Source organism: Pinus tabuliformis, chromosome X, assembly GCF_031772625.1.
Source record: "Pinus tabuliformis cultivar Carrire ecotype Pingquan chromosome X, CPIR1, whole genome shotgun sequence".
In the NCBI taxonomy this organism is placed as follows: Eukaryota; Viridiplantae; Streptophyta; class Pinopsida; order Pinales; family Pinaceae; genus Pinus; species Pinus tabuliformis.
In genome coordinates, this window is record NC_142308.1 from 1,204,947,181 (window position 1) to 1,205,019,269 (window position 72,089).

General features: G+C 34.8%; 1 protein-coding gene and 2 pseudogenes across 1 annotated transcript; 2 read left to right on the forward strand and 1 right to left on the reverse strand.

The window, feature by feature from the left end:
• Nucleotides 1–23,841: 23,841 nt before the first annotated feature.
• Nucleotides 23,842–25,578, reverse strand: LOC149144295 (nuclear speckle RNA-binding protein A-like). The gene is made up of 2 exons (XM_089452117.1): nucleotides 25,483–25,578; nucleotides 23,842–24,540 (listed from the first exon to the last, which is right to left on the reverse strand). The coding sequence occupies exons 1-2, from the start codon at nucleotides 25,576–25,578 to the stop codon at nucleotides 23,842–23,844; spliced, it is 795 nt and encodes a 264-aa protein (XP_089308243.1).
• A 122-nt stretch (nucleotides 25,579–25,700) lies between these two features.
• Nucleotides 25,701–28,064, forward strand: LOC149144296 (phenylcoumaran benzylic ether reductase PT1 pseudogene; annotated as a pseudogene).
• A 390-nt stretch (nucleotides 28,065–28,454) lies between these two features.
• Nucleotides 28,455–60,179, forward strand: LOC149144297 (beta carbonic anhydrase 3 pseudogene; annotated as a pseudogene).
• Nucleotides 60,180–72,089: the final 11,910 nt, after the last annotated feature.

The window sequence follows — 72,089 nt, forward strand, 5'->3', positions numbered from 1 at the left end:
TTAAATTCTTAGTATATTTTATGAGATACATATAATTTTTGTGATAAGTCCAAAAAATTGGACTCCCCACCATGAAATCTTTTCTTTTGATTTACTCATATCCAAATTAATCCACAATTTACCAATTTATCTTAACTTAAAAAATAGGTCAATCTTATACTTTAAAATTAACCATCCTTATTCTCATTAAAGCCTCAACAATATCTCCCTAAGTTCAGGAGCCCTTTGTTCATGGACAACATTTCATTATCTATCTTTTACATTAGTTTTTTAAGAAAAATACTCTCATTTCTTTACATGTGTACCAAATTTCTACAAATACTTTTGTTCAGGGAGGAAACTATCTCTTTTTCTTGTGAGTGTTTTATAGTTTTTAAACAAATTTTCTACAACTATTTATTATAAAATAAAGGAAAATATAATAGTAAAATGTAAAATTTTGTATAATTAATGGTTATGAAATGGTGAATAAATATTATATGTAAAATGAAAGAGATTTTATGTTATCAAGTTTTTTTTAAGAAACATTTTATCTAACACATTTAAATAAAGCTATATAAATTTAGTGAAACTTTCTATACTCTTATTTGCTTTATTTTTTAATATTTAAAACATTCATAGTTTTAATTTCAAAATTAGATTTAATACATTATACTAAAAATTATATTTTCAACTCCAAATTTTCATTGTTTCTCTGTAATTATTATTGTTACATTGAACCTAGGTGAGAAGGATAACAAGGATAACCATACAATTGTTATTGTTATGAGTATGCATACTTATTATGATTTGAACATGTTAGATGTGGATATTGAACCTAGGTGAGAAGGATAACAAGGATAACAATACAATTGTTATTGTTATGGGTATGCATACTTATTATGATATTAACATGTTACATGTGGATATTGAACCTAGATGAGAAGGATAACAATATTTCTCCCAACCAGGAACATCCAATTGACAATGGAAGATCTCCAATTAAGTATTCTACAATTAAGTATATTCTTAAGGTCTGAGACTATTAAATTTTATGGGGCCACACATATTTGAACCTATGACCTCTTATTAGGAAACACATCATCTTAACCATTAGGCCCACTTAAATATGTTAATTATAATTTTATTGTATTTATGGTCATAAAAATAATAAATTATAATTATAATTTACTAAATTAAGTCTCATTTTTTATGTCTTTATCGCAATCTCTTTATAGGCATGTTCGTAACCATTTTTACATTATGAATATAAACACAAGGAATAGCAATTACAATTTACTATCAATTACTCATTTCTTTCTTTCTTTCTTCTTTTTTCCTTTCTTTCTTCTTTCTTTCTTCTCTTTTTCTTTTTCTTCTTTCTTTTTCCTTTTTTTCTTTTTCTTCTATGTGGTTCGCACACCTTGGAGATGGCAGCTACATCCATGGAAACCTCTCAATATAAAAAGTGCTTTAAGGACTAGGACCCTACCAATTTAGTTAGGTGACTCCATTTGATTATCACCTAACCTACCAATTAAGCTAACCCTCGTGGGCTAAAACTATCAGTGACAATCACAATTCTTTTTGAGTATAATATATTTTTTGAGATAACTTATTATTTAAATGAATTTATCATTATCTATTTTCACCATAATATAAACTTCCATAAAAAAAAACTGAGTTAGATTGATTTAATTTAATCTTAATAATATAGCAATAATATAATGCCCCATGGAATTAAGAGGAGTTGGTTACAACTTATTTGTTAAGATATTCTATGGTGAAAATGTCACTAATGAGAAACCTATGGGCACAAACCCAACCCACCCATTTACACCAAACAAACAAAAGAATAAAAAACATAAAAATCTTAAAATTGTCCTATTATAATTCTGATTATCATGAAATTATTTTTTATCTTTATTGTCTTTTTATATATTACATGTTTATCTTACCCATATGTAATTCTCATGATTATCATGGTTTAAATCAATGTGTTACAGAAAACTCAGTTAACAAGCTTCCAAGAATTAAAATCAATAAAAAAATTTCAAAAAAAACATATCAACTTTATACCATAAAGAAAGATATCAACTTTTTACAATGAGTAAACACATAAATCATATAATTCATTATTTTTTTATTATTCAACCATAACGAAAATAATCAACCTTCTCAAACATTTTGTATCATCCATCATTCCCCACGATGGAGGTCTCAATTATGGAAAAGAAACTACCCCACTAAAATAATCAGGTTTTTTATTTACAATTCAACTAGTGAGTGAGGTTAATTCACTTATTCGTCCAACTAAAATAATCAACCTTCTCAATATCCATAAAATTTATACATAAATGGTCAATTTGTTTACAAATTAACTCTCTTATTATTGGAAATTTTACTTAAGAAATATCTCAACAAGTTATTCATTATCTGCATCAATAAAAATTGATCAATAATCTATTTAACTTATATAACAACCACTTACATAGTTTCTCAACAATTTGTTTGATTAATATATTTTAATTATTATTTTTTTTCTCTACTTTATAATTAACTCTTTAAATTTTTATTCTAATATATTTCAAATCTTCATATTCCACACATTTAGTTCCAAATATATCCAAATGTTTAATAATGAGTATACACATATCATATAATCAACTCATTATGTTGTATGCATCCCTCTAATTAACATCTCTATATAAAAACAATATTTGTATTTATAAGTTTAGAAATTATAAAGAAATTTCATGTCCGATAAGTTTCCATGTCTTTATGTAATGGTATTTCATTTTACCATATTCCACTTATATTTTTTATATGAAAAATGTGCATGTGCATTTGTAAATTAATTTTCTAAAATAAAGAAACATATAAACTTTTCTATTCATATTTTATTTTATTTAAATGTATGCATGTGTATTTGTGAATTAAAAATTAACAAATAATATTTTTGCAATAAAGACACATATAAATATTTGTGCAATAAACAAACTATGTGATTTGTTATTCTTTCTTTATTATTGAGAATAATAAATCTTATTAATATCTATGTCATTTATACATAAATGGTCAATTTGTTTACATCTTAATTATGAAACAATTTACTAATTTATTATTCTTTCTTTTATTATTCAACATTAATTAGAATAATTTCCCGGATGCGGGTGAGGGCACGTCTCAGGAGGACGGGACACATGCCTAGCATGTGCCGCCCCGTGCCAGCGCAAAGAAGTAATGGCTATACGCCGTCAGGTAAGAAGGTTGGGAAGCCCAAGTTCCATGCATTCAATGCAGAGCAAGGGGAGAGTATGGATGTACAGCAAGCAGTTAAGGCGGGCTTGCCTCAAGGTCTTGCAGCGACTTTTCATAGGGAGGATGGCGTATTACAATTGCGTGGATATGGTGAGCAAGGGATATTGCAGTCCCGGGGAAAATTGGATTGGGTGGAAGATCAACCACCTTGCAGAACAATTACAGCATTCTGGGGCCGCCACCCAAAGGAATGTCTTGAGGGAGAAAGACAGGCAGCGCAGGAAGGGGATAAATGTGAAGCAAGGCAATCTTCTGGGGCCTGGTTTGGGGCGGAGTCTTGTGAATTCAGGTGCCTGGGGTATCCAAAGAGCGGTCTGTGGCATAATTCACTGGGGGATTGCTCTACCAGAGCAATTCGGATACAGTTCTCCCGCTCCGGGACTTGCAGGGATTTCATCTCTTTGGCAGAGGTTTGGGAGCAGGGTGAACTCGGGAGAGACTCCATGGCCAAAATCCGTGAGAGGCAGATCAGTAGAAGAGGCCCAGGAAGAGGATCGGCCTCACGTCGCCCAGTAGAAGAGGAGCATCATCATTGTTGTTGTTGCTATTGTCACCGGAGGGCGAGAGCAACAACAATATAGGCTGGACAGTTCCTGGATGTGGGTAGCTCGAGCGAGGGAGAGGTAGGGCTTCCGGCCTTTGGATCTGTCATCTTTACACTGGGCGGTTCGAGGGAGAATGTGGGCATCAATGCCCACATCTCGGTGCTCTTCACAAAGGCCCAGGAAGGAAATGAAGGAGGGAAGCAACCCGAGAAGGAGGGGCCACCCCAAAAAGGCAAAGAAGATGAAAGTCCGGTGCTGCAGCCTCCTATTGAAGCCAGTACCTCAGGAAGAGGAATCCAGCAAGCTCCTCCCATCCCTCAGGAGCAGGCTCCCCCAATCGCGGCCAATCCTCCAGTGGAGTTGTGGGATGGAATGCCGGAAGGACAGGGCTGGAGTTACATCTACGAGGCTGAGCCCGAGGATTAATCCCCAGACGCGCTCTCAGGATCACTCTCTCTTCTCTCGGCACCCGGTTTATCCAATTGTCTCAGCGGGTATTTGCTTTCTGTTTACTTTAGTGTCTACTTCTGTTAACGTTCATAGGCAGTTCTGCATTTTGTTGAGTAAAGGTCTCTGTCTCGTGGTCTGGCCTTGTAATGGTCTTTATCTAGTTGGGAAATGTTCTGATGCAAGATTGAAGGAAGGAAGCCCCTGCGAGGGCCATGTGGTCAATGTTTAACTCCTTGCGGCTCGATGTCAGCCCACAGTCATGTTTATGCGGTCTTTTGCGGCTCTATGTCTGATTGCAGTCACGATCTTTTGGTCTTTTGTGTCAAATGGTTCAGTGAGTCTGGTAGTTGCCCCTGCGAGGGTATATTTCATGTCAAAACTTGTTCTCCCAGGGGTCATAGTTGGCCCTGGACTTGTCTTACTGACTGTACAGCTCATATGTAAATACCACTTAATATAATAGATAGTCTTTTACCGAGAAAAAAACATTAATTAGAATAATTAATTTTATCAATATCTATGTCATTTATATATAATTTATATATAAGTGATCAATTTGTTTACATCTTAATTATTTCTTATAATGAAACAATTTACTTATGAAATATGTCAACTACCTATTGATTATGTGCATCTTCAACATATAAATCATTAATTTGTTTACATCATAATTATATCTTATTATCCTAGTTATGTACATATTTAACTATTTATTTCACTAACACAATGATTAGTAATTTTTTTAACTTAAATGAGAACTATATTAAAATATGTGCTTGAATGCAGAAGGAAATGAGTTACAATATGTTCTCTTCTTTGTGAGACACTTTGACTAGCTTGGACTAATGGCACATTTACAAAAAAACTAAGAAACCAACCTCCTTCCAAAAAGAGTGAGGGAAATGTTTCAAAACTAAGAGCAAGAGTATCTTTAAACAAATTACTTGCACAATAAATGTAGAAATATAACATTTCTATAAATTACTAGAAGATGACACATCTCTTAGCTAGTAGGATTCAAGACGTGATTACTTACTATTATGATCTTTCTTTCTTCTTTTTACCAATGGGGAAGAATGCCTCTTTTTAGGCACATTTGAATAGGAAGGGGGAGAAGAGGAGGACTTATGCTTTGCCACCTTACCACCTTCTTCATCTTTTACTCTAGGAGAGACCTTTGGGGGAATCTTTCCCACTGTAGGATTTTTCCTTCGAGGGTCCTTAGCTAGGTTGTTCTCTGTCAATCAAATCACAAGGAACATTTAGAATATAATTGTTTGGTTGATTTTCTTGGGCCTTAAGATTCTCACCTTCTTCCTCTAGAGAATTCATGGCTTCAAAGCTATTTGAGGAAATGGGTTGATGCTTAGATTCCACCTTACATGTCTACTACTCTTTACTTCCGTGCTTCTTATGCTTCCTTTTAATAGGAATGAATCCTTTCATGGTTTCTCCTTGCTCTGTTTTAAGAGGAGACTTTGGAGAGCTTCGAGAAGTTGAAGCTTTTTGGATAGCTTTTCTCAAAGTTTCCATACTTGTGGCACAAATTAAATTTAAAAGGAACTTGCCATGGGACTCAGTCAATTTAGACTTTGTTTTGGGTTTGCCAAGGACACAGAAAGGATACAATTTGATCATGGTAGTAGTGGATCACTTTACTAAGATTGCACATTTTATTCCTTGTAAAAAGATCAGTGATACCACACATGTAGCCCATTTATTATTTACAGAAATTGTCACACTGCATCGCTTACCAAAGTCTATTATTTCGGATAGAGATGTGAAGTTTACGGGTCGTTTCTGGCGGACTTTGTGGAATAAATTAGATAAAAAACTAAACTTCAGCTCAACTTATCATCCACGGACTGATGGACAAACTAAGGTTGTAAACCAAAGTCTGGGAATTCTGCTACATAGTCTAGTTGGAGAGAATTCACGACAGTGGGATCGCATACTAGCACAAGCGGAATTCGCTTATAAAAATCCACCCAACACAAGTACAGGTAGAAGCCCTTTCTAGATCCTATACAGCATGCACCCCCATGGAGTGCATGAGTTACGAGATTTGGACTGGTTGGAATGGAGGAGTGCTGACAGAGAAGATTTCGCCAAAATGATTAACGATCTTCACGAACAGGTGAAAGCTAAATTGCAAAACAGCAACCAAATATATAAGAAGAAGGTAGATTTAAAATGACGGGAAGTGCAATTTAATGTAGGAGACTTGGTACTGGCACACCTATGAAAAGAGAGGTTTCCTAAAGGAGAATATAACAAGCTTAAATTGAAAAAGATAGGGCCTTGCGAGATACTACAAAAATTCTCTCCCAACGTATAAGAACTGCAATTACCCCCGGGTATTGGGATCTTGCCCATTTTCAATGTGGTAGACCTATACCCTTATTTTTCTATTAATACGGAGGACAGTTTGATAGGACACACACGGGACAGCCAGGGAGACAAAGAGACAAAGACATGGATCAGACAGATGCCCCCATCCAAGCATTTTGAGATTGACCAAATACTGGACACTCAGGTAGCTAGGCGGACACGCCGAAAGGAAAACTTGCAGTACTTGGTTAAGTGGAAGGACCATCCAATTGAGAACAATTCTTGGTTGGATATCGGACAGATTCAACGTGGCGGGTATTCGATTGAAGAGCTCATGGACACAAGCCATGAGTTTCATTCACCCTGGGAGCCTGATGCAGGAGCATCCAATTAGGGAGGTGACAGCTAGACACATTGTTTTAAGTATTCTTTTAAAAATATACTTTTCAGTTTATTTTTATTGTTATTAATTTTCAAGAAGGCTGTTACACCCAATGTCATTACCTTTTACTTTTTGGAAGCAAATAGATTAAGGAATAGTCTTAAATAGATTAATATTTGAATAGTAGAAAAAGGAATGTAACTACAAATTGAAACTGTAGGTACTTCCTCAACTAAATGAGGCTACCAGTAGCTTAAAAACACAATCAAAAAATGAACCAAGGGTTGCTGCCAAAAAGGTGAATAGACACCATAGAATGTAAGACTCTGACAGAATATTTTAAAATAGTAAAGAGAAACATTTCAGGTATCCAACAGTTGTTATTATGAATGAATGATATTGTGTATGAAATTAATTATATATATGTGTATAAATATATGCACATATATTGCATAAACATTTGTTATAGCCAAAGATAGCATCCTGTAACCCAAAACAGGTTTAGAGCATAAGGCATAGTGCCTTCCAAAAAATATACAAATGCCAAACAGTCCTCATATATTTCATTGCAGGCCAAGAAGGGTTTCTGTGTCCCATGACCAACTAAACAAACAGAGATAGGACTGCGCTCAACGACCAGAGCCAAACTGCACCAAATTGTATTCAAGTTCTCAACCAAAATCTCAGCAGAGCCACAGACACCAATGACCATCTAACGACCTAGAATTTTTGATGGACAGACAGGACTGAGGACCAACAAAACAAGACTTCATCTCTGTAAAACCAACCTACAGGAATTGTATAAAATAAGTAGGAAGGACACTACACGATTCAAGTGGAAACTGAAATGGAAGAGTGAAGGAATAGAAACTGTCAAGGACCAAACCCTCGCCACCACCACAGAGGAGCAAACCACCTGCACAGTCGAAAGAAACAATGATTAGAGAGGCAGCATAACCATTCAAATGGAGAACAAACCAAGAGAAGGGTAATGATGAGTACCTTGAAGGTTACCCAAAGTGGATAGTAGGTTCCATAGCTAAACCTAGGACCAGTAACATTCGAGCCACGAAACCCCAACTGCTTACAAGGAGCGGAATTGTTCACAGAAGAAAAGCGAAGAGGGAGCCTGGAATCAGAACAGAGTGGTTACCTCGTGTCAGAGCCGAACTATTGCCAGGGAAGTCGGGCTGAGGAACTAGCAAGAACACGCACCATAGTCACAAACAAACGCATCAGAGACAAACTAGAAGTGTAGCAAACCGATTAAAAATTACGGAGAAAACACCGCATACCCAGGACGGCCACAAGGCCTAGCATTGTTTCATGAAACCACGTGAGAAGCAGCTACCAAATTCGTTAGAACAACATCCTCACACTACCGAGTAACATAAAACCAGAGTCAAGACCAGAACTTACAGATGGTGGAAGGAAGAGGGTCATTACAATCGATGGAAGGAACTAGGTAAGGGCACAGAGGAGTAGAGAAAAACCAATGGTAACAATGAGAAAACTACAATCAAAGACCCGTGCCATAGAGCCATAACACAGTGACCAAGATCACCTAGAGAAAGTGGAGGAGTTAATGCGCCATTAAAACCTCACCAAAACCCCAGTTGCATACTAGCATGGGAAGGGACCACATGGGCCAATTGCCATGAAGGCGTCCACCTCAGCGTTTGGGGTGAGTCCTCAACTACTTATGTTATCTTTTTTCTTCCAAACCTTCTACTTGTTACTCATCTTCAACTAAACCTATCTTCATCAAATCACTACTAATTAATGAATCCATTGCATGATTAGATAAAGAAACATTAAGCATATAATTTATCACATCTATTTTATTCATTTGAATTTGTTCAATTCTATTAAAAGTAACATCAACCATTTACATTATGTATTTTGTATCACAAGTTCTATCAACCATGTTCTTAATTTGTGTTGTTATTTTTATTGCTCATTTCCAATTAATTTTAGTTTAAATTGTTTAATGAGTTATATCCTTCAAATAAATTTGCTATGACAATAAAAAACACAATTATATATATAAAAAAAAAAAAATCTCACATATTGAGCACTTTAGAAAACCAATCACACAACTGAATCAAAGATTCCAACAGCATTGATTTACATGGTTAAATCCCTAAAGGAAGAAATCTATAACCTCAACCAACATGAAAATTAACTATTGTACATAAATGCTTCTCAAAATTTATCTTTGGATAGTGGCCCTCCAAGTTGTAATCAAGGACTTGGCAAGGTGAAAATTATATTGGTTTATAATTTGCAAGAATAAATGATTTGATATATTAATAAAATAATGTTTGAGAGACTTGGAAAAACTATTGCTAATATAAAACACAAAACGATAATTAATACCAACACAACATAAAAGTCATTAGTAAATACAACAATACCTAAGAAGATTGTCATAATAAAGGTGTTATAATCGTAACGTGGCACTTTAGGAGGCGATTGTTGTAAACTCGGAGAAAATGTGTTCGAACAACGTCTTAACCAAAGTATGAACTATGGAAGATGAGATTGGAAGCATACTTCATTGATCTCGATGAGGATGTTTTCCTCTCATTAGAATATAATACATATGATGAATCGAATGAGAAATCCAAGAAGATCACTTTGAAGACCGTATTATATCATGACGTTGCTATAGTGAGGCACAGGAAGACTGCAAAAGAGATTATGGACAAGCTACATAATATGTATGGAAGAGAAGGATTTCAAGATTCAAAAATTATTGAAGAACCCCGTTGTATTCTTGAAGAGAAAAAGAATGAAGGCTCCACATTCTTAGCAGTAGAAGATCCAATTTTCTCTCAAAGAGATAGTGAGAGCAACCATGAGTGTAATGACATACCAATTATTGATCTAAAAGTACAACATTATGAAGTAATCAAGGAAAATGAGAGATTATCAAATCAACTACAAGATCGGGAGGCCTATTCTACAATATTAGAAGCTAAACGAGCCACTTTGAGATGTCAGCATGAAAAGGTCAAAAATCAGCTATCTCGTGATAGAAAATTGGAGAAAAGCACCAGAATGAAGGCTCCACATTTTGGTATCACCATATACGATATTATGTGCAAAGGTGGATTATGTTGTTGCACAAAGGAACAAGATGCTTATATTTTGACAAAGGCCTTTTCAAGAGGGAAGTTTGAGTTCCACAGGTGTAGGATAGGGGTGGTTGATAATCATTTTCTTGCTAAGAGTGAGTGTTGAATATGTAGCAAGAAAATTTCCGTTTGACTTCAATTTGGTCAAACTAGAGAAAATTCAAATTTCTATTTCAGCAGAAACCTTGGAGGTAGTTCACTGAGGTGACGTGGCACTTGTCACTCAGTTAACTTAGTTAATTCATGTTTGGGAAGCATTTTAGTATGTTTTTTTTTTAATTTGTAGAAATATATTTTAGTTAATTTGAGTTATTATTAGGTTAACTAGTTCTAACTTTCATAAGAACTAGTGGAGTTCAAGTTGTGGAAGTGGAACTTCAACCACACTCAGTGATCAACCAGTTAATTGATTAATCAACCCAAAATAATTTTTTCATGTAGAGAATTCAAGTTAGCGATTTGAGATGGATATTCAAAGGCATTTTATTATCAGTTGTAGAACACTCCAATGTGTACAGGTGGTGCATGCAGTCAGAGTAAGCACCTAAGGGAATTGCACAATTGAATACCATGAAATTCCTAAATAATAGGGGCCAATTTCTCATAAGAACATTGCAAGGAAATAGGAGCTTGGAGGGATTGAAAATTGGCTAATTTTTGGCCAGATTCAGTGAGTCGGGAAGAGGAATAGACTATACACTTGCAGGGTGTGCTCAGGCTTGAGCAAGAATATGTATTTCATCTCTATTCTTTGATTAATGTAATATAGATAGTAAGGGGTTTTGAGCAATTTATTTCCCCTAGATAAATCTCTTTGCATGTGTGATGCTTCATTTTCAATGTTTATGATTTGTGCTCTAGATGGTGAATTAACTTCCACATATCAATAGATTAGGTTCAAGTCTTGTGATTTGTTAAATTTCATGATCAATTTTGAATCTACACATTGATTTCTAAAACCTACCTAAAACTCACAGATCCAAATTCCAATGATTAATTTGTCTGCTACGATCTCCTCAAGATTTGGGGCCTTATTTTTCTCTCAAAATTCTCCAACAACTCACTATGCAAATGAATTGGAATTGGGAGCAAGAAGCTCTTTTATAGGAGAAAACCTAGTTTGTTCATTGCCCCCAAACTGCAGCTCGGTTTGACAAACCGTCAACACCATTGGTAAGATCTCACCAATTTCTATAATGGGTCTCTTCTTGATTTCAATAATTTTACACTTTACATGAAGCCATGTTTTTCATGAGGTATCACTTTGGTGCTTATTAAAATCCAATTTCTTCCTATGACCCACTTGTACTCTCGTACCACATTACCTTCGCACTAGTCGACTCACATGTCAATTTTATTCATGAGTAGCCATTTTTTCCATGAGGTATCACTTTGATGCCTATTAAAATCAAATTTCTTCATGTGAGCCACTTGTACTCTTGTACCACTTTACCTTTGCACTAGTCAACTCACATGTCAATTTTTTTCATGTGTAACCATTTTTACTCATGTTTTTATGGTCCCGTTTGGGCCTCCCCCATATGGTAGCATCATCAAGTCACCCTTGTTCAGGGCATTAGATATGAGTCACCCTTACATACATGGAGTCTGTTTCAAGTCCCATTGTGCTCATATTTAGCCTCCAGCTATATTTATCAGTCTTTGAAATTTCTTCGTTTGAGTAATTGACCATCCCCTTTGGAATTGAGTCAGTCGCTTCGAGGTCAACCATGCATATCATGCTCTAAAAATGGAATTCATCAGTCCACCTCTCATCTTGTCTCCTTCTATCATCATTTTTGGTGTCAATCCATTAGTCACATTACTATGATCCTCATGCGCTTGTTGAGGAAACCTCATTGCCTCACCTCTAGCGAGCCCTCTAATCTAGGTGGATATTGGTGGCCACCCACCTATCCCACCTAGATATCCACTCAGTTTCTTTTGTTTCCTTCTTTATCTCATCATTTAATATTTTTAGTAGTTTTTCAAGTCCTGAACTTCCGGAGCAGTTTTGACCCCCTAAACGACCTTTTTTAAGGTTCGTTGCAGGCCCATAATCATAGGCACGTCTACGGGCCTATAGTAAAACCTATAGGAGTCGAAGATACCTTTCCAACAAGGTATTTTACACGCCAAATGAAGATAATATGACCAAGTTATGACCCCGAGAAGTTGGCTGCCCAATTAACCCCAATGGGGCCCACAAAATCTTGGCGTTACATCTCCTGGGGTTAAGGTTTTGGTTGTTTAGGGTTTTCTCATGTTTTTCAATAATAAATAGGCCCTTAAGCCTCATTGTAACATAGCTCAGAGGCATGTATCCACCACATCTCTTCTCATAGATAAGCTACCATCACACAAGCTAGTCTTATTTCCATTTTGTTTGTAAGCATATTTCAATATTTGATATTAATGAAATGAAGTGTTATTTTTGTTGAAAATTTGTATTTATGGTTATATATGTAAATTTTTTTTGTTCCTGTTTAAATTCGGATCACCCTCTTTTGTTGACTTCAGCACATTTATTCTAGGAGAGTGCTCTAAAGGGTGGTGTGCCTCGGTTCCAACTTTCGTCATTGTTTCGTGCCTCAGATCAAGCAAAGGCAATCATCATTTCCATTTGACTCGCGTGTTTCTCGTGCGCCCGACTCCAGCTCATTATCACACGATCGAGAATCATACACTTGATGGTCCGATGATCTAGCAAATTGTGCCAACATTTCTCAGGTGTGTGTGAGATGTTCTAGACCTCATGAGGGGGTGGCCCTTCAGGTAGCCCCCCACATGCCCGAAAGACAACAAATTATGATCCAACCTCAGATGCAGTGCCATATATTTTATTGGCTCGATTCCCACCACTTGCAACACCCACAACATGCATGCCTAAGTCAGATGATTCACTTATATCTTCAAATCCCTTTCATGTTCAACAAGGCTTATTTGGTTTTGATTCCCCCTAACCATGTCAACTTGATGGGCATCATGTCTCAAGTACTCAGATGTTATTTTATTCAATCATGAACTATGTTTTCCATGAACATTATGTATATGGGACTAACTGTACTATTGCATCACATTCTAGCCCATTGATGCTAGCGTATCATGTATCACATATTATGTACTTTGTACCTAATTCCCACATTACTAGGAACACCATTATTATTTGTACACAGTTATCTCGGTGGGTATGGGTATGCCTTCCCCACCTCATTTGAGATCATGTCCTCCAAAGCAAAAGGATACTTATATCATATTACTAGGTATTGCCCCCTCCATTTCTTCGTCCTTCCTTGTATTGCTTCAACTCTTTCTCTGTCTCTCTCTCTCTCTTAATCCCCTTAGGTGTCTCATGGAAGTGTAACCTACAATGTATTTCAGTCATATGATTTTCTCGTGACGCTCGTATGTTGGGGAGAAATCTATTATCACCTAAAAAATGATCGCATTTCCATTTCTAACTAGGTGGATCAAAATAAATCATGTAATATTAATTTTACCATAGTAAAATCACTTTCACCATAGGAAATAGATTAGTAAACCATTTTTATTAAATTAATTTTGTTTAAAATTAAAAAACCCCATGAGAATAATTGAACAAATAATTATTTATTTAATTTCCCCTAGAAATAACTATTAAATCATTATTGGATAATTATTTCTTAACACATTTGACTAAATCACCTTGAAATAATTAAATAAATCACTATTTATTTATTATTCCTTATTCTTATTTTTGGAATAATTGTTAAACCATTATTTGATAACTATTTCAAATTCACACTCTTCTTAATCCTCACAAAGTGATTAATAAATCATTTTATTTGTTAATTACTTCAACCATTTTCTAAATAAAGATATTTTACCATTTTGAGTATCTTTTCCCTCTCCGGCAAATATAATAATGTATTCCTAATAGTTATATTTTGATTTGGTCAATAATATTTTATTATTTTCCATTTCCTAATTTAACTCAATACTTTATTATAAATAAGAGGGTTTTCCATTCATTCTTCACCATGATCATTATCATCATCACCATTATTATCTCACAACATTTAAGCTCCCACTTGAGTTCCATCTTGCTTTTGGGTTTTTTGCATATTTAAGAGAGAAGAACAAGATCGTTGAAGCATAAGGACATCAAAAGGACTTATCGCACATAGGGGTATCTACAGACCCATGTTGTAAATCTTCCTCACCGGGCATTTTAATAAAATTTTATTCAATTGAATTCCTTCTATTGGGTTATTGTACCTTTCTTTACTGTTGTTATATGTTTTCGGCCTGTATCATATATTTTCTTACAGGGTTTTATCACGTTTTCTTGCAGATCTAAAACATAAAAATGACCACATATTGTTGTTAGGGTCACTTGTCACTAGTGACTTAAGTGAAACATTTTTGGTACACTTTTCCAAAATATTTACACTAACAAAGCCTATCACCTCTTCCATGGAGCCGAAATTGATCCCATGTACTCGAACTTTTCCTTCTCCCTACGCTACTTTGGCTTATTTGTATTTATGCACTTTTTCAACCCATCCAATTTTGAGCTATGTGACATGTTTTATCCCTCTTCCAACCCCCCACCACCCCCGTGGAAAAAAAAAAAAAAAAAAAAAACAAACAAACAAACAAACTCTTCCAGTCCCTCTCACCTCTAAGGGTTTCTCATATCTGTTGGGATCATATATATTTCATTATTTCTTTTAGCTATGCCAGCCTAACCGCACATGCCCTCTAGAAGGCCTATGCTACAATCCCCCTCACATCTCTTTAGGAAAAGGCGAAGGACATTGGTCTAAAATGGTACTTTCTCATAAAAAATCCTTGGTTGATATGACATGCGAGCATCAAATCTCAATTAATGGGGAACTTAGAGCAGTGAATGTCCCTATAGGGGTTACAAAATAGTATTCCTTTCCCTAAATTTCAGGGTCTTGTCGAGCCCCCAAAAACAACAGGCTCTCTGATGGCTAGTTGAACTTGTGGGAGAAGGCATTCTACTCCTTCAAGAAACTTTAGGAGAGGGAGATCAAATATTTGGCATTCTAGAGAGCATCTTACCGAGTAGAAATTCATATGTACAAATCCCCGAGGATGATCTGGATGCCAATAGATAGGGTGGAACCCATAGTTTGTAAATTACCTAAATTTATAAGGGATGGACATAGTCATCAGCATCAAATTTAGCTCTGTGAATCTTAATCCAGATATCCTCATCCCAAATATTTATAGACCCCTCCAAAATAAATTTCCCTTTTGGGATTCATTATCTATGAAATTGTGCATGGATAAGGCCAATATTATCATTGGTGGGGATTTTAAATTCTCTATAGGTGAAGTTGAGAGATTGGGGCCCATAGAAAAGGTTGATCCAAACTCTGATTTTTTTTCTAGTTTTATCTAGAATCACAAGCTCATTAACATAGATCCCAACAAGATCAAACACACCTAACACAACAAAAGGAAGGTGGGGGTGGGGGGTGGGCATATTGTGAAGCACATTGTCTTCTTCTTAGTCATTGGGCACCTAGTTGAAAACCTCCCTTTGATAAGGAAATGGATCGATGATGGTGAAGGCTTAGACCACTTGCCAATCTTTTAGGAAACCAAAGAATCTGGGAAAAAACCCCCAAGCCCATTCAAATTCAACTCAACCCGGCTCACAAACGAGATTTTTATGGGGATAGTGAAAGACACATGAAGACTCTTCGACCCTATGTTGAATGTTACAGTAGGAAGAAAATTTGTGCAAAATCTCAAATCTATGAAGGAATCCACTATCAAAGGGTTGGTGGAAAAAAGAGAAAGGGACTCTCAGGAGCTCTATGAAGTGAAAGTCGATCTAAAGGAAATATCAGAAGGTACAAAAAAATTCTATGACTAAGAGAAATACAAATCACACATGGGCCATCTCAAAGGGAAAAAGAAAAAATTCCTAGCCTACATAGAGGTGAACCGTAGATTAAAAAGTCAAGCCATTCAATTGAAGGTAGGTGATGAGAATTCTAATTTCTTCCAGAACTTCACCAAAGGGAGGAAAATGAGTAACACAATTTGGAATGTAAAGAAACATGAATGGAATTATGTATCCTCTTTCGAGGACCTTGCTACTATGGAGACAAATCACTTTAGCTAAACCCCAAAGAGCATCAATTGTTGAAGTGGTTAGGTTGGCCCTTTAATTGTCAAGATTCATGGTTCCAAGTGATAATGAGAATATGATGGAACCAAAATCAATTGAAGATCTCAAGAAGGTATTGATCAAATTCCAAAACGATAAGATCTCGGGGAGAGATGGGTGGTCGATTGAATTTTTCCAGGTTATTTTTGAACTTATCAACAATGACCTCCTCAGCATCATTGAAGAAACCAAATATTCCGATCACATCCCCGGCTCTTTTATCTCCACTTTCCTTGCCCAAATTCCCAAATCCGCTGACCCTTATTCATTTGATGATTTATTCCCCATCTCTCTCTATAATTGCATTTATAAAATTATACCGAAACCTATATCTCTTTGACTCAAACCCATCCTATCTAAATCCATTTCAAAGGAATAGTTTTCCTTTATGGAAGGAAGATAAATCCATGAAGCCATTGGGGTTTCTGAGGAAGGCCTCCATGGTCTCAAACAATGTTGCCTGAAAGGAACCATCCTAAAAATTGGCCTTTCTTAAGCTTTCAACCATTCTAGTTGTTTATACATTCATCTCCTTCTTACCCACATTGGCTTCAAAATAGACTTTATCAATTGTATTATGATTTTCACCTTTTCCTCCTTTTTAGTACTCATCAATAGATCTGTATCTCCTTTCTTCAACGTTGAATGTCGATTAAGGCAAGGCTTCCCCCACTCCCCCCTATCTATCTCTTGGTGGGAGAAGGCCTTAGTATATCCTTGGAGGAAGCAAGCAAAAGGAACGGTCTAAAGGGTCTAAAGGTGATTCCCACTCTTCGCATCACCCACCTTATTTTTTTTTTATGATGTCCTTATTTTTAGGGATGGTTATCTAAGAGATGCTCGTACAATCAAGGAAATTCTCTCTCTTCTCAAAGCAGCCACAAGAATGGTAATCAATATAAAAAAATTAACTATCAACCCTTCGGTCTAACTAAAGGATAGCGGATATCCTATATGAATTATTTTCCTTTCAATTCAACCAATATAGAGAATGAATCATACCCGGGGTTCCTCTTAAAACCCAATTCCTACACAAATTTATATTTGAAATGGATCTTAGCAATGATAGAAAAGAGACTCAAAATTTGGAGCACGAAATGGTTATCAACGACTTGCTATATAGTCCTAATTAAACTAGTGATGGAGACCATCCTAGTCTACTAGATGTCACTCTCCTCGATACCGAAAGGAACCCTCACCAAAATTTAGAAACTTTGCTATCAATTTCTTTAGGTAGGAACCTCTAAATAGTATGCATTCCCACAAGTCAAATGGTCCAAAACTACCATGCCCAAAGCATGGGTGGCTAGAGACTGAAACAACTTCCTTTTTTCTCTTAAGCATTGGCAGCCAAAGGAGGTTGGAGTATGATCTCTTCTCAAAGTCTATGGACTTTAGTGGTATATGGGAAATATATTTTTACTCTATCCATTGAGTAATAGATTTGGAAATCCAATAAAAACAGACCAAACACCTCTAGCATATGGAGGGCCATTATCAATTCCTTTCCCCTCATTGAAAACAAACTTGCATGGAAAGATGGAAAAGGCACCATGTTTAGACTAGGCATCGATCTTGGGGCTAGTACTAGTGGAGTACACCACCTTCTAGAGGATATTATAGATTTTATTCACTCAAAATGGATTTATACTCTAAATCATGTGGTGGCCCCCCATTAGAATGCCCTCGGAGACAAAAAATGGTATTCAAGCAGACATATGAACCTACCAAGACAATTCAAAAGAACCTATTCAGCCATTACCCAAGCTGTGAAAGTGGAACACGTATGCATCTTTGAGGACCCTAATGAGCTAGCTTGGACCCTCTCCTCCTCAGGGCATTACACTCCAAAAGAAGGATACCTAATCCTCATACGTGGTCAACTCCTTGACCACCTGGAGTCATGGTGGCACCACCTCTCAAGGCTCAAATGCCCAACCAAATCTAGATTATTCATGTGGTGCACTCTTGAAAATAAAATTCCCACATGGGATTTTTCGTGGAAAAGATAGAAAAAATAGGGGTCAAATTGATGAAGCCTATGCAAATTAATGGAGGAATTAGTAAACCATATTCTAATCAAATGTTCTTACACCGAAATCCTCTGGAAATTCTTTTATTCAAACTTCGGAAAGGTATGTAAGTGGGAAGGAACAAATCCTAAGGAAGTGTGGCAAGTGTAGGTCACAAATGTGGGAACAAGAGATTTCATGGTTCTCCCTCTCCTATCTAGTTGGGGTACATGGCTAGCAAGAAATAAAATTATTTTTAATAACAAGCTAACTCCTCGTGAAATCACATAAACTCAATCTCTTGTTATCCTGGATTTTCTACCTAAGGGGCCCTCATCTCCTCGCATCATAAAAACACCCCACCCACAAATCAACAAAAGCAAGCCCATCATCAACTAGACTAAAGGAATAAACAAATGGTACAACCTCAAACTTCAACCTCTGTTGAATTATATTTCCCACCTCAAGTGAGCTTTCTCATTTTTTACTATTTATCACATTTACAGGGAATGCAGCACAGCTGGAGACACCCTCTCTAAGGGGGACATTTCATTACATCCCTGGACATGGGAAGTAACAAAACATTTTGAATATGCAACCTATAAGGTCTACCATAGGCCTTTCATTGAGTATGACATCACTAACTAAAGATGTGGACCAACAATTTTTTTTATTAGTAATGATATTTATCATTTTGAGCATCTGAACTAACCATGCAGTTGCTCACAAAACCCATTTTTTCTATTTTATGAAACACTCCAAAATATCATTTCTTAGAGGAATTTTATTTCAAACTCCTTTGATATGATTCTCTTATAGTTATTTTATGATTTGTAATCAACAGTAGAACTTCACTTCTAAAGCTTATAATCAATCAAATGAATAAAATGTAATAATCATAGAATTCCCACTAGGTGTAGAACTATTAGTGACAAGCTGTTATATCAAGGCAATTTGTACTGAAAAGGGCACCACTTATAAAAATGTGAGCACAAATTCAATGATGAGTATGGATGGTTGTGACCCAAATCGAGTGTAATACGTGAATGATTTTTGGCTTAGGTGCACTAAATAGTAGTTAACATCTATAAAATATATCCATTTTAGAAAACTACAATGAAGCTCAATGTTGAATAAGCTTCCATTTATTCAACTAATGGTATTTTATTTTACCATGTCCCATCCATATCTCTTAAATGCATGTGCATTTTCACTTGTGAATTTGAATAGTTGGTATGGGGAGAAGGTAAAAAATGTTTAATATAGAAGGATCACTTATATCTTATTATATTGTATAGAAATATATAAGAATAAAATAATTAACAGTCATAAAAACAACTATATAAATAAAAATTTGGAAGCACTTATCACAAAGGAATAATTGAAACTAAGAAGTAGCTAACTAGCCTCTAAAAGCGTAGAATTACTAGAGATGGATGAACATTGAAATTTTTAGTGGATTTTATTATATATTGGAAGGACATCTATTGACAACACTTGAAGAATATACAACATGTGGGTAGATAAGGGATATCTAAATTCCACATTTATTGCTATTATCCCAAAAAATAAGATCTAGAAACATTTGAATAATTTAGACTAATTTCTCTAATAATCTTATTTATTAATTTATTAAAAGAATTTTAACATGCTTAAACATATTTTTTCTAGTGTCTTTCTGATGAATTCTCTTGATTACTTTTCAATAGGAAAATCCGCAATTTTGTTGAAACAACACAAGAATTAATGTACTCAATCAATATTTAGGAATCCCTAATAGTTGTGAGGAAACTACGTTTAGACAAATCTTATGTAATGGTAAATTAGATATATCTTGACTTGTTTCTATTCTATATAGAGATGAATTTGTATACTATAATATGTATCATGGGATGCCTATCATCTCTCTTATGTTATGCTCATGAATGAATCTCCTTTTGAGATTTTTAGTTTTTTAGTTTTTTTTTTTTTTATTTCCCTCTTCCCGCTATTCTCAAGAATCAAGGGAGGTACAAAGTCAACATAGTCAAGATAGTAATTACATAGAAGGATCCCAATGGAGAAATACAAATGTAGATCACAAAGCAGTATCATGCATCATGTCAATTAAGCTTGAACCTGAGAGGGGAGGTTGACATTAAATCCTCCCTCCCACATAGGCTACAATTCAATTAACTTTTGGTTTTTTAGTTACTTAAAGGAACTCATATAAGTATGTCCCTTATCTACCTTTTTTATTTTTATTAGTAGTTGAAGGTTCAAGCATGTAAATATAAAATGCAAAGAATAAGGTTGAAATAAAATCTATAAAAATTTCATATTCAACAATTATTTCGCAGCTTTTTGTATATGATATTATGATATTTGGTGAAGGATCCAACAAGAGACAAAATGCATAAAACTAGGTCTTGTCTACATATTGTAAAGCTTCAAGTATAGAAATCAACATGTCGACATGTCAAATTCTTCACGAGGTTTGATGAACCAAATGAAGAGGTGAAATTACAAATATTAAACCTATTCCCAATGAATTATATTGAAATTCATGAAGGTGTACCATATTATAAATATGCTAATGGTATGCCATTTAGATCCATCCTAAGTGGTTTTTGGATGGCGTATTTTCCTCCCCAACTAAGTTCTATTCATTTAAGCAATTTATTGAGATCATAATGACTATTTTATTGTAATGGTTTTGATCCATATTACTGACATTACATGGAAGAGTATATGGTTTACTAGAAATATCATCCTTAGAATAAAGGGAAGTGCCTATATGTTTTCAAAAGTTTTCCATCGGGGTGCATCCCTCACAATGGGGGCATGCCCCCCCATGTTTCCCACACACGGGATTCGATGGGACGATTCCTTGGAAAATGTTACCCCACATCCCCGTTTTAGGGAAACTCAAGGAGACAAAGGGGGGAATGTTTACCCTAAAATTGGAGTTTGTGGGCATCCCCCTCAAAAAGGTTGTGCATATGACCTAATTTTTTCTCGAAAACAATAATTTATGTGGGAAATTCTAATATTCAACCCTAGGGCACTACTTATGCTATGTAGTTGATGGTAATGTTAAATTATTAAAATAAAATTGAAGTTTTCCTTTATCTTTAGTTTTCATCATTCTAATTCAATTTTTAACATTACCGTTAAATTAATCACGATGTTTGTAATTGGTTTTAACCTTATTGGTTTTCATATGGAGAAAGTAGAATTTTAGTTCCCATTAAAAAATATAGACTTGACATGTTGAGATTTGTGTATCTTATTTTAATGATTAGAGGGTAATATTGATAGAATCCTAATATACACATTGATTTTGATGATATATGGCATTTCTTGTAGCATGATTCTTTTAGACAATAGAGGTCATCTAGAGTCTCTTTGTTGATGTATTTTTGGTTCAAAGATGGATTGTAGTGGGTGTTGTTTTTGTTATATGTTACCTTGCTATATATATGAAAATCTTTGCATATTTGTGTATAATGCCTGGATTATGCATGGATATTTTTTTTAAATGAATATTTATATACTTTTTGGTTGAATAGTTTTTTCCAATTCCGAGTTTGGGATCCAACTGATTTGAATAAATGGTATAGTTCTAATAACATCCTTTCATTTTCCATTGTTCATTTTTAGTTTTAACTCTTCAATCTTAACTCTAGATATTGATAATCTTATATCAAAGTCTTTTTCTCATCACTTTTTACTATTTTTGAGTTTGACTGATTTCAATTTACTATTTCATCTTCATATATTAATATATAATATTTCACAAACTATCAAACAAATTCTAAAATAATGAAAGATAAATTTAAATCAATGTATATAGTTTATTATTATTTATATTAGATGTGATTATATACTGAAATAAAAGATAGAATTTCAATCTAATGTAACAAATGGCTATTGATATTGGTTAAGGCTATTTTAGAGAGCATCTCCATGTATTGCGAATCCATATACCAAAATGAAATTTCTACAATTAAAAAAAATTGTTTTACCTTTTTATGGACAAGGAAAAGGGATAAGGAGGGAATTCATTTTATCAAATGGAAAAGAGTGAAAAATATAAAGGAAGTAGGTGATTGGGATTGAATAATATTTATGTTCTTCAAGAGACTTGGCTATGGATATATCTTTAATTTGTAATGAGGCGGCTTTAAAACTTGGAAAGGAACCAAAGTGAGTGTTGTGGAAGATCCTTGGATTGATGCAAATGGAAAATTTAAGTCTAAGTATCTTATAAGTTATTAGGAATTGTCTTTAAAAGAAGAACAAACCTTAATGGATTGAATGCACTTTATCGAAACTAGAAATTAACAAACGATTTCAATCTCAAGGTTAAAAGCTAGAGGATGTTAAGAAATAAAGAAAGAGTACACAACATAAAAACTATTGGATAATGCTTTATGTATATCAACGATATATTTAATGATCTAAATTTATAATACATGGATATAATCACCTGGTGAACTAACATGTCAACAGGATATTCAAGTTCACATTCACCTATACTACTTATGTTATCCTTTTTCTTCCAAACCTTCTACTTGTTACTCATCTTCAACTAAACCTATCTTCATCAAATCAATACTAATTAATGAATCCATTACATGATTAGATAAAAAAAACATTAAGCATATAATTTATCACATCTATTTTATTCATTTGAATTTGTCCAATTCTATTAAAAGTGACATCAACCATTTACATTATGTATTTTGTATCACAAGTTGTATCAACCATGTTCTTAATTTGTGTTGTTATTTTTATTGTTCATTACCAATTAATTTTAGTTTAAATGATTTGATGAGTTACATCCTTCAAATAAATTTGCTATGACAATAAACAACCCAATTATATAAAATAAAAAAATTTCTCACATATTGAACACTTTAGAAAACCAATCACACAACCGAATCAAAGATTCTTACACCATGGTTTTACATGGTCAAATCCCTAAAGAGAGAAATCTATAACCTCAACCAACATGAAAATTAACTATGTACATAAATGCTTTTTAAAATTTATATTTGGATAGTAGCCCTCCAAGTTGTAATCAAGGACTTGGCAAAGTGAAAATTATATTGGATTATAATTTGCAAGAATAAATGATTTGGTATATTAATAAAATAATGTTAGAGAGACTTCGAACAACTATGGCTCATATAAAACATAAACCGATAATTAATACCAACACAACACAAAAGTCATTAGTAAATACAACAATACTTAGGAAGATTGTCGTAATAAAGGCGTTATAATCGAAACACATAAATCACTGTAACGTGGCACTTTAAGAGGCGATTGTTGTAAACTCGGGAAAAATGTGTTCGAAAAACGTCTTAACCATGTGTTCGGGCCTAACAACTAGAAAATAAAATGGAATGGAACTAATACATTAAAGTTTGGAAACGAAGTATCGTAGTCGAGGGGCTGAAGTTCTACAGCCCCACCAGCAAAAATGATCGTCCCACTCACAAAATCACCGACGATGACGATAATAATCGCGACGTCGATCTTCATCGTGCGCAAAGGATGACCTACTCCTCTCTCTGTCAAATTGCAACTTTAGCGAAGGCGAATCTGTGTCATTTTCGTCGAACTTATACCCTTGTAGAGCTTCCAGGGCAATCGCAGCACACTTAGGGTTATCAAATTCCACAAAACACAAAACAACGACAGCAGTCGCCGCTTCTCCTTCTCCGCCTCCATGAGATTTTTTGGATTCCTTGGGCTTTTTAACAACCCTAACTTCTTTGAAACCGCGGAATGGGCGAAATATGTGCTCCGCTTCTCTACTAGTGCAATCACTTGGAACACACATCACAAACAGTGTGTTGGATGCATCTTCTGGTAGATATTGAACATCATCCAAAGGCACCCTCCTCCCAATTACAGGGTCGAGTCTATGGCTATCACACCTGAAATTCAAACCCTCATCTACACTTAACCGATTTGAAGAAGGAAGGGCCCCACTCTGTGAAACAAAACGATGATCATCAAGAAAAGCAGGAGCAGGAGCACGAACATGATCATCCAATAAGCGAACCCCTGCTCTGTCACCACCTCTCTCAGCAAGCCTCAGATCTTCTCTACGATTAATATAAGCACCAGACAACAAAGGATCACGAGTATAGTCATATTCATAATCATTGCGAGGCCGCTTGGCTATTACGGACCTCTGCCAGTCCCTTTCTCTCTCAGCCCCTGTTGGTCAGTATCTTGTGTACTCCATGTTTCTCTCTCTTATTGCCCTACGAGAAGCAAAGACCCGTTGCGGTCAAATAGGGTAAAATATAGAAGCCCAAAACTAGCTCGAAACGAACCCTTGTAATGCCAAAGCTCTTACGCTCCTCTAGAGTTTAAGTTGTCGATGTATTTATATAGGGACTATGGAGCGCGAAAGTAGACCTATTTTACCGTGCCCATGTATTTATGGTCGGCCCATTTTAATTGTTATATTGTCGCACGGTCACCAGATAAACATGATCGTATATCAATTTGTCTTCATTTAAATTTCAAAAATACTGTAGTATCGGAGTTATAATTTATTCTCCTATTCACTAGGATGCTTTTAATTTCACGGGATACATTTAAACCTTTTTGTGATAAGTTTCAAGAAGTGGACACCCTCACTGCATGGAGTCTTTGCTCTTATTAGTCCTTCCCGTCTAGCATGGTATTATAGTAATCTAAATGTTTTTGCTTCTACTAAGAATAAGAGAATGTTTTTAGCCCTTTCATAGCACTAACCATATTGCAGCTTATTGATGTCAGATGACCAATCAAATTATTTATTGTTTTATTTTGCTTTTTTTCTTGAAGTGGAGGTTATAACCATGGTTTTATTTGGCCTCTTCCTGAAGTAGATGCTATAATCATATAACTATATACAATATAACCATATAACTATATACAATAATAGATCAATATTGGATCTGTTTCATTTGTATGTCTTAACTGCAAACTAATGTTAATATTAATTAGTAAATATTAAATGCTACGTCATTGTAGAAAACACTAACTGTAGAACTAGTATAAGAGGGCGGATGGCTGAAGAGGGCATATGGTTATGTGCATGAGTGTCTACAAAGCAAGAATAGTGTCTACAAAACAAGAATACTAAGCAGCCAGCTGGTAGATCTTCTGTTTTCATATGGACTAATGTGTATTCCTTCAACTTCGTTGCTTTCTTCACTACTGACCCAATTGCTTCCATTCGATCAACTAATGGGGTACTCAATATGGATCTGTCAATGAGTTGATAGCTCTCTGCATATAGATATTCCTTGGCTCCATAGCTGAGACTGTGTTTTACTACTCTGCTGGGTTCAATTGTCGATGACGCTGGTCTGTGAGAAGAGGCACAATGAACACTAAAAAGATTATTAGATTGTTTTCATCATTTTGATTAAAACTAATCGAAATACAATCATGGGAATGCTTTGAGCTTGCAAAATGCCTCTTCCTGGAAATTACCACTCATCTATTGGGGTTTTGATTCATGTACATTGTTGCCAGCTTGAGTTTTCTTTTACATTGTGTGGCCCCGTGGTCCCCCCTGCTGGCTTTTATTCAACACTGACCAAGTTTTGATCTATTGATATTTTAGATAGCATTCCAATATGTTGCTCTCCAACTTGGCCTCTCTTCTTGTCTTTTTGCATACCGGTGGACTCACCCAACCTGTGTGACCTTGTTGGCTTGGCTCTTACGTGGAATTTTGGCAGTATAAAATGATGGAAATTATGCTAAAGTTAGCTATACTTGGTTTTATACATGGAAATTGGTGGAAAAGTTTGGGCATGCATTGGTTATTTAGGCAAATTATATTTTTCTTAGAAGAAATTAACAAGTCCCCGCTTTACTTTCCCAGCCACGAAGAACTAATGTGAAATCTGTAGGGAGATTGAGAACGAAAATTATTGAGAATGTCAGTGACTTAGCAGTAATGATACCTTGCATGCAAATTAAAAGCTAGAAAGAGGCAAAGTTGGAGTTGAATATGTTGTTTGAACTCTTATCTTACTATCTTCGAAATTCTAGATTGCAATGATATTTGATAAGGGGTTTCTTGTAGCTGATGGTTGACTTGAATTATTATAGAAAACTCAATAAGCTTGAAATAAATGATGCTTCTGATTTTACGTTGGGCATGCAACTTATAAAAGGATTAAGCACAAACTTAGACTAAGTTGCTAAAACATGTGCAATAATTCTTTTCATTTCTCGAAAACACAATTGCTTGTGTCCTCTCTCATATGCAAAACAGGATACTATTTGAACATTGTAGCAAAACTTGGTTTTAGCACAATAGTTGAGGTTGGAATCTTCTACATTCTATAGTAGATCTTTGTTTGAACACATTAGATCAAACTAGAGTAAGGACTCTTTGGTGATTACACTAAAAAAGTGTTAGATGATCCAAAAATACAATTTTATCATAGGTTATAAAATTAGAATAAAATAATTATTAATTTAAGATATTAAATTAATAATTATTATTCTAGAATGTTTAATTATTTAATGGAGAATTTTAGAATTAGCATATTGATGTAACTAGATATGACTCTCCAAATGTGTCGTATCTTAGGCTCTATTTTAGGAGATTAGTTAGCTAGTTGGTTTGAATAGGATTTATTGTAAATGGACACTTGTTATTTAATAAGTGATCCATAATTAGAGGTAGTTAGGACATGGAGCTTATAAATAGCTAATTGCAAGAGTGTTTGTGTTGTTCGGGTGTAAACTCTTGCAAAATCAATTATGTAATTATTTTTTCTGATTAATAAAATTACGTGTCTGAGGACACTTTTGCCATTATTGTGGTATCACAACTCCAGTAATGTTGCAGTGGATGTGAGGAGGAGATTCCAGCTGTACAAATTTTTGGAAAACTCCATTGAATTGTTCAGTGAATGTTGGGTAAGAAATTTGTCAAATTTTTGTTTAAAAGAGAAGAAATTTTATTATTTTATTGATTTTAGATTTTGAAATCTGAAAATCAATTTTTTGAGTTATAATCAAAATCGTTGGGTCTTGAATTTCTATTATTTTCTGGGCTTCAACTTCTGCACCAAGGCTATTAAAGAAATTGGAACCATCAAGAGGTTTCTGCCAATGATGTTGACAACTCCCATGCAGTAGAGCCTGCGAAAAGTGTGTTCGAGTTGAAAGCCAAAGTCTGTCGGGCAATTGAGGCCGAGGGTATTCTTTATACATACGTTTCCAGCAACTCTTTTGCAGGGTATTTCCTTCCAACCCTGGCACAGCCTGGCCTTACGGCTCCTCCAAGGGATAAAGTTGTTATTCTTGGAGATGGAAATGCCAAAGTGGTGTATGTGAATGAGGAAGACATTGGAGTATTCACAATTAAAGTAGTGGACGACCCCAGAACATTGAACAAAACCTTATACTTACGGCTTCCTGCCAATACTCTGTCGTTCAATGAGGTTGTGAGTCTATGGGAGAAGAAGATTGACAAGACTCTAGAGAAGGTCTACATCCCTGACGAGCAGGTCCTGACATTAATTGCAGAAACACCCTTCCCAGGTAATATTGGCATAGCAATCGGTCACTCTATTTTTGTGAAAGGTGATCAAACGAATTTTGAAATTGGGCCTGATGGTGTTGAGGCTAGTCAGTTGTACCCGGATGTAAAATACACCACTGTTGCTGAGTACCTTAGCAAATTTGTGTGAAGTATGCGAGGTTGGCTTCAACAGACTGAGATTAGACAGCGGTTTTCAACAGATCGAGATAATATAGCAGTTTCAATAAAAGTTTGTCCTGCTTTTGCCCAACTATAGGCTATGAAAACAGAGCTTCTTATATGGTTTAGTAAGATCAGAAAACTTCTTGTATGGTTGTGTAAGGTCAAAAGTAGGCACACGAAAACAGAGCTTCTTATATGGTTTAGTAAGATCAGAAAACTTCTTGTATGGTTGTGTAAGGTCAAAAGTAGGCACACGCAGATCCTTAACATATTTGTGCTCCATAATAAGCAAGCAAATGGCATTTTGTTTGTTTTCTTTTTGAAAAATAAGGAATATTGTATTGTGTAGAAATATGGTGATTTTTTAATTTTGGGAATTTATGGTTGATGGAGCAATAAGGTGATTTGTAAATTTTTTTGGAGCAATAAGGTTTTTTTTTAATTTGTTTCTTGGGAGATAAACCTGGTTCTGATAAGCCTGGAATTGTAACTCAAAGTAAAAGTAACTTTTTTTACCAGATTGTGCAAAAGCACCATTGTAAAAGTCAAATTTTGAAAGTTGCCTTGTAAAAATTTGAGATATTGACTAGAGCCAAGTGCAAAGCTCAGTCAATTTTCTCCTGTTTTGACGACTATTCGAGGGTCAAGGCCAAGCCCCGATAGATCGCGTTGCTTTTTGCGTGGTGTGTTGTGTTGACTATCTTGTCATTTCTGTTCTGATTCTTGGTGCGACGCTTCAACGCTAAAATGTCTAAGTTGATTAATTTGTTTTCTGATTCCGACAAACTTGAAGGCACCAAATCTTATAAAACATGGCATCGACTCATCGAAAGCACACTCATTTACAATGAATTATGGCAGGGAATATGTGATGGAGATGTTAAGCCGAATAAACCCACAGATGCAGCTGCACTAGCAAAATGGGAAATCAAGAATGCTAAAGCCTTAGCTCTTATTAAATCGTCTGTGAATGATGAAATGTATGTCCATATAGAAAATGCTTTAGATGCATGGACTGCTTTGAAAACTTTTAAAGACCTCTTTGATACTCAGCCTGAATCAAAGAAAGTCGATCTACAATTAAAATTGTTGCAACAAAAATTAATTGAAGACGGTGATGTTCTTGAATATATCTCAAGACTTAAGAATATCAGGCAAGAAATTATTAATGCTGGTTTTCCCGCAATTGATGATAGCTTCATGGTCACAATCGTAATTGCTGGGCTTCTTTCTTCCTATACGCATTTTTGGGAGACTCTACAAGTAACTGGGAAATTAGAGAAATTAAAGTTTGATGAACTCTATGAAATGTTAACTCAACATGATAAAACTTTTGGGAAGAAGAAGAAAGTTGGTGAAGATGTTTTTCTCACAGAAGCCAGCACTAGTAAGTCATTAGCCGATAGTTCTCGAGGCAGAGGCAGATGGAATTAGAATCAAGCAGCACATAATCGAGGTCGAAGCCAAAGTAGAGGCAACAATTTTAACAGAGGAGGAAGAAATAATTTTCAAGGTAGAGGAAACAACCAAGGAAGAGGCAATTTTCAAGGACAAGGATATAATAATCAAGGTAGAGGACAATCTCAAAATAGAGGTCAAAGCAGAGGCAGAGGACAATCTTCAGGAAGAGGAAGAGACTTAAGTCAAATTGTGTGTCGAAGATGTAACAAAGTTGGCCATTATGCTGAAGATTGTCGAACATCACTTAATAAAATTCCCAAGTTTCAGCAGCATTCAGCACAATTTGCAAATGATCAAGATGAAGATAACTCAGAATATGTTTTTACTTCCTCACCAGCATCATAAATTTCATCCCATCTTAGAAGTGACTATGAAGATGCCTGGATCTTGGATTCCAGGGCAACTCAGCACATGACTTTTCGACGTGATTTTTTCTTGAATTTTCAAGATTTCCAACTTAATTCCATTTTTCTTACTGATGATACAAAACATACTCCTTATGGAAAAGGAGTAGTAAAAGTTTTTCTCCCTGGTATTGGAGAAAAAATGATTTCCAATGTATGGTATGTAACTAGTTTCAAGAAAAATTTGCTTTCTTTAGTCACGATTCGACAAGCAGGACATCAAGTGATTATGGAAGATGGTTTAGTGAAGATTAATTCAGTGAAACAGAACTTGAAAACAGTCATGATAGGTTATGAAGATGGAAAATTGTTACGGATGAAAGGGACAGTTATTCCAAGGCATTCTGATTTTGCAGGGGTAGTGACTATAGGTATTTCACCTATAAGACTATGGCATGTAAGATATGGACATTTGAATTTTGAGATTCTTTCTCAATTGCAGAAACAAGGAATGGTTAAAGGACTTCCCACATTCAAAAGGGAAAATGAAAAATCTGAAGCTTGCATTTATGGCAAACAAAATCGAGAAAGTTTTTCAACAAGTTCATGGCATGCAAACAGGCGGCTACAACTAGTTCACAGTGATGTTTGTGGTCCACTACAAACTTCATTTGGTGGTTACAAATATTTCTTACTATTCATTGATGATTTCAGCAGAATGACTTGGGTTTACTTCTTGAAGAACAAGTCAGAAGCATTTGATAAGTTTAAAATTTTTCGCCAACTTGTTGAAAATGAAGTCAAAGAAAAGATAGGTACTCTCAGGACAGATAATGGGGGAGAATTCACTTCAAATGAATTCAGAACTTATTGCAGTGAAAATGGCATCAGACGACATCTTACTAATGTTTACACTCCACAGCAAAATGGAGTAGTCGAAAGAATGAATCGCACTTTGTTAGGCATGGTGAGATCCATGTTAAATTTCAAAAGGTTAAGTCCAACATATTGGGCAGAAGCAATCCATACAGCTGTCTACTTAAGAAATAGATCTCCAACCGCTCCTTTAGACGAAATCACACCTTATGAAGCTTGGTTTGGTTTCAAACCTCGAGTTAAACATCTTAGAGTTTTTGGGTCAGTGTGTTATGCCTTAGTTCCGAAAGAAAAACGAACTAAGCTTGACTCAAGAAGTTTAAAATGCACAATGATTGGCTATTCTGATGAGAAGAAAGGGTATCGTCTTTTGACCAATGGAAAATTCATTGTGAGCAGGGATGTCATTTTTGATGAAACAGAGAGTAAGAGTGTTGAAGAAATTGAAAATCTTCTTCACAAGTTAGAAACTAAAGGAAGTAAAAGAAATGGAAAAATGCAAAGTCAATCAACTTCACTTTCCTCTAAAGATGAGTCATCCAGTCCATCAACATCAACAACATCATCTGGGTCTTCTAGCAGTTCATCCGCATGTCCAAGCAGCAACTTCCGAAATGGGCAGTTCAAATTTTGAAAGATGTAAAGCCTGATGAACAAAATAAAACTGGCACCAGAAGGGCACATAGAAGTGAAGGCAATTTTGCCTTGATAACAAATGATTTTACTGAACCTTCCACATACAAAGAAGCAGTAAAACATAAAGAATGGCAACAGGCTATGGTTGAAGAATATCAAGCAGTAATTGATAACAACACTTGGAAACTTGTTGATTGTGCAGTAAATGTTAAACCCATAGGATGTAAATGGGTTTACAGAATTAAGTATAATCAGAAGGGTGAACTTCAAAAGTATAAAGCACGACTTGTCGCAAAGGGTTTTGCGTAGCAGGAAGGCATTGATTATGAAGAAACTTTTGCTCCAACAGCTAAATGGAACACCATCCGATTAACACTTGCATTGGCCACTCAGAAAGGATGGAAAGTTCATCAAATGGATGTGAAAAGTGCTTTTCTCAACGGAGATTTACAGGAGGAAGTGTATATGACCCAACCGCCAGGTTTTGAAATTGAAGGACAAGAACATAAAGTCTGCAAATTAATTAAGGCTTTATATGGATTAAAACAAGCTCCCCGAGCTTGGTATGCAAAGATGGATGACTACATTAAGAACGTTGGTTTTCAACGAAGTGAATCTGATGATACTTTGTATGTGCGACAACAGGGAAAATATCTGGTCATTCTTGTTATGTATGTAGATGATTTGATCATCACTGGCAATAATGATGATCATATTGCATAGGTGAGAAAGGAGTTACATGCAGGTTTTAAGATGACAGATTTGGGATTACTTCACTACTATCTTGGAGTTGAAGTCTTCCATCTTCCACATCATATTTTCATTTCTCAGAGTAAGTATGCAGTAGAGGTTCTTCAGCACTTTGGCATGCAAGATTGCAAGCCCGTTCTCACCCCCATGGAGCAAAACTTGAAACTTTCAAAATTTGAAGGGAGGGGAAAGGTGGACAGTACAACTTACAGACAGTTGATTGGCAGCTTTATTTATTTGACAAATACTCGTCTTGATCTATCTTATGCAGTCAATATTCCTTCACGTTTTATGCAGGAACCACGAGACAGCCACTGGAATGCAGCCAAAAGATTTCTTCGATATATCCAAGGAACAAAAGATTTTGGTCTTCTTTACACAAAGACTAAAAATTTTGTACTTGGTGGATATTCTAATGCCGACTTTGCTGGGAGTATTGATGATCGAGCATCAACATCAGGTTATTTAATGAACATGGGGTCAACAGCAGTATCTTGGAGTTGTAAGAAACAAGCTACAGTGGCCACTTCTTCAGCAGAAGAAGAATACATTTCAGCATGGGAAGCAGCATGTGAAATTGTTTGGTTGCGCAGAATTTTGCAGGACTTGGGCATTTCTCAGGCAGAAGCTACATCATTATTCATTGACAGCCAGTCAGCCATCAAACTTGCCAAGAACCTAGTTTTTCATTCAAAGACAAAGCATGTGGACACCAAGTATCATCATATCAGATCTCTCATTGCCAAAGATGTCCTCAAGCCAGTTTATTGTCCTTCCGAAGATCAGATCTCTGACATTTTCACGAAACCGCTTGGAAGAATAAAATTTACTAAGTTCAGGGATGAACTTGGTATCTGTTGTAATGTATCTTTGGATCATAGGGGGGAATGTTAGATGATCCAAAAATACAATTTTATCATAGGTTATAAAATTAGAATAAAATAATTATTAATTTAAGATATTAAATTAATAATTATTATTCTAGAATGTTTAATTATTTAATGGAGACTTTTAGAATTAGCATATTGTTGTAACTAGATATGACTCTCCAAATGTGTCATATCTTAGGCTCTATTTTAGGAGATTAGTTAGCTAGTTGGTTTGAATAGCATTTATTGTAAATGTACACTTGTTATTCAATAAGTGATCCATAATTAGAGGTAGTTAGGACATGGAGCTTATAAATAGCTCATTGCAAGAGTGTTTGTGTTGTTCGGGTGTAAACTCTTGCAAAATCAATTATGTAATTATTTTTTCTGATTAATAAAATTACGTGTCTGAGGACACTTCTGCCATTAAAAAGAAAGCAGCAAATATGTGTGTCAAGTGAAACTGTCTTTCTCAATTTTGTTTGGTCCTCTGATTTCAGATATCTGTTTGAACGCATCAGCTCAAACTCGAGTAATGAGGACTCTTTGGTGATTACGCTCAAAAAGAAAGCAGCAAATATGTGTGTCAAGTGAAACTGTCTTTCTCAATTTTGTTTGGTCCTTCCTTCAAGCCTTGGTTGAGAAAACGGAGTAAACAGTTTAATAAACTAGGGTTTGATACATACTCATCCAAGATGAGTATGTTGAAGAGAAACAAGGTTTCAATAGGGTCTATTGATTAGGGTAACAAAATAGCCACATGTACATAAATCAGTACAATGTGAACACCCTATGTATTTCATGTGTTCATTGAATCTATTGATTAGGAAGATACACTCACTAAATGTACATAAATCGGTACATCTTAAGCACACTAACCTATGAGCTCTATACAGATCCTATGGCACTAGTACTATCTATCTCTACCATTGACCGAGTCCCACGAGGAGATTGTCCTATAACATAGGATTAGAAGCAAGCGTATTTATGGTTCTGTTCTTGCTAAGCTGCTTTATTTCATGTGTGGCATACATCATTTCATTTAAAATACAAGTACATATCTGCTGAAACAGTTTTGCATATCAGGAAGATTGCTCTTGCTCTCTTGTCTGCAAAAAAACTAGGCACCAAGCATTTCAAATAAATAAAAATACCTCCTACAATGCTGCCTTTACCTGACTTCAAATGTATTTTTGTTTCGCATTGTTACAAAAATATTGCTAATTTATAAAATACAGGTTTTAAATATTTTTCATCGAAACCTGTTGCTTTCGATAAATTGTTACTTATGTTTTTATATGTACATGTGTAGATAGACATATTTTGATATTGTGAAGAGACGCTGAAATATACTTAGAGTTCTTATGTGTTGGAACTATTTCAAGAGTTGTATCATAAATGGCCTTGGAATCTGCACATTTAATTATTACTGCATCAAAGAAAGGGAACGTCCTCAACAGTCGCTCTAACCAAGTATGTTAATTTATTACTTATGCTTTTATATCTACATGTGTAGATAGAAATATTTTGAGATTGTCAAGAGACACTGAAATATAATTAGAGTTCGTACGTGTTGGAACTATTTCAAGAGTTTTATCAGAAATGGCCATGGAATCTGCACATTTGATCGTGACTGTATCAAAGAAAGGGAACGTCCCCAACCGCCGCTGTAATTAACTTTAACTATGTGTTTCTAGATTAGAATGATTATATTTGTTGTTTTGATTTAAACTTTTAGGTTTTTCAACTACCTATAATCCTAGGTTACTTTTTGTAAGTGCAAATCTTTTTACTATGATCCATTAACATTGACCATGGTTCAATAACAATGAGTTCCATCTATGTATTATAGGTTTACAACTGCTAAGTTGACATAAGTAAACTTTAGTTGTTACTACACATATGTAATTGGACAGAAGTGTTTCTCTCTATAGGAAATATTTTCCATTTTTTTCCTTTTTTTTTTTTCTGAAAAATTGTTTGAATACCAACCATGCAAATACAACAGATCACAAAGCATCTCACTGGAGGACAAGAATCTCCTCATAGTTAGCTTGGTTTCGAATAGTCCAGCCATTTTTTTAAGTATATGACTACTAAAAAGAAAATACTTGATGATTCTTGGCATCAATATCATGATAGTATTGAACATAGTTTGTATTCTAATAAGTAATACTAATAATCCATAGTTCAAAAAAAAATCATAATGAGATAATGTATGCACATGTATTATTGACAGGTTGATTTTAGTACAAACCAACCTTTTCAAAATTCCATTTAAGCTCTTTGGTTGCTTAAATGAAACCAATATCTTTTTCATATGATTAGCGTTGTCCATCTATTACGGACCGTAAATAATATAATATTCCACATTAATAACATATTCCAACAGACCAAATTTTTCGCTTTCTCAACTATTTTGGTCTCTCATTGACAAGAGCACCCTAAATTCCACATTAATATTCTATATAAGAAATCCCTTCATTAGTATAATTACCCATCATGAATTTAAAACACCTCCATTAGCACCTTCAGATTGCTAATATCTTATAAGCATCGGATTTATTTTTCTTCGTTTCTATAGCATATATTATGTAATAAGCAAATGTTCTTAAGTTCAAGGGATACATACAATGGAAGAGATGCTTTGCTAGAGTTTCATTTGGCATATATTTAGCCATAGAAAAATTTTATCATCATCACAACAATTAACCAAAATGACATAACATAGCATATATTATGTAATAAACAAATGTTTTTAAGTTCAATGGATACATATAATGGAAGAGATGCTTTGTTAAAGTGTCATTTGGCATATATTTAGCCATGAAAAAGAGTTTATCAACATCACAACAATTAACGAGAAAGACATAACAAAAAGGCCACAAAAATCTTGATTATTAACCACAATATGATTAAGATTTCAATACCCCAAGGGATAGATGGGCTTAACATCATGGCGACCTACCCAAGCTAATAGCCATCACATTAAAATGACATCCACACCACTCCCAGGGATGTTTCTTGTCGTTATTCCTCAACATTGTGTTAGAAAAATCCTACAGAGAATACAGAGATTCTTTTTAATTCCCTGAACTTGTATATAGCCAGAAAAAGAAAATAATTGTGTTTTTTAACGGTCTATATATATTATGATTCTATGGTTCTTCTTCCAATGTCTTGGTAATAATATTTCAAACCGTAGCATTGGTAGTCACTTTTGGGTGTTTTGAGTTTGAACAAATGACTATTTATGACATCTAGTATTGCTTGATATGGTCTTGTGGCTCCAGATACAAGTTCAAGAGTTTGATAACATTGAAACCAAAGTTAGTTGTGCATCCCCTTATGTCAATATAGGCAAGCAAAGGTTTCTATTTTATATCTAATTTGGTGGTGATATGGAAATAGCTATCATGGATGCCAAAAAAGTAAATCACTCTTAACTTGAATGCTCTCAAGTACATGATATAACCATTACAACACATACTCCAATACCGCCCCTTAATATTTATTTCAGTTTATTGTCCCAAAAGATATCTTACATATTTGGACCAGGCATGATGGATATGATGTCCACAACCCATCATTCAGTAGTGCAACTACTCAACAACATAGTATGGTTGAAAAATCCACATCCCATTGTCTTTTAAAAGCACCACGGACCAAAATTGAATGCAAGATTTATATTTGGCATGGTTGATACCAATTCATTAACGATTTGATTATCACCTAACTCACTGGTCGGATTGGAGTCAGTTCTCAAGCTAGGAACATCATGAGCTCATACCCCAAAGCAATGTTGGTTGTTTGGAAATTATTTGTAAGTGGCCACTATTTATTTCAGAGCTACAGTGACAACATGCATCCATAATAAAATTATTTGTATGTGGACAGTGTTTTCCAAGCTATAGTAAGAACATGGGCTCATAATAAACAAAAGTGAAGAGAGTACATGTTGTTGGCATACTACTAACCCACTCAACGAAAAGACTTGTTTCCGGTCAACCCCTTATTAAATTATTAAATTCTTAGTATATTTTATGAGATACATATAATTTTTGTGATAAGTCCAAAAAAGTGGACTCCCCACCATGAAATATTTTCTTTTGATTTACCCATATCCAAATTAATCCACAATTTACCAATTTATCTTAACTTAAAAAAAAAGGTCAATCTTAAACTTTAAAATTAACCATCCTTATTCTCATTAAAGCCTCAACAATATCTCCCTAAATTCAGGAGCCCTTTATTCATGGACAACATTTCATTATCTATCTTTTACATTAGTTTTTTAAGAAAAATACTCTCATTTCTTTACATGTGTACCAAATTTCTACAAATACTTTTGTTCAGGGAGGAAACTATCTCTTTTTCTTGTGAGTGTTTTATAGTTTTTAAAGAAATTTTCTACAACTATTTATTATAAAATAAAGGAGAATATAATAGTAAAATGTAAAATTTTGTATAAATATTGGTTATGAAATGGTGAATAAATATTATATGTGAAATGCAAGAGATTTTATGTTATCAAGTTTTTTTTAGGAAACATTTTATCTAACACATTTAAATAAAGCTATATAAATTTAGTGAAACTTTCTATACTCTTATTTGCTTTATTTTTTAATATTTAAAACATTCATAGTTTTAATTTCAAAATTAGATTTAATACATTATACTAAAAATTATATTTTCAACTCAAAATTTTCATTGTTTCTCTCTAATTATTATTGTTACATTGAACCTAGGTGAGAAGGATAACAAGGATAACCATACAATTGTTATTGTTATGAGTATGCATAGTTATTATGATTTTAAAATGTTAGATGTGGATATTGAACCTAGGTGAGAAGGATAACAAGGATAACAATACAATTGTTATTGTTATGGGTATGCATACTTATTATGATTTTAACATGTTACATGTGGATATTGAACCTAGGTGAGAAGGATAACAATATTTCTCCCAGCCAGGAACATCCAAATGACAATGGAAGATCTACAATTAAGTATATTCTTAAGGTCTGAGACTATTAAATTTTATGGGGCCACACATTCTCTATCCTCCTCTGGATTTGAACCTATGACCTCTTATTAGGAAACACACGATCTTAACCATTAGGCCCACTTAAATATGTTAATTATAATTTTATTGTATTTATGGTCATAAAAATAATAAATTATAATTATAATTTATTAAATTAAGTCTCATTTTTTATGTCTTTATCGCAATTTCTTTATAGGCATGTTAGTAACCATTTTTACATTATGAATATAAAGACAAGGAATAGCAATTACAATTTACTATCAATTACTCATTTCTTTCTTTCTTTCTTCTTTTTTCCTTTCTTTCTTCTTTCTTTCTTCTCTTTTTCTTTTTCTTCTTCTTTTTCCTTTTTTTCTTTTTCTTCTATGTGGTTCACATACCTTGGAGATGACAGCTACATCCATGGAAACCTCTCAATATAAAAAGTGCTTTAAGGACTAGGACCCTACCAATTTAGTTAGGTGACTCCATTTGATTATCACCTAACCTACCAATTAAGCTAACCCTCGCGGGCTAAAACTATCAGTGACAATCACAATTCTTTTTGAGTATAATATATTTTTTGAGATAACTTATTATTTAAATGAATTTATCATTATCTATTTTCACCATAATATAAATTTCCATAAAAAAAAACTGTGTTAGATTGATTTAATTTAATCTTAATAATATAGCAATAATATAATGCCCCATGGAATTCAGAGGAGTTGGTTACAAAGTATTTGTTAAGATATTCTATGGTGAAAATGTCACTAATCAGGAACCTATGGGCACAAACCCAACCCACTCGTTTACACCAAACAAACAAAAAAACAAAAAACATAAAAATCCTAAAATTGTCCTATCATAATTCTGATTATCATGAAATTATTTTTTACCTTTATTACCTTTTTATATATTACATGTTTATCTTACCCATATGTAATTCTCATGATTATCATGGTTTAAATCAATGTGTTATAGAAAATTCAGTTAACAAGCTTCCAAGAATTAAAATCAATAAAAAAATTTCAAAAAAAAACATATGAACTTTATACCATGATATCAACTTTTTACAACGAGTAAACACATAAATCATATAATTCATTATTTTTTAGTATTGAACCCTAACTAAAATAATCAACCTTCTCAAAGATTTTGTATCATCCATCATTCCCCAGGATGGAGGTCTCAATTATGGAAAAGAAACTACCCCACTAAAATAATCAGGTTTTTTAGTTACAATTCAACTAGTGAGTGAGGTTAATTCACTTATTCGTCCAACTAAAATAATCAACCTTCTCAATATCCATAACATTTATACATAAATGGTCAATTTGTTTACAAATTAACTGTCTTATTATTGGAAATTTTACTTAAGAAATATCTCAACAAGTTATTCATTATGTGCATCAATAAAATTGCTCAATAATCTATTTAACTTATATAACAACCACTTACATAGTTTCTCAACAATTTGTTTAATTAATATATTTTAATTATTATTATTTTTTTCTCTACTTTATAATTAACTCTTTAAATTTTGTTTAGCTATTCTAATATATTTCAAATCTTCATGTTCCACACATTTAGTTCCAAATATATCCAAATGTTTAATAATGAGTATACACATATCATAAAATCAACTCATTATGTTATATGCATCCCTGTAATTAACATCTCTATACAAAAACAATATTTGTATTTATAAGTTTAGAAATTATAAAGAAATTTCATGTCCAATAAGTTTCCATGTCTTTATGTAATGGTATTTCATTTTACCATATTCCACTTATTTTTTTTATATGAAAAATGTGTATGTGCATTTGTAAATTAATTTTCTAAAATAAAGAAACATATAAACTTTTCTATTCATACTTTATTTTATTTAAATGTATGCATGTGTATTTGTGAATTAAAAATTAACAAATAATATTTTTGCAATAAAGACACATATAAATATTTGTACAATAAACAAACTATGTGATTCGTTATTCTTTCTTTATTATTAAATATTAATGAGAATAATAGATCTTATTAATATCTATGTCATTTATATATAAATGGTCAGTTTGTTTACATCTTAATTATGAAACAATTTACTAATTTATTATTCTTTATTTTATTATTCAACATTAATTAGAATAATTAATTTTATCAATATTTATGTCATTTGTATATATATATATATATATATATATATATATATATATATATATATATATATATATATATAAGTGATCAATTTGTTTACATCTTAATTATTTCTTATAATGAAACAATTTACTTATGAAATATGTTCTCTGTAAATCAAATCTCAACGAACGTTTAGAATATAATTGTTTGGTTGATTTTCTTGGGCCTTAAGATTCTCACCTTCTTCCTCTAGAGAATTCATGGCTTCAAAGCTATTTGAGGAAATGGGTTGATGCTTAGATTCCACCTTACATGTCTACTACTCTTTACTTCCATGCTTCTTATGCTTCCTTTTAACGGGAATGAATCCCTTCATGGTTTCTCGTTGCTCTATTTTAAGAGGAGACTTTGGAGAGCTTCAAGAAGTTGAAGCTTTTTGGATAGCTTTTCTCAAAGTTTCCATACTTGTGGGACAAATTAAATTTAAAAGGAACTTGCCATGGGACTCAGTCAATTTAGACTTTGTTTTGGGTTTGCCAAGGACACAGAAAGGATACAATTTGATCATGGTAGTAGTGGATCACTTTACTAAGATGGCACATTTTATTCCTTGTAAAAAGATCAGTGATACCACACATGTAGCCCATTTATTATTTACAGAAATTGTCAGACTGCATGTCTTACCAAAGTCTATTATTTCGGATAGGGATGTGAAGTTTACGGGTCATTTCTGGCGGACTTTGTGGAAAAAATTAGATAAAAAACTAAACTTCAGCTCAACTTATCATCCACAGACTGATGGACAAACTAAGGTTGTAAACCGAAGTCTGGGAAATCTGCTACGTAGTCTAGTTGGAGAGAATTCACGACAATGAGATCACATACTAACACAAGTGGAATTCGCTTATAAAAGTCCACCCAACACAAGTACAGGTAGAAGCCCTTTTTAGATCCTATACAGCATGCACCCCCATGGAGTGCATGAGTTACGAGATTTGGATTGGTTGGAATGGAGGAGTGCTGACGGAGAAGATTTCGCCAAAATGATTAACGATCTTCACGAACAGGTGAAAGCTAAATTGCAAAAAAACAGCCAAAAATATAAGAAGAAGGCAGATTTAAAATGACGGGAAGTGCAATTTAATGTAGGAGACTTGGTACTGGCACACCTACGAAAAGAGAGGTTTCCTAAAGGATAACATAACAAGCTTAAATTGAAAAAGATAGGGCCTTGCGAGATACTACAAAAATTCTCTCCCAACGTATATGAACTTCAATTACCCCTGGGTATTGGGATCTTGCCCATTTTCAATGTGGCAGACCTATACCCTTATTTTTCTATTAATACGGAGGACAGTTCGATAGGACACACACGGGACAACCAGGGAGACAAAGAGACAAAGACATGGATCAGACAGATGCCCCCAGCCAAGCCTTTTGAGATTGACTAAATATTGGACACTCAGGTAGCTAGGTGGACACGCTGAAAGGAATACTTGCAGTACTTGGTTAAGTGGAAGGACCGTCAAATTGAGGACAGCTCTTGGTTGGATATCAGACAGATTCAATGCGGCGGGTATTCGATTGAAGAGCTCATGGACACAAGCCATGAGTTTCATTCACCCTGGGAGCCTGATGTAGGAGCATCCAATTAGGGAGGTGACAACTAGACACGCTGTTTTAAGTATTCTTTTAAAAATATACTTTTTAGTTTGTTTTTATTGTTATTACTTTTCAATAAGGCTGTTACACCCAATGTCGTTACCTTTTACTTTTTGGAAGCAAATAGATTAAGGAATAGTCTTAAATAGATTAATATTTGAACAATAGAAAAAGGAATGTAACTGCAAATTGCAACTGTAGGTACTTCCTCAACTAAATGAGGCTACCAGTAGCTTAAAAACACAATAAAAAAATGAACCAAGGGTTGCTGCCAAAAAGGTGAATAGACACCATAGAATGTAAGACTCTGACAGAATATTTTAAAATAGTAAAGAGAAACATTTCAGGTATCCAACAACTGTTATTATGAATGAATGATATTGTGTATGAAATTAATTATATATATGTGTATAAATATATACACATATATTGCATAAACATTTGTTATAGCCAAAGATAGCATCCTGTAACCCAACACAGGTTCAGAGCATAAGGCATAGTGCCTTCCAAAAAATATAGAAATGCCAAACAGTCCTCATATATTTCATTGCAGGCCAAGAAGGGTTTCTGTGTCCCGTGACCAACTAAACAAACAGAGATAGGACTGCACTCAACAACCAGAGCCAAACTGCACCAAATCGTATTCAAGTTCTCAACCAAAATCTCAGCAGAGCCACGAACACCAATGACCATCTAATAACCTAGAATTTTTGATGGACAGACAAGACTGAGGACCAACAAAACAAGACTTCATCTCTATAAAACCAACCTACAGGAATTGTATAAAATAAGTAGGAAGGACACTACCCAATTCAAGTGGAAACTGAAATGGAGGAGTGAAGGAATAGAAACCGTCAAGGACCAAACCCTTGCCACCACCACAGAGGAGCGAACCACCTGCACAGTTGAAAAAAGCAATGATTAGAGAGGCAGCATCACCATTCAAATGGAGAACAAAGCAAGAGAAGGGTAATGATGAGTACCTTGAAGGTTACCCAAAGTGGATAGTAGGTTCCATAGTTAAACCCAGGACCAGTAACATTCGAGCCACGAAACTCCAACTGCTCACAAGGAGCGGAGTTGTTCACAGAATAAAAGAAAAGAAGGAGCCTGGAATCAGAACAGAGTGGTTACCTTGTGTCAGAGCTGAACTATTGCCAGGGAAGTCGGGCTGAGGAACTGGCAAGAACACGCACCATAGTCACAAACAAACGCATCAGAGACAAACCAGAATTGTAGCAAACCGATTAAAAATTACGGAGAAAACACCGCATACCCACGACGGCCACAAGGACTAGCATTGTTTCATGAAACCACGCGAGAAGCAGCCACCAAATTCGTTAGAACAACATCCTTACACTACCCAGTAACATAAAATCGGAGTCAAGACCAGAACTTATAGATGGTGGAAGGAAGAGGGTCATTACAATCGACGGAAGGAACCAGGTAAGGGTACAATGGAGTAGAGAAAAACCAGTGGTAACAATGAGCAAACTACAATCAAAGACCCGTGCCATAGAGCCATAACACAGTGACCAAGATCACCTAGAGAAAGTGGCGGAGTTAATGCACCATTAAAACCTCACCAAAACCCCAGTTGTATACTAGCACGGGAAGGGACCACATGGGCCAATTGCCATGAAGGCGTCCACCTTAGCGTTTGGGGTGAGTCCTCAACTACTTATGTTATCTTTTTTCTTCCAAACCTTGTACTTGTTACTCATCTTCAACTAAACCTATCTTCATCAAATCACTACTAATTAATGAATCCATTGCATGATTAGATAAAGAAACATTAAGCATATAATTTATCACATCTATTTTATTCATTTGAATTTGTTCAATTCTATTAAAAGTAACATCAACCATTTACATTATATATTTTGTATCACAAGTTGTATCAACCATGTTCTTAATTTGTGTTGTTATTTTTATTGCTCATTTCCAATTAATTTTAGTTTAAATTGTTTAATGAGTTATATCCTTCAAATAAATTTGCTATGACAATAAACAACCCAATTATATATATATATATATATAAAAAAATAAAAAATAAAAATCTCACATATTGAACACTTTAGAAAACCAATCACACAACTGAATCAAAGATTCCAATAGCATTGATTTACATGGTTAAATCCCTAAAGGAAGAAATCTATAACCTCAACCAACATGAAAATTAACTATTGTACATAAATGCTTCTCAAAATTTATCTTTGGATAGTGGCCCTCCAAGTTGTAATCAAGGACTTGGCAAGGTGAAAATTATATTGGTTTATAATTTGCAAGAATAAATGATTTGATATGTTAATAAAATAATGTTTGAGAGACTTGGAACAACTATTGCTAATATAAAACACAAAACGATAATTAATACCAACACAACACAAAAGTCATTAGTAAATACAACAATACTTAAGAAGATTGTCGTAATAAAGGCGTTATAATCGTAACGTGGCACTTTAGGAGGCGATTGTTGTAAACTCGTAGAAAATGTGTTCGAACAACGTCTTAACCAAAGTATGAACTATGGAAGGTGAGATTGGAAGCATACTTCATTGATCTTGATGAGGATGTTTTCCTCTCATTAGAATATAATACATATGATGAATCGAATGAGAAATCCAAGAAGATCACTTTGAAGACCCTATTATATCATGATGTTGCCATAGTGAGGCACATGAAGACTGCAAAAGAGATTATGGACAAGCTACATAATATGTATGGAAGAGAAGGATTTCAAGATTCAAAAATTATTGAAGAACCTCGTTGTATTCTTGAAGAGAAAAAGAATGAAGGCTCCACATTCTTAGCAGTAGAAGGTCCAATTTTCTCTCAAAGAGATAGTGAGAGCAACCATGAGTGTAATGACATACCAATTATTGATCTAAAAGTACAACATGATGAAGTAATCAAGGAAAATTAGAGATTATCAAATCAACTACAAGATCGGGAGGCCTATTCTACAATATTAGAAGATAAACGAGCCACTTTGAGATGTCAGCATGAAAAGGAAAAAAATCAGCTATCTCATGATAGAAAATTGGAGAAAAGCACCAGAATGAAGGCTCCACATTTTGGTATCACCATATACGATATTATGTGCAAAGGTGGATTATGTTGTTGCACAAAGGAACAAGATGCTTATATTTTGACAAAGGCCTTTTCAAGAGGGAAGCTTGAGTTCCACAGGTGTAGGATAGGGGTGGTTGATAATCATTTTCTTGCTGAGAGCGAGTATTGAATATGTAGCAAGAAAATTTCCGTTTGAATTCACCTTGGTCAAACTAGAGAAAATTCAAATTTCTATTTTAGCAGAAACCTTGGAGGTAGTTCACTGAGGTGACATGACACTTGTCACTCAGTTAACTTAGTTAATTCAAGTTTTGGAAGCATTTTAGTATGTTTTTTTCTAATTTGTAGAAATATATTTTAGTTAATTTGAGTTATTATTAGGTTAACTAGTTCTAACTTTCATAAGAACTAGTGGAGTTCAAGTTATGGAAGTGGAACTTCAACCACACTCAGTGATCAACCAGTTAATTGATTAATCAGCCCAAAATAATTTTTTCATGTAGAGAATTCAAGTTACCGATTTGAGATGGATATTCAAAGGCATTTTATTATCAGTTGTAGAACACTCCAATGTGTACAGGTGGTGCATGTAGTCAGAGTAAGCACCTAAGGGAATTGCACATTTGAATACCATTAAATTCCTAAATAATAGGGGCCAATTTATCATAAGAACATTGCAAGGAAATAGGAGCTTGGAGGGCTTGAAAATTTGCTAATTTTTGGCCAGATTCAGTGAGTCGGGAAGAGGAATAGACTATACACTTGTAGGGTGTGCTCAGGCTTGAGCAAGAATATGTATTTCATCTCTATTCTTTGATTAATGTAATATAGATAGTAAGGGGTTTTGAGCAATTTATTTCCCCTAGATAAATCTCTTTGCATGTGTGATGCTTCATTTTCAATGTATATGATTTGTGCTCTAGATGGTGAATTAACTTCCACATATCAATAGATTAGGTTCAAGTCTTGTGATTTATTAAATTTCATGACCAATTTTGAATCTACACATTGATTTCTAAAACCTACCTAAAACTCGCAGATCCAAATTCCAATGAATGATTTGTCTGCTACAATCTCCTCAAGATTTGGGGCCTTATTTTTCTCTCCAAATTCTCCAACAACTCACTATGCAAATGAATTGGATTTGGGAGCAAGAAGCTCTTTTATAGGAAAAAACCTAGTTTGTTCATTGCCCCCAAACTGTAGCTCGGTTTGACAAACCGTCAACACCATTGGTAAGATCTCACCAAGTTCTATAATGGGTCTCTTCTTGATTTCAATAATTTTACACTTTACATGAAGCCATGTTTTTCATGAGGTATCACTTTGGTGCTTATTAAAATCGAATTTCTTCTTATGACCCACTTGTACTCTCGTACCACATTACCTTTGCACTAGTCGACTCACATGTCAATTTTCTTCATGAGTAGCCATTTTTTCCATGAGGTATCACTTTGTTGCCTATTAAAATCGAATTTCTTCATATGAGCCACTTGTACTCTTGTACCACTTTACCTTTGCACTAGTCAACTCACATGTCAATTTTTTTCATGTGTAACCATTTTTACTCATGTTTTTATGGTCCCGTTTGGGCCTCCTCCATATGGTAGCATCATCGAGTCACCCTTGTTCAGGGCATTAGATATGAGTTACCCTTACATACATGGAGTCTGTTTCAAGTCCCATTGTGCTCATATTTAGCCTCCAGCTATATTGATCAGTCTTTGAAATTTCTTCGTTTAAGTAATTGACCATCCCCTTTGGAATTGAGTCAGTCGCTTCGAGGTCAACCATGCATATCATGCTCTAAAAATGGAATTCATTAGTCCACCTCTCATCTTGTCTCCTTCTATCATCATCCCTGGTGTCAATCCATTAGTCACATTACTATGATCCTCATGCGTTTGTTGAGGAAACCTCATTGCCTCACCTCTAGCGAGCCCTCTAATCCAGGTGGATATTGGTGGCCACCCACCTATCCCACCTAGATATCCACTCAGTTTCTTTTGTTTCCTTGTTTATTTCATCATTTAATATTTTTAGTAGTTTTTCAGGTCTTGAACTTCCGGAGCAGTTTTGACCCCCTAAACGACCTTTTTTTAGGTCCGTTGCAGGCCCATAATCATAGGCACGTCTATGGGCCTATAGTAAAACCTATAGTAGTCAAAGATACCTTTACAACAAGGTATTTTACACGCCAAATGAAGATAATATGACCAAGTTATGACCCCGAGAAGTTGGCTGCCCAATTAACCCCAATGGGGCCCACAAAATCTTGGCGTTACATCTCCTGGGGTTAGGGTTTTGGTTTTTTAGGGTTTTCTCATGTTTTTCAATAATAAACAGGCCCTTAAGCCTCATTGTAACATAGCTCAGAGGCATGTATCCACCACATCTCTTCTCATAGATAAGCTACCATCACCCAAGCTAGTTTTCTTTCCATTTTGTTTGTAAGCATATTTCAATATTTGATATTAATGAAATGAAGTGTTATTTTTGTTGCAAATTTGTATTTATGGTTATATATGTAAATTTTTTGTGTTCCTGTTTAAATTCGGATCACCCTCTTCTGTTGACTTCAGCACATTTATTCTAGGAGACTGCTCTAAAGGGTGGTGTGCCTTGGTTCCAATTTTCGTCATTGTTTCGTGCCTCAGATCAAGCAAAGGGAATCATCATTTCCATTTGACTCGCGTGTTTCTCACGCGCCCAACTCCAGCTCATTATCACACGATCGAGAATCATACACTTGATGGTCCGATGATCCAGCAAATTGTGCCAACATTTCTCAGGTGTGTGTGAGATGTTCTAGACCTCATGGGGGGGTGGCCCTTCAGATAGCCCCCCACATGCCTGAAAGACAACAAATTATGATCCAACCTCAGATGCAGTGCCATATATTTTATTGGCTCGATTCCCACCACTTGCAACACCCACAACATGCATGCCTAAGTCAGATGATTCACTTAGATCTTCAAATCCCTTTCATGTTCAACAAGGCTTATTTGGTTTTGATTCCCCCTAACCATGTCAACTTGATGGGCATCATATCTCAAGTACTCAGATGTTATTTTATTCAATCATGACCTATGTTTTCCATGAACATTATGTATATGGGACTAACTGTACTATTGCATCACATTCTAGCCCATTGATCCTAGCGTATCATGCATCACATATTATGTACTCTGTACCTAATTCCCACATTACTAGGAACACCATTATTATTTGTACGCAGTTATCTCGGTGGGTATGGGTATGCCTTCCCCACCTCATTTGAGATCATGTCCTCCAAAGCAAAAGGATACTTATATCATATTACTAGATATTGCCCCCTCCATTTCTTCGTCCTTCCTTGTATTGCTTCAACTATTTCTCTCTCTCTCTCTCTCTCTTAATCCCCTTAGGTGTCTCATGGAAGTGTAACCTACAATGTAGTTCAGTCATACGATTTTCTCGTGATGCTCGTATGTTGGGGGGAAATCTATTGTCACCTAAAAAATGATCGCCTTTCCATTTCTAACTAGGTGGATCAAAATAAATCATGTAATATTAATTTTACCATAGTAAAATCACTTTCACGTAGGAAATAATTTAGTAAACCATTTTTATTAAATTATTTTTGTTTAAAATTAAAAGACCCCATGAGAATAATTGAACAAATCATTATTTATTTAATTTCCCTAGAAATAACTATTAAATCATTATTGGATAATTATTTCTTAACACATTTGACTAAATCACTTTGAAATAATTAAATAAATCACTATTTATTTATTATTCCTTATTCTTATTTTTGGAATAATTGTTAAACCATTATTTGATAACTATTTCAAATTCACACTTTTCTTAATCCTCACAAAGTGATTAATAAATCATTTTATTTGTTAATTACTTCAACCATTTTCTAAATAAAGATATTTTACCATTTTGAGTATCTTTTCCCTCTCCAGCAAATATAATAAAGTATTCCTAATAGTTATATTTTGATTTGGTCAATAATATTGTATTATTTTCCATTTCCTAATTTAACTCAATACTTTATTATAAATAAGAGGGTTTTCCATTCATTCTTCACCATGATCATTATCATCATCACCATTATTATCTCACAACATTTGAGCTCCCACTTGAGTTCCATCTTGCTTTTGGGTTTTTTACATATTTGAGAGAGAAGAACAAGATCGTTGAAGCATAAGGACATCAAAAGGACTTATCGCACATAGAGGTATCTATAGACCCATGTTGTAAATCTTCCTCACCGGGCATTTTAATAAAATTTTATTTAGTTGAATTCCTTCTATTGGGTTATTGTACCTTTCTTTACTGTTGTTATATGTTTTCGGCTTGTATCATATATTTTCTTACAGGGTTTTATCACGTTTTCTTGCAGATCTAAAACATAAAAAAGACCACATATTGTTGTTAGGGTCGCTTGTCACTAGTGACTTAAGTGAAACATTTTTGGTACACTTTTCCAAAATATTTACACTAACAAAGCCTATCACCTCTTCCATGGAGCCGACATTGATGCCATGTACTCGAACTTTTACTTTGGCTTATTTGTATTTATGCACTTTTTCAGCTATGTGACATGTTTTATCCATCTTCCAACCCCCCACCACCCCCGTGAAAAAAAAAAAAAAAACAAACAAACAAACAAACAAACAAACTCTTCCAGTCCCTCTCACCTCTAAAGGGTTCTCATCTCTCTTGGGATCATATATATTTCATTATTTCTTTCGGCTATGCCAGCCTAACTGCACATGCCCTCTAGGAGGCCTATGCTACAATCCCCCTCACATCTCTTTAGGAAAAGGCGAAGGACATTGGTCTAAAATGGTACTTTCTCATAACAAATCCTTGGTTGATATGACATGCGAGCATCAAATCTCAATTAATGGGGAACTTAGAGCAGTGAATGTCCCTATAAGGGTTACAAAATAGTATTCCTTTCCCTAAATTTCAGGGTCCTGTCGAGCCCCCAAAAACAATAGGCTCTTTGATGGCTAGTTGAACTTGAGGGAGAAGGCATTCTACTCCTTCAAGAAACTTTAGGAGAGGGAGATCAAATATTTGGAATTCTAGAGAGCATCTTATCGAGTAGCAATTCATATGTACAAATCCCCGAGGATGATCAGGATGCCAATAGATGGGGTGGAACCCATAGTTTGTAAATTACCTAAATTTATAAGGGATGGACATAGTCATCGGCCTCAAATTTAGCTCTGTGAAGCTTAATCAAGATATCCTCATCCCAAATATTTACAGACCCCTCCAAAATAAATTTCCCTTTTGGGATTCATTATCTATGAAATTATGCATGGATAAGGCCAATATTATCATTGGTGGGGACTTTAAATTCTCTATAGGTGAAGCTAAGAGATTGGGGCCCATAGCAAAGGTTGATCCAAACTCTGAATTTTTTCTAGTTTTATCTAGAATCACAAGCTCATTAACATAGATCCCAACAAGTTCAAACCCACCTAACACAACAAAAGGAAGGTGGGGTGGGGGGGGTGGGCATATTGTGAAGCACATTGTCTTCTTCTTAGTCATTGGGCACCTAGTTGAAAACCTCCCTTTGATAAGGAAATGGATCGATGATAGTGGAGACTTAGACCACTCGCCAATCTTTCAGGAAACCAAAGAATCTGGGAAAAACCCCCCTAGCCCATTAAAATTCAACTCAACCCGGATCACAAACGAGATTTTTATGGCGATAGTGAAAGACACCTGAAGACTCTTCAACCCTATGTTGAATGTTACAGTAGGAAGAAAATTTGTGCAAAATCTCAAATCTATGAAGGAATCCACTATCAAATGGTTGGTGGAAAAAAGAGAAAGGGACTCTCAGGAGCTCTATGAAGTGAAAGTCGATCTAAAGGAAATATCAAAAGGTCCATCAAAATTCTATGACTAAGAGAAATACAAATCACACATGAGCCATCTCAAAGGGAAAAAGAAAAAATTTCTAGCCTACATAGAGGTGAACTGTAGATTAAAAAGTCAAGCCATTGAATTTAAGATAGGTGATGAGAATTCTAATTTCTTCCAGAACTTCACCAAAGGGAGGAAAATGAGTAACACAATTTGGAATCTAAGGAAACCTGAATGGAATTATGTATCCTCTTTCGAGGACCTTGCTACTATGGAGACAAATCACTTTAGCTAAGCCCCAAAGAGCATCAATTGTTGAAGTGGTTAGGCTGGCCCTTTAATTCTCAAGATTCATGGTTCCAAGTGATAATGAGAATATGATGGAACCAAAATCAATTGAAGATCTCAAGAAGGTATTGATCAAATTCCAAAACGATGAGAGCTCGGGGAGAGATGGGTGGTCGATTGAATTTTTCCAGGTGATTTTTGAACTTATCAACAATGACCTCCTCAGTATCATTGAAGAAACCAAATATTCCGATCACATCCCCGCCTCTTTCATCTCCACTTTCCTTGCCCAAATTCCCAAATCCACTGACCCTTATTCATTTGATGATTTATTCCCCATCTCTCTCTATAATTGCATTTATAAAATTATACCGAAACCTATATCTCTTTGACTCAAACCCATCCTATCTAAATCCATCTTAGAGGAATATTTTTCCTTTATGGAAGGAAGATAAATCCATGAAGCCATTGGTGTTTCTGAGGAAGGCCTCCATGGTCTCAAACAATCTTGCCTGAAAGGAACCGTCCTAAAAATTGGCCTTTCTTAAGCTTTCAACCATTCCAGTTGTTTATACATTCATCTCCTTCTTACCCACATTGGCTTCAAAATAGACTTTATCAATTGGATTATGATTTTCACCTTTTCCTCCTTTTTAGTACTCATTAATAGATCTGCATCTCCTTTCTTCAAGGTTGAATGTCGATTAAGGCAAGGCTTCCCCCACTCCCCCCTTATCTATCTCTTGGTAGGAGAAGGCCTTAGTATATCCTTGGAGAAAGCAAGCAAAAGGAATGGTCTAAAGGGTCTAAAGGTGATTCCCACTCTTCGCATCACCCACCTTATTTTTTTTTTATGATGTCCTTATTTTTAGGGATGGTTATCTAAGAGATGCTCGTACAATCAAGGAAATTCTCTCTCTTCTCAAAGTAGCCACAAGAATGGTAATCAATATAAAAAAATTAACTATCAATCCCTTCGGTCTAACTAAAGGATAGCGGATATCCTATATGAATTATTTTCCTTTCAATTCAGCCAATATAGAGAACGAATCATACCTGGGGTTCCTCTTAAAACCCAATTCCTACACAAATTTATTTTTGAAATGGATCTTAGCAATGATAGAAAAGAGACTCAAAATTTGGAGCACGAAATGGTTATCAATGACTTGCTATATAGTCCTAATTAAACTAGTGATGGAGACCATCCTAGTCTACTAGATGTCACTCTCCTCGATACCGAAAGGAACCCTCACCAAAATTTAGAAACTTTGCTATCAATTTCTTTAGGTAGGAACCTCTAAATAGTATGCATTCCCACAAGTCAAATGGTCCAAAACTACCATGCCCAAAGCATGGGTGGCTAGAGACTGAAACAACTTCCTTTTTTCTCTTAAGCATTAGCAGCCAAAGGAGGTTGGAGTATGATCTCTTCTCAAAGTCTACGGACATTAGTGGTATATGGGAAATATATTTTTGCTCTATCCATTGAGGAATAGATTTGGAAATCCAATAAAAACAGACCAAACACCTCTAGCATATGGAGGGCCATTATCAATTCCTTTCCCCTCATTGAAAACAAACTTGCATGGAAAGATGGAAAAGGCACCATGCTTAGACTAGGCATCGATCTTGGGGCTAGTACTAGTGGAGTACACTACCTTCTAGAAGATATTATAGATTTTATTCACTCAAAATGGATTTATACTCTAAATCATGTGGCGGCCCCCCATTAGAATGCCCCCGGAGACCAAAAATGGTTTTCAAGCAGACATATGAACCTACCAAGACAATTCAAAAGAACCTAGTCAGCCATTACCCAAGCCGTGAAAGTGGAACACGTATGCATCTTTGAGGACCCTAATGAGCTAGCTTGGACCCTCTCCTCCTCAGGGCATTACACTCCAAAAGAAGGATACCTAATCCTCATATGTGGTCAACTCCTTGACCACCTGGAGTCATGGTGGCACCACCTCTCGAGGCTCAAATGCCCAACCAAATCTAGATTATTCATGTGGTTCACTCTTGAAAATAAAATTCCCACATGGGATTTTTCGTGCAAAATATAGAAAAAATAGGGGTCAAATTGATGAAGCCTATGCAAATTAATGGAGGAATTAGTCAACCATATTCTAATCAAATGTTCTTACACCGAAATCCTCTGGAAATTCTTTTCTTCAAACTTGGGAAAGGTATGTAAGTGGGAAGGAACAAATCCTAAGGAAGTGTGGCAAGTGTAGGTCACAAATGTGGGAACAAGAGATTTCATGGTTCTCCCTCCCCTATCTAGTTGGGGTACATGGCTAGCAAGAAATAAAATTATTTTTAATAACAAGCTAACTCCTCGTGAAATCACATAAACTCAATATCTTGTTATCCTGGATTTTCTACCTAAGGGGCCCTCATCTCCTCGCATCATAAAACACCCCAGCCACAAATCAACAAAAGCAAGCCCATCATCAACTAGACTAAAGGAATAAACAAATGGTACAACCTCAAACTTCAATCTCCGTTGAATTATATTTCCCACCTCAAGTGAGATTTCTCATTTTTTACTATTTATCACATTTACAGGGAACGCAGCACAGCTGGAGACACCCTCTCTAAGGGGGATATTTCATTACTTCCCTGGACATGGGAAGTAACAGAACATTTTGAATATGCAACCTATAATGTCTACCATAGGCCTTTCATTGAGTATAACATCACTAACTAAAGATGTGGACCAACAATTTTTTTATTAGTAATGATATTTATCATTTTGAGCATCTGAACTAACCATGCAGTTGCTCACAAAACCCATTTATTCTATTTTATTAAACACTCCAAAATATCATTCCTTAGAGGAATTTTATTTCAAACTCCTTTCATATGATTCTCTTATAATTATTTTATGATTTGTAATCAACAGTAGAACTTCACTTCTAAAGCTTATAATCAATCAAATGAATAAAATGTAATAATCATAGAATTCCCACTAGGTGTAGAACTATTAGTGACAAGCTGTTATATCAAGGCAATTTGTACTGAAAAGGGCACCACTTATAAAAATGTGAGCACAAATTCAATGATGAGTATGGATGGTTGTGACCCAAATCGAGTGTAATCCGTGAATGATTTTTGGCTTAGGTGCACTAAATAGTAGTTAACATCTATAAAATATATCCATTTTAGAAAACTACAATGAAGCTCGATGTTGAATAAGCTTCCATTTATTCAGCCAATGGTATTTTATTTTATCATGTCCCATCCATATCTCTTAAATGCATGTGCATTTTCACTTGTGAATTTGAATAATTGGTATGGGAAGAAGATAAAAAATGTTTAATATAGAAGGATCACTTATATATTATTATATTGTATAGAAATATATAAAAATAAAATAATTGACAGTCATAAAAACAACTATATAAATAAAAATTTGGAAGCACAAATCACAAAGGAATAATTGAAACTAAGAAGTAGCTAACTAGCCTCTAAAAGTGTAGAGGTACTAGAGATGGATGAACATTGAAATTTTTAGTGGATTTTATTATATATTGGAAGGAGATCTATTGACAACACTTGAAGAATATACACCATGTGGGTAGATAATGGGATATCTAAATTCCACATTTATTGCTATTATCCCAAAAAATAAGATCTAGAAACATTTGAATAATTTAGACTAATTTCTCTAATAATCTTATTTATTAATTTATTAAAAGAATTTTTAACATGCTTAAACATATTTTTTCTAGTGTCTTTCAGATGAATTCTCTTGATTGCGTTTCAATAGGAAAATTCGCAATTTTGTTGCAACAACACAAGAATTAATGTACTTAATCAATATTTAGGAATCCCTAATAGTTGTGAGGAAACTACGTTTATGCAAATCTGTTCGGTCCCTATAATACTAGTGATTACCCCATTACTATTGTAGTTATACCCCTTATTTATATTGTTGTGCCCCTATTACCCCCATATTGTTATTTCTGTGCCCCATAGAATCCCTCTATTGCTATTTTTGTGGCTTTATATTATTATTGTTAGGTCGGCCGGATTATATTGTGACTCCTTAGACTCTTATATATAGAAAGGAGGTTTTGTCATTTGTATCATCTAAGAATTGTTCATTTATGTAATGTAAAGGAGGTTGCCCCCTCGAAGAGGCTGAATTCTAAGGCGTGATCTTTCTTTTCTATCTTTTCTTGAGTTGGTTTCATAACATTTGGTATCAGAGCTTTGGATTCTAGGGTTTCGCTGCTCCAAACAGGTCATCGTGGCATTTTCGCTATAACTTTTTTTTCTGTGACGTTTCAGAAGTCGCAAAAAAAAATCCATTTGAGAAGAAATCGTGCTGAAACTTGGGTCCAAATTTTAGATCTTTTCGCGCGATATTTGCGGAGATATGCTCTGAGGAAGTTGGTCTTTTTGGAGACTCCTGAATTACATTCAAAATAGGTGACCTAGGGAAAATCATCATAACTGTCTCTCTGGGGATCGGATTGAAATTTCGTAAGAAGTTACAGAAATAGGATGGATTGTAGTTTCTTGTAAATCTTTTTCAGAACCAAAGGTCGAAAATTGTACACGTGGCACTTCATACAAGTTCACTCTTCCGGAAAGGTCTATAATCAGGTCATCTTGGGAGATTGTGCATAACTCTTTCTTGGAGAATCCAATTTGGATTAGACTGGTGGCATTGGAAAGAGGACACAGAGAGCTACTGCAGGTCACAATTTTAGAACTAGATGACTGGAAAGTACAGAGATACATCAGAGGCAATATCAAGCTCCTACAAAGTGAAAAAAGGTGTGTAGATTTTTTTAAATTTTTGCTTAAGCTTGGTTTGAAAATTTATTTTGAAGGAATTCAAAGGTCATAGTAGAGCATTATTATCTGTAACTGATGCCCCAAGGAAAGAAAATGCAAACACCTAGTAAGGAACCTAAAAGCTCTAGCATGACTCATGAAGAAGAGGAAGAAATGCAACATGATATATCAAAATTACAACACCAAGTGCAACAACTGTCCCTTGCACAGAAAGGAACAGAATCTAAGATGGATGGTTTAAAGAAAGATGTAGAACCTAAGATGGATGGTTTAAAGAATGGTGTAGAAGCTAAGATGGATTGTTTAAAGAAAGGCGTAGAAGCTAAGATGGATGGCATGGAAGCTAAGGTGAATGGCATGGATGCTAAAATTGATGGCATGGATGATAAGATGGAAGAATTGAAGATAAATATGAATAAGTTGCTACAAGAAATGGTCACTAAGGGTGAAAGAGTACTAAAGGAAACTCATGATGAGAACAAAAGAAATGTTAATCATGATTCCATAGACTCTAATGTTGGATCGAAGACTCACCATGTTCCAAAAATTGATATGAGGAAGTTTGATGGCAAGGATCCCGCCACATGGATATTACAGATGGAGCAATTCTTCGATCTCAATAATGTGCAAAACACACAAAAGGTACGTATGGCAACTTTGTATTTGGAACCAAATCAGTTTGTATGGTATCAATGGCTTTGTTCTCATAAACAATTTATCATTTGGGCAATTTTTACGGAAGAATTGATAGCACATTATGAGGATACAAAAAGCAACACTTTTTTTAGCCAATTGATAAGTCTCAAACAAAAGGGTTCAATAATGGAGCACATTGAGGAGTTCCAAAAATTGAACATAAGGGTAAAAGATATTCCAGAGGAGCATAGGATTGATGTGTTCATAGGGTCTTTAAAGGATAATATCCAACATGATGTGCGCCTTTGGGAACCTGATTCATTAGAGAAGGCATTCAGGTTAGCAAGAAAAATGGAAAGCAAAATTATGGTAACTAGGAAGCATACCATTCACAACTATAAAGATGGAATTGTTGTTGCCCACAGTCTTCCACAACCTACAAGGTTGACACCACAACAATTGGAAGAAAAAAGAGCAAAAGGGCTTTGTTACAATTGTGATAGCAAATACACAAAAGGTCATAAGTGTACTGAGAAGAAATTATTCTACATAGATTGTGAAGAGGAAGAAGAAAAGGAGCAAGAAAGGTCAAAAGAAGAGGATATATTCCAGGAACAAAGCCTAGATGAAGAACAAATAAATCCAACCATATCTTGTAATGCATTAGCGGGAATTACCACTCCTCAAACCATCAAGATAGAAGGACAAATCAAGAAGAAAAAGGTAATAGTGTTGATTGATTCAGGAAGCACCCACAATTTTATTCATTGTAGGGTAGCAAAAGAATTGAATTGCTTCCTATATCCAGCACGAGAGTGTCAAGTGATGATTGAAAATGGAGGAACAATAAATTGTTCTGGAAAGTGCCATAATACCAAGCTATCCATGGGAGAATATGTATTGACTAGCCCAATGCTTTCCATTCCAATGGGAGGTGCTGATGTTGTACTAGGAGTCCAATGGCTACAATCCTTGGGTACAATAGCTTCTAATTTTCAAGAACTTTTCATGAAATTTTCTGTGGAAGGAAAGGAAGTTGAATTAAGGGGTATTGCAGGGAAACCAGGAAATATAATTAGCTCTAATGGCATGACAAAGCTTCTAAAAAAGGAGAAAAGAGGTGTAATTGCACAATTATGTTCGCTAGATGTTTCCACATTGGAATCATCTATTTCTCCAGATCTTCAAAAAGTCTTGGACAATCATTCCAAGGTATTTGAGACTCCCAAAGGTCTCCCACCTATGCGTGATCATGATCATGCTATTCATCTGATTCCAGGAAGTGTTCCTCCAAACATCAGGCCATACAAATATCCATATGTCCAAAAAAGTGAAATTGCACGTATGGTTGCAGAAATGCTAGAGGTTGGTATAATTCAACCGAGTCAAATTTCTTTCTCAGCTCCAGTAGTATTGGTGCACAAGAAGGATGGATCATGGTGCATGTGTCCAGATTATAGGGAGCTCAACAAGCTCACTATTAAAGATAAGTTCCCCATTCCTGTCATTGATGAATTACTAGATGAATTGCATGGATCAATTTACTTCACCAAGTTGGATCTTCGTTCGGGATATCATCAAATCAGAATGAAGATTGAAGACATTTCGAAAATGGCATTTAGAACTCATGAGGGTCATTATGAATTTTTGGTCATGCCTTTTGGGCTTACCAATGCACCTCCAACATTTCAAGGTTTGATGAATTCAATTTTCAGACCATTCCTTAGAAAATCTGTGTTAGTATTTTTTGATGATATACTAATCTACAGCAAGTCTTGGAAGGATCATGTTGAACATGTTGACAAGGTGCTACAACTATTGGAGGAGAAACAATTATATGCAAAAAGATCCAAATGTTTCTTTGGAGTCCAGGAGGTGCAATATTTGGGTCATATTGTATCTCATGAAGGAGTTAAGGTAGACCCTAGAAAAATTAAAGCCATTAAGGAATGGAAAATCCCCACATCCATAAAGCATCTGCGAGGATTTCTTGGGTTGACAGGTTATTATCGCAAGTTCATTAAGAATTATGGGAGAATAGCAGCACCTCTAACAACATTATTGAAGAAAGATTCATTTTCATGGACTCCGGAAGCAACAAAGGCCTTTAAACATCTTAAAGAGGCAATGTGCCAAGCACCAGTCTTAGCTACACCGGACTTCACAAAAACCTTTATTGTGGAATGTGATGCTTCAGGAAATGGAATTGGTGTTGTTCTAATGCAAGATGAAAGACCCATTGCTTTTGAAAGTCGTCCAATCAAGGGAAAGTTTTTAAGCAAAGCTATTTATGAGAAGGAAATGTTGGCAATACTCCATGCACTTAAGAAATGGCGACCCTACCTAATGGGAAGACACTTCAAGGTAAAAACGGATCATGATAGCCTTAAATACTTTTTAGAACAAAGATTATCCTCTGAAGAGCAACAAAAGCGGGTCACAAAGATGTTGGGTTATGACTTTGAAGTCATCTACAAAAAAGGGAAGCAAAATGTGGTGGCAGATGCACTCTCAAGAAAGGATGAGGATATGGAAGCATTGTTGTGTGCCATTTCTATTATGCAACAAGATTGGATAAACGAAGCAAAGGAGGAATGGAATGTTAGATGATCCAAAAATACAAATTTTATCATAGGTTATAAAATTAGAATAAAATAATTATTAATTTAAAATATTAAATTAATAATTATTATTCTAGAATGTTTAATTATTTAATGGAAACTTTTAGAATTAGCATATTGTTGTAACTAGATATGACTCTCCAAATGTGTCGTATCTTAGGCTCTATTTTAGGAGATTAGTTAGCTAGTTGGTTTGAATAGCATTTATTGTAAATGGACACTTGTTATTTAATAAGTGATCCATAATTAGAGGTAGTTAGGACATGGAGCTTATAAATAGCTCACTGCAAGAGTGTTTGGTTGTTCGGGTGTAAACTCTTGCAAAATCAATTATGTAATTGTTTTTTTCTGATTAATAAAATTACGTGTCTGAGGACACTTCTGCCATTATTGTGGTATCAGAGCTCCAGTAATGCTGCAGTGGATTTGCGGAGATTTCAGCTCAACAAAGTCCTGGAAAACTCCATTCAGTTGGCCAGCAAATCATTGAAAGGATAAGTGGATCGCTGGGATTGTTCTAGCTCTTCCAGCAATCGAAAATTTCTTGGAACAACAACAGTTGCGTGGTTGGCCATCGGAGGCAATCCGATCTAAACGTTGGAAGTGGTGAAGACCCTCAATCAATTATAATGAAGCCGTGGATCTTCTCAATAAATTATTGAGTCAATCCTCGGATCTGTATTCTGTCGCTGCTAAGAAAATCCAGGAAATCACTGATGAATTGTGACAACAGGTCGCAGCGGAAGACGTGACCCAGAGATTGGATGAGGTGCTTGTGGATCCAGTTCAGAAGCTCAGAAATGGATTCTGCCACTTTAGAAAAGTGGTTTACCAAAAAGACGTGGATTTGTTCTCCAAATTGTCCGAGGGCCAGTCTCCCAAGTTCATGGTGTTTGCCTGTTCGGATTCGCCAGTATGCCCTTCCCATGTTCTCAAATTCAATCTGAGAGAAGCCTTCGTGGTGCGCAACATTGCCAACATGGTCACGCCTTACGAGAAGAATGAATATCCAGAAACGAGTGCCTGTGCATGAACCTTAGAAATGGTCATAATTTTACTTGGTAACAATATTAGCTTGACTTGATACATAATGATATTTTAGCACTAATATTGAGCATTCATGTTTTTAGAAAAGGAATTGAAGTTAACTGTCATTCATAATTAGCTGTATTGTATGCCTGTGCACTTGATCCAACAGACGGTATTGTTCAAGTGCCTGTCCACTTGATTCAAAAGAAATTGAGTTGCGCTGCGTCGTGGAAATGTGGTTGTCGTCATTTGAGCCATAGACATACGACACATCACAACTTTGTTTACCATGAAATCTTGATTGGATATCTGGAATAATACAAGAAACGAGGCTTCAGAAGTTGTCTATGTATGGGCCTCCGAACCGCACAACACCCAGAGAAAGTGGGCATGAACTGGAACTAACCCAGATAGGGATAATTTTTTATTTTTTTCTGGGATTGTAAAGGAGAAATAAGGTGAATTACAAAGTTTTTTTTAGTTTGTAATTTGGAGAGATAAGGTTTTGTAATATATAGTTTGTAATTTGTAATTGGGTGAGTAATAAGGGTGATGTTTTGAAATTTTTTGGAGTAATAAGGAGTTTTATTTGTAATTTGTAAATTGGGAAGATAAGGTGTGTTGCGTAATTTGTTTTTAAGAAGTTTTTTTTTGATCATCACATTGTAACTCAAAGTAATTTTACTTTGGGGGGGGTAAATTTTTTTTTACCAGATTGTGCAAAAGCACCATTGTAAAAAGTCAAATTTTGAAAGTTGCCCTGTAAAAATTTGAGAAATTGACTAGAGCCAAGTGCAAAGCTCAGTCAATATTCTCTTGTTTTGACGACTATTCGAGGGTCAAGGCCAAGCCCTGATAGATCGTGTTTTTTGCGTGGTGTGTTGTGCTGACTATCTTGTACTTTCTGTTCTGCTTCTTGGTGCATCTCTTCAACGCTAAAAAATGTCTAAATTGATTAACTTATTTTCTGATTCCGAAAAACTTGAAGGCACCAAATCTTATAAAACGTGGCATCGTCTTATTGAAAGCACACTCATTTAAGGAATATGTGATGGAGGTGTTAAGCCGAATAAACCCACAGATGCAGATGCACTGGCAAAATGGGAAATCAAGAATGCTAAAGCCTTAGCTCTTATTAAATCATCTGTGAATGATGAAATGTATGTTCATATAGAAAATGCCACAGATGCATGGACTGCCTTGAAAACTTTTAAAGACCTCTTTGATACTCAGCCTGAATAAAAGAAGGTTGATCTACAGTTAAAATTGTTGCAACAAAAATTAACTGAAGATGGTGATATTCTTGAATATCTCTCCAGACTTAAGAATATTAAGCAGGAAATTATTAATGTTGGTTTTCCCGCAATTGATGATAGCTATATGGTCACAATTGTAATTTCTGGGCTTCCTTCTTCCTATACACATTTTTTAGAGACTTTACAAGTAACTGGGAAATTAGAAAAACTAAAGTTTGATGAACTTTGTGAAATGTTAAGTCAACATGATAAAAGTTTTGGGAAGAAGAAGAAAGTTGGTGAAGATGTTTTTCTCACAGAAGCCAGCACAAGTAAGTCATCAGCAGATAGTTCTCGAGGAAGAGGCAGATGGAATCAGAATCAAGCAGCACATAATCAAGGTCGAAGCCAAAGCAGAGGCAACCGTTTTAATAGAGGAGGAAGAAATAATTTTCAAGGTAGAGGAAACAACCAAGGAAGAGGCAATTTTCAAGGACAAGGATATAATAGTCAAGGTAGAGGACAATCTCCAAATAGAGGTCAAAGCAGAGGCAGAGGACAATCTTCAGGAAGAGGAAGAGACTTAAGTCAAATTGTGTGTCGAAGATGCAACAAAGTTGGCCATTATGCTGAAGATTGTCGAACTTCACTTAATAAAATTCCCAAGTTTCAGCAGCATTCAGCACAATTTGCAAATGATCAAGATGAAGATAACTCAGAATACGTGTTTACTTCCTCACCAGCATCACAAATTTCATCTCATCTTAGAAGTGACTATGAAGATGCCTGGATCTTGGATTCCGGGGCAACTCAGCACATGACTTGTCGACGTGATTTTTTCTGGAATTTTCAAGAATGCCAACTTAATTCAATTTTTCTTGCTGATGATACAAAACATACTCCTTATGGAAAAGGAGTACTAAAAGTTGTTCTCCCTGACATTGGAGAAAAAATGATTTCCAATGTATGGTATGTACCCAGTTTCAAGAAAAATTTGCTCTCTTTAGTCACGATTCGACAAGCAGGACATCAGGTGATTATGGAAGATGGTTTAGTGAAGATTAATTCAGTGAAACAGAACTTGAAAACAGTTATGACAGGTTATGAAGATGGAAAACTGTTACGGATGAAAGGGACAGTTATTCCAAGGCATTCTGATTTTGCAGGGGCAGTAACTACAGGTATTTCACCTATCAGACTATGGCATGTAAGATATGGACATTTGAATTTTGAGAGTCTTTCTCAATTGCAGAAACAAGGAATGGTTAAAGGACTTCCCACATTCAAAAGCGAAAATGTAAAATGTGAAGCTTGCATTTATGGCAAACAAAATCGCGAAAGTTTTCCAACAAGTTCATGGCATGCAAACAGGTGGCTACAACTAGTTCACAGTGATGTTTGTGGTTCACTACAAACTTCATTTGGTGGTTGCAAATATTTCTTACTATTCATTCATGATTTCAGCAGAATGACTTGGGTTTACTTCTTGAAGAACAAGTCAGAAGCATTTGATAAGTTTAAAATTTTTTGCCAACTTGTTGAAAATGAAGTCAAAGAAATGATAGGTACTCTTCGGAAGGATAATGGGGGAGAATTCACTTCAAATGAATTCAAAACTTATTGCAGTGAAAATGGCATAAGACGACATCTCACTAATGTTTACACTCCACAGCAAAATTGAGTAGTCGAAAGAATGAATCGCACCTTTTTAGGAATGGCGAGATCCATGTTAACCTTCAAGAGTTTAAGTCCAACATATTGGGCGGAAGCAATACATACAGCTGTCTACTTAAGAAACAGATCTCCAACTGCTTCTTTAGACGGAATCACACCTTATGAAGCTTGGTTTGGTTTCAAACCTCGAGTTAAACATCTTAGAGTTTTTGGGTCAGTGTGTTATGCCTTAGTTCCGAAAGAAAAACGAACTAAGCTTGACTCAAGAAGTTTAAAATGCTCAATGATTGGCTATTCTGATGAGAAGAAAGGGTATCGTCTTTTGACCAATGGAAAATTCATTATGAGCAAGGATGTCATTTTTGATGAAACAGAGAGTAAGAGTGCTGAAGAAATTGAAAATCTTCTTCACAAATTAGAAACTAAGGGAAGTAAAAGAAATGGAAAAATGCAAAGTCAACCAACTTCACCAAATTGGTATGAACTTGATTTTCCTTCCTCTGAAGATGAGTCATCCAGTCCATCTACATCAACAACATCATCTGGGTCTTCTAGCAGTTCATCCGCATCTCCAAGCAGCAGCAGTTCTTCAGACAGTGAGTCTCCACATTCTTCACCTGAACGACGTACATCAGTTTATATTAATCCTCTTTACAATGATGGGGACTTTACAGAAGCACAAACAAGTTACCACCAACTTCCGAAATGGGCAGTTCAACTTTTGAAAGATGTCAAGCCTGATGAACAGAATAAAACTGGCACCAGAAGGGCACATAGAAGTGAAGGCAATTTTTCCTTGATAACAAATGATTTTACTGAACCTTCCACATACAAAGAGGCAGTAAAACATAAAGAATGGCAACAGGCTATGGTTGAAGAATATCAAGCAGTAATTGATAACAACACTTGGAAACTTGTTGATTGTCCAGCAAATGTTAAACCCATAGGCTGTAAATGGGTTTACAGAATTAAGTATAATCAGAAGGGTGAACTTGACAAGTATAAAGAACGACTTGTCGCAAAGGGTTTTGCGCAGCAGGAAGGCATTGATTATGAAGAAACTTTTTCTCCAATAGCTAAATGGAACACCATCCGATTAGCACTTGCATTGGCCGCTCAAAAAGGATGGAAAGTTCATCAAATGGATGTGAAAAGTGCTTTTCTCAATGGGGATTTACAGGAGGAAGTGTATATGACCCAACCACCAGGTTTTGAAGTTGAAGGACAAGAACATAAAGTCTACAAATTGATCAAGGCTTTATATGGGTTAAAACAAGCTCCCCGAGCTTGGTATGCAAAGATGGATGAATACCTTAAGAAAGTTGGTTTTCAACGAAGTGAATCTGATGATACTTTGTATGTGCGACAACAGGGAAAATATCCGGTAATTCTTGTTATGTATGTAGATGATTTGATCATCACTGGCAATCATGATGATCATCTTGCACAGGTGAAAAAGGAGTTACATGCAGGTTTTAAGATGACAGATTTGGGATTACTTCACTACTATCTTGGAGTTGAATTCTTCCAACGTCCACATCATATTTTCATTTCTCAGAGTAAGTATGCCACAGAGGTTCTTCAGCGTTTTGGCATGCAGGATTGCAAGCCCGTTCTTACCCCCATGGAGCAAAACTTGAAACATTCAAAATTTGAAGGGGGGAAAAGGTGGACAGTACAACTTACAGGCAGTTGATTGGCAGCTTGATTTATTTGAAAAATACTAGTCCTGATCTATCTTATGCAGTCAGTATTCTTTCACGTTTTATGCAGGAACCACGAGACAGCCACTGGAATGCAACCAAAAAGAGTTCTTCGATATATCCAAGGAACAAAAGATTTTGGTCTTCTCTACACAAAGACTAAAAATTTTGTACTTGGTGGATATTCTAATGCCGACTTTGCTGGGAGTATTGATGATCGAGCATCAACATCAGGTTATTTAATGAATATGGGGTCAGCAGCAGTATCTTGGAGTTGTAAAAAACAAGCTATAGTGGCCACTTCTTCAGCAGAAGCAGAATACATTTTAGCATGGGAAGCAGCATGTGAAATTGTTTGGTTGCGCCGAAGTTTGCAGGACTTGGGCATTTCTCAGGTAGAAGCTACATCATTGTTCATTGACAGCCAGTCAGCCATCAAACTTGCCAAGAACCCAGTTTTTCATTCAAAGACAAAGCATGTGGACACCAAGTATCATCATATTAGGTCTCTCATTGCCAAAGATGTCCTCAAACCAGTTTATTGTCCTTCCGAAGATCAGATCTCCGACATTTTCACAAAACCGCTTGGCAGAATAAAATTTACTAACTTCAGGGATGAACTTGGTATCTGTTGTAATGTATCTTTGGATCATAGGGGGAATGTTAGATGATCCAAAAATACAAATTTTATCATAGGTTATAAAATTAGAATAAAATAATTATTAATTTAAGATATTAAATTAATAATTAATATTCTAGAATGTTTAATTATTTAATGATAACTTTTAGAATTAGCATATTGTTGTAACTAGATATGACTCTCCAAATGTGTCGTATCGTAGGCTCTATTTTAGGAGATTAGTTAGCTATTTGGTTTGAATAGCATTTATTGTAAATGGACACTTGTTATTTAATAAGTGATCCATAATTAGAGGTAGTTAGGACATGGAGCTTATAAATAGCTCATTGCAAGAGTGTTTGGTTGTTCGGGTGTAAACTCTTGCAAAATCAATTATGTAATTGTTTTTTTCTGATTAATAAAATTAAGTGTCTGAGGACACTTCTGCCATTATGGAAGAATGACGAAGAAGTGTGGGCACTTATTCGAAAGCTAAAACAAGATTCCAGTACTTCTGATACATTTAGCTGGAAAAATGATTCGTTATGGTACAAAGATCGCTTATACCTCTGTAAGAATTCCCAGCTAAAACAAAAGATTCTTATGGAATTTCACACTTCTCCGTTAGGAGGGCACTCAAGATTTTAAAAACTTACCACAGGGTTAAGAAGGAATTTTTTTGGGATGGCCTTAAATCAGATATTCAAAAGTTTGTGGCGGAATGTTTGGTTTGCCAACAAAATAAAGTTGAAACAATTAAGACACTGAGTCTATTACAACCTTTATCCATTCCAAGCCAATGTTGGGGAGGAGGTTTCAAAGGATTTTATCACAGGTTTACCCAAGTTTGAGGGAAAGAGTGTCATCATGGTGGTAGTTGACAGACTTACCAAGTATGCGCACTTTTGTGCATTATCACATCCACTTAAAGCCAGTACAGTTTCTACTACATTTATGGAAACAGTTCAAAAGCTACATGGAAACCCAAAGATTATTGTAAGGGACAAAGATCCCATTTTCACTGGAAATTTTTGGACAGAATTATTTTCTTGTCTTGGTACTCAGTTAGCTCACAGATCATCTTATCATCCTCAATCTGATGGGAAAACTGAGATAGTAAACAAATGTTTGGAAGGATATCTTCGTTGCTTTGTATCTCATAAACAGACACAATGGGTCAAATGGTTTCCTCTGGCTGAATGGTGGTATAACACTTCCTTTCATATAGCAACAAAAATGACCCCATTTATGGCACTTTATGGGTACCAACCACCATAAATCACATCATATTTAAGAGAAAATTCTAAGGTTCAGGCAGTGGAACATCACATCGAACATCAACAACAAGTCCTCCAACTCTTAAAGGATAACCTCGTGTTGGCACAAAATAGAATGAAACAACATGTAGATCAACATCGCGGTGAAAGAAGTTTTGATGTAGGTGATTGGGTATTCCTACAGCTACAACCATATACGCAAATGTCCCTAAAGCAAGCTAAGAAGGATAATAAATTATCACCAAAGTATTATGGTCCGTACAAGGTGTTGGAAAAGATTGGTACTATGGCATACAAATTGGAGCTTCCGTGCAGCTTCTCGATTGCACCCAGTTTTCCATGCTTCATGTTTAAAGAAGGTTATAGGCGACAAGCTCCCAGTTCAAACAATATTGCCAGAACTTGATGAGGAAGGAAAAATTATATTGAAACCGGAAGCAGTCACAGAAACAACAACTTGACAGCTACGAAATCGATCAATTTCAAAGTATCTTATCAAGTGGAAGAACTTATCCGCTGAAGATTCCACATGGAGGATGAGAAATTTATGCAGAAGTATCCAGAACTGCTCAAGCGTTGAGGACAACACTTTTTTGAAGGAGAGGGGCATGTTGGGTCCCTATAATAATAGTGATTACCCCATTACTATTGTAGTTATACCACTTATTTATATTGTTGTGCCCCTATTACCCCCATATTGTTATTTCTGTGCCCCATAGAATCCCTCTATTGTTATTTTTGTGGCTTTATATTATTATTGTTAGGTCGGCCGGATTATATTGTGACTCCTTAGACTCATATATATAGAAAGGAGGTTTGTCATTTGTATCATCTAAGAATTGTTCATTTATGTAATGTAAAGGAGGTTGCCCCCTCGAAGAGGCTGAATTCTAAGGCGTGATCTTTCTTTTCTATCTTTTCTTGAGCTGGTTTCATAACATATTTTATTATATATTGGAAGGAGATCTATTGACAACACTTGAAGAATATACACCATGTGGGTAGATAATGGGATATCTAAATTCCACATTTATTGCTATTATCCCAAAAAATAAGATCTAGAAACATTTGAATAATTTAGACTAATTTCTCTAATAATCTTATTTATTAATTTATTAAAAGAATTTTTAACATGCTTAAACATATTTTTTCTAATGTCTTTCAGATGAATTTTCTTGATTACTTTTCAATAGGAAAATCCGCAATTTTGTTGCAACAACACAAGAATTAATGTACTCAATCAATATTTAGGAATCCCTAATAGTTGTGAGGAACTACGTTTATACAAATCTTATGTAATGGTAAATCAGATAATCTTGACTTGTTTCTATTCTATATAGAGATGAATTTGTATACTATAATATGTATCATGGATGCCTATCATCTCTCTTATGTTATGCTCATGAATGAATCTCCTTTTGAGATTTTTAGTTTTTTTAGTTTTTTTTTTATTTCCCTCTTCCCGCTATTCTCAAGAATCAAGGGAGGTACAAAGTCAACATAGTCAATATAGTAATTACATAGAAGGATCCCAATGGAGAAATACAAATGTAGATCACAAAGCAGTATCATGCATCATGTCAATTAGGCTTGAACCTGAGAGGGGAGGTTGGCATTAAATCCTCCCTCCCACATAGGCTACAATTCAATTAACTTTTGGTTTTTTAGTTACTTAAAGGAACTCATATAAGTATGTCCCTTATCTACCTTTTTTATTTTTATTAGTAGTTGAAGGTTCAAGCATGTAAATATAAAATGCAAAGAATAAGGTTGAAATAAAATCTATAAAAATTTCATATTCAACAATTATTTCGCATCTTTTTGTCTATGATATTATGATATTTGGCGAATGATCCAACAGGAGACAAAATGCATAAAACTAGGTCTTGTATATATATTGTAAAGCTTCAAGTATAGAAATCAACATGTCGACATGTCAAATTCTTCACGAGGTTTGATGAACCAAATGAAGAGGTGAAATTACAAATATTAAACCTATTCCCAATGAATTATATTGAAATTCATGAAGGTGTACCATATTATAAATATGCTAATGGTATGCCATTTAGATCTATCCTAAGTGGTTTTTGGATGGCGTATTTTCCTCCCCAACTAAGTTCTATTCATTTAAGCAATTTATTGAGATCATAATGACTATATTATTGTAATGGTTTTGATCCATATTACTGACATTACATGGAAGAGATATGGTTTTACTAGAAATACCATCCTTAGAATAAAGGGAAGTGCCTATGTGTTTTCGAAAGTTTTCCATCGGGGTGCATCCCTCACAATGGGGCATGCTCCCGGTGTTTCCCACACACGGGATTCGATGGGACGATTCCTTGAAAATGTTACCCCACCCCTCGTTTTAGGGAAACTCAAGGAGACAAAGGGGCGAATGTTTACCCTAAAAGTGGAGTTTGTGGGCATCCCCCTAAAAAAGGTTGTGCATATGACCTAATTTTTTCTCGAAAACAATAATTTATGTGGGAAATTCTAATATTCAACCCTAGGGCACTACTTATGCTATGTAGTTGATGGTAATGTTAAATTATTAAAATAAAATTGAAGTTTTCCTTTATCTTTAGTTTTCATCATTCTAATTCAATTTTTAACATTACCGTTAAATTAATCAGGATGTTTGGAATTGGTTTTAGTTCCCATTAAAAAATATATACTTGACATGTTGAGATTTGTGTATATTATTTTAATGATTAGAGTAATATTGATAGAATCCCAATATACACATTGATTTTGATGATATATGGCATTTCTTATAGCATGATTTTTTTAGACAATAGAGGTCATCTAGAGTCTCTTTGTTGATGTATTTTTGGTTCAAAGATGGATTGCACTGGTGTTGTTTTTGTCATATGTTACCTTGCTATATATATGAAAATTTTGCATATTTGTGTATAATGCCTAGATTATGCATGGATATATTTTTTAAATGAATATTTATATACTTTTTGGTTGAATAGTTTTTTCCAATTCCGAGTTTGGGATCCAACTGATTTGAATAAATGGTATAGTTCTAATAACATCCTTTCATTTTCCATTGTTCATTTTTAGTTTTAACTCTTCAATCTTAACTCTAGATATTGATAATCTAATATCAAAGTCTTTTTCTCATCACTTTTTACTATTTTTGAGTTTGACTGATTTCAATTTACTATTTCATCTTCATATATTAATATATAATATTTCACAAACTATCAAACAAATTCTAAAATAATGAAAGATAAATTTAAATCAATGTATATAGTTTATTATTATTTATATTAGATGTGATTATATACTGAAATAAAAGATAGAATTTCAATCTAATGTAACAAATGGCTGTTGATATTGGTTAAGGCTATTTAGAGAGCGTCTCCATGTATTGCGAATCCATATACCAAAATGAAATTTCTACAATTAAAAGAAAAATTGTTTTACCTTTTTATGGACAAGGAAAAGGGATAAGGAGGGAATTCATTTTATCAAACGGAAAAGAGTAAAAAATATAAAGGAAGTAGGTGATTGGGATTGAATAATATTTATGTTCTTGGAGAGACTTGGCTATGGAAATATCATTAATTTGTAATGAGGCGGCTTTAAAACTTGGAAAGGAAGCAAAGTGAGTGTTGTGGAAGATCCTTCGATTGATGCAAATGAAAAATTTAAGTCTAAGTATCTTATAAGTTATTAGGAATTGTCTTTAAAAGAAGAAGAAACATTAATGGATTGAATGCACTTTATCGAAACTAGAAATTAACAAATGATTTCAATCTCCAAGGTTAAAAGCTAGAGGATGTTAAGAAATAAAGAAAGAGTACACAACATAAAAACTATTGGATAATGCTTTATGTATATCAACGATATTTAATGATCTAAATTTATAGTACATGGATGTAATCACCTGGTGAACTAACGTGTCAACACAATAACAACTAAGTAATAGATAAATATGAAAAATCATATGAAGGTGATATAAGATTTTCTAATTATGTGGGGAGTCAAAGAATAATAGTCATCCCCTAAATAATAGTTTGAATAATTATAATAGCAAGGCAATAAGAAATAATGCATAGACTAGTATTATTTCAATATTCAATCTGAAACTTCTAAACTAAGCTTCAATGAAAATGCTTTAGAAAGCCACCAAATCTAGATTTCAAGAATTTAGAAAGTCTAACTATTTGAACATGAGTATAACTTATCCTAAAAGTATACAACTCATTCAAATTTCAAGGAATAATAATAGGTTTAATGACCATATAGTTCAAAAAATTCATACAATATAACTCCCACAAAATTGAATCATGTAACTAATAATACCCAAATTATCAATTGAAAGGTGAGAGCTATGGTTAAGCTTGAGTTTTGGAGTCTTCTTTTCTTTCATAGTTCTTTCATCATTATACTTGGTGGTTTTGGATGACCACTGACCAACTTCTAACCCACTAGGACCCTTCACATGCAAAAGAGTATTTTTTCCATTGTATTTGTGTACTTATCATTTGTAATAACTTATTTACCTTTCAAGTATATCATTACCTATGTTTAAATGGAACAATAAACTTATGAAAAACCTTAGCTTCTAAATGTCATTGCGAAGAACTAATCTATGCAAATGAACTGTTGTTCTTTTATCTTTCTTTTTCTTTTAGAAAAATATAGATATTTTAACACTCTCTTTCCATATAGCCAATTAGATGAAAATGCTAAAATTCATTAAAAAATTATTCAATGTGTTTTCTTTTATAACATTTACAGGATATTCAAGTTCACATTCACCTATACTACTTATGTTATCCTTTTTCTTCCAAACCTTCTACTTGTTACTCATCTTCAACTAAACCTATCTTCATCAAATCACTACTAATTAATGAATCCATTACATGATTAGATCAAAAACATTAAGCATATAATTTATCACATCTATTTTATTCATTTGAATTTGTCCAATTCTATTAAAAGTAACATCAACCATTTACATTATGTATTTTTTATCACAAGTTGTATCAACCATGTTCTTAATTTGTGTTGTTATTTTTATTGTTCATTACCAATTAATTTTAGTTTAAATGATTTGATGAGTTACATCCTTCAAATAAATTTGCTATGACAATAAACAACCCAATTATATAAAATAAAAAAAATTCTCACATATTGAACACTTTAGAAAACCAATCACACAACCGAATCAAAGATTCGTACACCATGGTTTTACATGGTCAAATCCCTAAAGAGAGAAATCTATAACCTCAACCAACATGAAAATTAACTATGTACATAAATGCTTTTCAAAATTTATCCAAATAGTGGCCCTCCAAGTTGTAATCAAGGACTTGGCAAGGTGAAAATTATATTGGATTATAATTTGCAAGAATAAATGATTTGATATATTAATAAAATAAT

Excerpts from the sequence above, each read along its gene's own strand:
- LOC149144295 (XM_089452117.1), bottom strand. The coding sequence starts at position 25,578 with ATGGAAGCAATTGGGTCAGTAGTGAAGAAAGCAACGAAGTTGAAGGAA. Across the intron at positions 24,541-25,482 it reads ATCTACCAGCTGGCTGCTTA|AGGTCCGTAATAGCCAAGCG; the intron begins GTATTCTTGTTT and ends AGGGACTGGCAG.